Raw genomic sequence first — 69,568 nt, forward strand, 5'->3', positions numbered from 1 at the left:
TATGTATGTATGTATGTATGTATGTATATATTGTGTTTGATAAAGAACATTGAAGATTTAATGTTTATCGACGTTCTTACATTCTCTATGTATTTTGGATTTATTTTTATATCAGTAAAAATAATATTATTTTTCAATTTAAATATAAAGTTAAAGATTCAAAATTTGAAATTAGTAATCATAAGCACGATTATAAATTAATTCAATAATTTAACAGAATATTTTATAAAATTTGTACTTTTATGTAAATTACGAAAATTAATTTTATAATAATGATTTAACTAAATTTTAGTAATTTATCGTCAATAATTCGAATAATCAATAATTTATTATAATTAATTAAATAATAAAATAAATTATAAGTATATTATTATATGAAATATTACATACAAGAGTATATTTGTATTTTATGTGAATTCTGTTTCAAGATAAAGTTTTTTTAATTTATGCATACGTATTAATTTATACATACTTAACAGTCCATAGAAATCATTACTTTGTAATGAAGTATTACGAAAAAAAAAGTTTTTGTGTATTCTGGATGTAAGGAAAGATAATTTCCTAAACATAAATATAATTCAATTTATAATACTTTCATTCAATTCATATTTATAATTCTAAATACATTCTTTTATGTATATCACCTGTTCATTAAAGTGAAAAATGTTTTCTTATTCGTATAATAATTTTCATCAATACAAATTAAGAATCTCAAGTCTCTATTTGCTTTACGCGACTCGTAGATTAACATATAAAATTAATGCTTGTTACGTAAATTATTATTTTTAAAGTTTTTTTTGGATAGAATTTGTACAAGGGGACTGAAAATTTTTAAATATACATATACATTTACTGTCGAACAATTATATATTACTTTACTTCTGAAAACTTTGCTAGAAAGAAATAAATACAATTCCTAATATAATTCAAGTAAGTACTTTTGAAATATTAGTAAAAAATTAACTTTATACATAAAAAGTAATTAATAATATTACTGGGATCCGATAATATATAAAGTTTGAAATGATTAGAAAGTTTTAACAAGGATTATAATTCTATATAATATATTATATCTAAATAATAATATCTAAATAATATATTATATATAATAAAAATAGGTGGTTTTGGTTTTAGAAGATCAATAGAAAGAAACTAGTAATAAAAAATAAGTCATCTTATGAGTATTTAATTAATTGTAAGTACTTCTTGATAATTGATAAGTTTTATAAATTAGAGTAAAAATTAATATATATATATAAAATTTATATAATATTAATTTCAAATACTTGTGTTTTTTGTGTGAAACGATTTTTCAATAAATTATATTTTTTTTTTACTTCTTCATCCCTGTTTCTCTCTCTCTCTCTCTCTCTCTCTCTCTCTCTCTCTCTCTCTCTTTACAACAATGATACGTAATTGAATTTTTTTCTAGTATTAATCTTTTATTTTTAAATTATATCAAACAATATGATTTCGAATAATTTTCAGTTCAGTCTTGTTATTTCATTTACTATGTGACATTGTATAATTACTTCAAAAAATAGTTTTTTCTATACTGATGAAATTGTTGATTAAACGAATATATAAAGTATTTACTATTAAAAGTTTTTTTATTCATAAGGCTTGTTAAGAATACATTGATAATATCTTATTTCTTTATTAACAAAGCTTATTATCAATAATTGTTATGATTATTTAATTTGCTATTAGTTGAGCTACATCATGTAATTGATTTTCATTCTTAAATAAATTTTTTTTGTATTTTCACTCAATTGTGGGAGGGGAAAACTCAAAATCATTCATCCATATTCACAGTCATAATAGTCACGCTAGTAATAACACTAACTTAAGGTGAAACATACCTTGTATACATCAAATATAAATTATTTTATACTTGATTATTATCACAGTTTAATAATGCATTAACACGAAGAATTTATATTTCGATTAATTTTATTAATAAGTAAAGTGTTTTTTATTCAAACGAATTAATGTCTTTCATATTAAACTACCAAGTAATATTTCCTAATTCACACATTTTGCTTTTCTAGAATGCAATATTCATTATCCACATTTATCTACGTGTTAATTGAATGGCCTTCCAAGGAATTTAATATTAAACTATCCAATATAGACCAAGACAGTGAATAAAGTGCCTGTTAATCTCTCTTCTCTTTCTAAACAAACCTAGGAAAGCGATGCATTATGCAATGATTCCGAACTAGAAATTAATAACTGTCGAGGTAGTTATTCTCCTAAAACATATGCATTATCTATTATTTATTAAAATAGATGCAGAATTATTGAAACATACTGATTATTCAATTATAATTTTCTTTTGAATATTTTTAGAAAACCCGAAAAAAGTGAAACAAGACAATCGTGACTTTCCAGTAATTAACAAGAATATTACACTGCATTTTGTTTATTTCAATTAAATGTTTAAAGATTTACTATAATTCTATGAGTACTTTATAATACTCAGCTTTGTACAAAAATTTTTATTTTATTGTATATTATGTTAACACGTATTATGACAATTTATAAAAAAAAAAAAAAGTACTTTGGCATGGCATATGAATGTATAAAATATGTCAATAATTAATTATGTACTCTTCTTATCCAGAAAATGAACAATTCATTATTATTTAATAAATTAATTTTCAGAGAATATTAAAACTAACCATAACGTTTATATTTATACAGTTATTTGATTATATAAAATAAATTAAATCTAAACTTCTTTTATTTATCAGGTATATTATGACTAGTTCTATCATTAAATTGCACTGCTTATATAAAGTAAAAATAAAATTATATAATTAATGATATCGATGTAATTGATATGAAAAATTGATATGAAATCCTTTATAAATATATATCAATACGCAATTAAATAGCTTAAATATGATTATTCAGATGTATCTATGAATTAATTTATTAACAAATGACAACTAGTAAATATATGACAAGGAAATATTAGAATTACATTGAAAGTAAGTAAATTTCGTTTACAATGCTTTTAATTAATACAATTGTTTTAATAAAACGCGTAAACGCCTCGACATATTTTTAAATCGAGTCTATATAAGTAACAATTTATCACATAAGATTTGATGAATATTATAAACTAATTTCGTCGTTTTCTTATATAATAAATGCACGTTTAAAAGAGAGAGATAATAAAAGTTAATTTTATTTAAGAGCCTATGAACATTATTATTAACCATTCAATATTTTGTCAATTTTCCATATAATTTTCTTCCTTATTCGCTTTTATATTTTCAGGAAACGAGACGAAATTATTCGAATAGGACGTAAAAACTGTACGTTGCGCCAAGTTCTATTCGGTTCTAAACTTTTACTACAATAGTCAAGTATCGTAATAACAAACAAATCTTGTTTTATCATTGTTTAATAAATTATTATTATTATTATTATTATTTATTTTTTTTTCAACAAATCATATTAATTAGAATTTTTATTCAAACAATTTTATCCTTCGATCGATTTAATCAATAATAATTATATAGAAAGAAGATGATATAAAAATGTAAATATTTATATTATATATACATTAAATATATTATAATACATATATTGATATTATATTTATATTATATTATTGTACGAATATTCATGCCTGATTTATAATACAAAATAATTCAGTCTTTCAGTTTTAGTAGATCAAATTTTAAATACAATTATAAATATGCTTTCATTAATTTCTTTTTCATCGGTGCAACTAATTAAGCCCATTAAAGACTGTCAAATCTCTGTTGTTAGACAGATTAGGAAAGCCATGAGTGTCCGCTTTAGCTCGCATCCTTTTTAGTATTCCTTCTCGTCGATTAGAGCACATTGGCATGTACCATTCCGTCAGCTTAAGACTTTACAACGCACTAACTATGAAGATTTTTCGTCCAAGTTTATTGGAAATGGCTGAGTAAATAGTCACTGCCTACAAATTTTTTTTATGTCGAAATATATTTGAGAACTTATTGAAAAGATGGAGGTATTTGCTCAATAGCATTCAACGACAGTGGCACTCTATGCATACGTATGCTCATATTATTATAATTTGTACGAATATTGCGTGATATTATAATTCCAATCATTTACAAATTGTATATTCTCTTATTAAATTCACTTAAGAGAATCTTAATAATTATTCCTATTTAATATTCTTTTATAATGTATTATCTTTCCGATATTACATATGCAGTAGACATTTAAATATAAATTTTTTTTTTTTATATAAATAAGTAAATATAGAATATTAATTCTGTATGGAGTAGCGATATTTGACAATTTAATTAATTGCCTTTAAACAATGACTATTATTTCAATTCCAATGATAGTATAAAATAATATGATAATATGAATATTATTACCATGTATAAGGCAATTAAAAATCTTATGAAAATATGTTCATATATTCATTTGTCCAAGATTTTCATTGTACTTTCATTGTTTCAATATAGTTTTGTATCAAATAGAGATCACCAAAGATCACGTACTTGAAATATATTCAAAATCAATAATACGAATTTTGAAATTAATTAAATAATTAATTATTATGATGAATATAACATTATTACAATTAATCGAAGAAAATATGAAACTATTCTTGAATATTTTAGTGCATGTTTTTATAGTTAAATAATGTTTTCATCTTGGAATATTCAATAATGCATGATCAGCGGGAAATTGTTTTACTGAGAATAATCCTATAAAGTTTCTTGATAATAGAAATTTTTGTATCTAATATTTATAAGAATAAAACCTTGTAATTTAACCAAAATTCTTCGTTGTTATATTTATAAAAAATATTTATTAAATTTTGTTCAATATTTGATTTTTTTTTTTTTTTTTTTTTTTTTTTTTTTTTTTTTTTTTTTTTTTATACATATTACAAATTTTGTTATATTCTAATCTCTTTACACACATATTTGATACAACACCTATTTTATTAATTTACAATTTTTTATTTGTACTTTGCTTCATAATACTATACCCAGAATTTATATAGAAAATTAATTTTTATACTTAATAATTACAACAAAAAAAATCATAGCTTAACTCTTCACTTTTCGCACCAAAAAAAAACTTAATAACTATAATCATTAAAGGTAACGTAATCGATGATTTACTCATAAGGATGAACAGGGAAAAAATTTACGGTAGAAGCATATAAATTGATAATGAAGTTGTTTTCTTTTTTTACTGTACGTAGGTATAAATAAATTTTTTTTTATTTAACGAAGATATTTTCTAATATAAATTGACGTGTATTTTATTTTCCTTGCTAATTTATAATTCAAACGTCATTATTAAAGATGGATTAATTAATCCTGATTATAATTAATGTCATAATAAAAAATGATATAGATCGTAATATTTATATAATAAATGTTCATTAATATAATAATGTAATTTTCAATTTAAGAAAAATTTGAAAGTTAATAATGTCAAACGGTAATGAATGAAGAGATGATTATCATATTCTAAGGAATAAATATAATGTCTGTATTAATTAATGAAAGTTCTTAAATACGATTACACATTAGAACAATATAGAACGAATTTAAAATTATATACAATCCTATCGAGATTATTTTTCTATAAACTAAAAATGATGTACCATCAACTTTGAATTCAATTAATCGATTTTAAATTTTTGTAATATATATTCGAGATAATCGATCAATGGAAAAAGTAAGCTATGTACTTCGTCATACATGCAAAAGTTCATTTCTGACAGTATTAAAATTAAAAATATGGTTTCTTGTTGAAATGTTTATAATTATAATGCACTGAAAACTAGTTACATCAATAGGTAAAAATGATTGATAATAATTTATAATTCAGTTAAACTTGGGTAATAAATAAAAGCTTAAGAATTATTTCATATTGTCAAAGTTAATTGGGTCGATTCATCAAATAGGTATATTATATTATATGTTTATTAAAATTTGAAATTTGAAGAAAAATAAAATAAATTCTAATTACGGTTGTAAATAAATTACATCTCTATTTAAGAAATTTCTCAATTATTAAGTGCTTTTATTGAAATTCTATTAAAAATTTTCATTTTCTTTTGCGTTTTTATTATCATATTTATTGTATTAAAAAATGTGCATTATCTGCATATAAAAAAAAAGTAATAAATTCACTAATATTTCTATATTTGAAAACAAGCTATTCTAATAACTATTAACTATAGACATTTTTTTTTTTATTTTACATGCTAAACTATGATTGGCCCATCCTCGTATATTCTATCTCATATAATATTGATATTAACGTCGATTCTCTCGACTCGATAATTTACACATGTACGCATAACATATATTCATAATAACAACAACAACAACAACAACAACAACAAGAACAACAAGAACAACAACAATAATAATAATAATAACAATAATAATAGTAATAACGAGAAGGGTAACAGCGATTATCACGCAGTGGATAAATATCCACCAACTCACTGTTGGTTTTTGAAAATGAAGACAGGATTTGCCGGCACAATAGCTCAGATTATGGCGAGCTCTCAACAACAGTAATTCCTGTTCCACCTTGTGATTGTCTCTTCAGGCCCATTTACGATGCTGCTAGTGGCTTATGTAAATTACATTGTCACAATTGCAGCTGCGGTCGTCAGCAAAGCTCGTTTGCGTTTGTCGAACGCAAGGTGAATTTTATTCCCATTTTGTTCTCTCGATGAAAGAGGCAAGTGCACGAAATTACAGTATCAACATTAAAGAACAATAAAATCACAGTTTATTCTGGAATTTTTTTTTTTTTTAATTTATGCTGTTGCAAAATCAACACATTCCTACACATTACGCTTTAATATATTTACGCATTTTATCTAATGCAAATATTACCTAAGTATATTGTTTCTGGTCCTCTATACATCTCATGCAATAACGATTAATGATCGAATAAAGAGGAGATAGATAATTTTTCCGTTGCCAAAATTATGTTCCCTATTGTCAAATTAGCCTGAGTATTAAGAAATCAATGGATGATATATAATAGGAAAAGTTTACACTTTTTTGTAGAATTATAGGCAAATTAAAATTTATTTCGACAAATGCGCCACTATTTCATTCGGCTTAATTTGCATATAAATTATCCTTCGTAGATATATAAAAATTATACGTCGACTGTTATTACTTTTATATTACATTTATATGAATTAAATATTATTCATCATTTATGCCCAACATTAAATATTTCATTTTAAGATTGAAAAGTGAAATAATTAATGTTTATGTGTATGTATTTAAAAGATATTATCAATGTTTATTTTATTGTAAATATATGCCTTGGCAAGTAATTTTAAAATAAATTATAAATTTTCGTATATAAAACGTATTTAACGCAATATCATATAACGTAATTATCAAATGTGCAATCGGTAATTTGAATAACTATGTTGGATTAAATCAGATACGGTTATTTCTTCAATAAACAGCTTCACTTAATTTAAATTTAAATACTATCATCAGCCCAATCATAAGCTATTTTGTAAAATTTATCTTAATATCAACATCATTTGTCATTGTTTATATTTACTACGTGTCACTGATATTACGTACGGGAATGATTATCAGGCTCTAAATTATATATGTCTCTCGCTCTCTCTCTCTCTCTCTCTCTCTCTCTCTCTCTCTCAACTGAATAGAATGTTTAGACGCACTGCATCATCGACGCCACAAAATCCTCAATCATTGGATCATACCCCCCACTTAGCATCACTATGACTGTTCCACGAACTCTCTTCACAGACGCAATTGCTATACCGTATCACACTTAATTTTGTTCTTCGACGTGGCTATATATATCCTCAACGTGTTTTTATCGCCAAAATTCACCTATCATGAGCTAATTAACTAATTAACTAATTAGCTAACTATAGTGGCTAAGGTCTTTAAGTAAATGGAAGCATATATTAATTTTTCACATGAACCATTATAATGTGCTTATTGATCATCGATTCATTTCATTAAAATTAAGAATCAAGTATTTGTTGAAATGGTTCATAGAATTATCACGCTATTGCTAAATTATATACATAGTAATTTGATGATTAGGTATAGAATTTTTAATACGTATGCTCACTGCATCACTAAATTCTCACGCTCTTCTATTTCTTTTTCTTTGTTTTTTTTGTTTTTTTGTTTTTTTGTTTTTTTGTTTTTTTGTTTTTTTGTTTTTTTTTTTTGCATGCCACCTTTGTGGCAAACCAAATTTTGTTACCAACTTTTTTTACCCAACTTCCCTACGTAAATAAGTAACATAAATAAGTATTATTTATTCATTAGTAATCATGTGTCATTTAGGCTGTTGTAGAATTTATTTAAGCAGTTGTAAATTTGATTTTTTAACATCGTTACCAATACTTTTTTTTCCTTTCAAGTAATAGATAATCCTAAATTGTGCTGTTATAAAAATTTAAGAAGCTATTAATTTATATATTTATTGCGTAATTATTCTTTTCTAAGCGATATGCAATGATAATAATTTTGACATGGAAAATTTATATATCCAATAATATTTCATAATTTTATTACAATCTTCATATTAGCAATTTAATGTTCTTTGTTTAGTATGATATAAATAATGATTCTTTAGTAGTAAACTATGTCTTTAAATAATAAGCGCTAACGAAGACATTAATTTTCTTAATTATAAAATAACTAATCAATCACAATAAATGAAATTATGAAATTCACAAATAATTGATATATGTGTGTGTGTGCGCGCGTGCGTGTGTGCGCGCGCGTGTCTGTGTGCGTGTGTACAGTTGTGTGTAACTATAAATAAGGAAAAACTCGCGTTTTAACAAGATTTATGAATAATGTAGTATGCATAGTATTTATATATAGTAAATACAAATAAATACAATGTGGCCTTTATTTTTAACATAATTGTGCACGAATTATATATGTTTTAAAGCGATAATGACTTTAGGGACACAATCAAATAAATGCGTCGTCTCGTCGATTCATAACTTGAAGATTAAACTCATAAATTATATACAGGTACACACACACACACCACACACGCACACACACACACATATATAAAGCTCATAATCATTTTAAATATAATCTACTTACAATAGAGTAATTATTATTGATCCATGTAATGAGAAAAAATATACCAAGAGTGAAGCTAAAATGCCGTATGACATTCCTCCTTATAATAAAACAAAAGCTAATCAGTTGATAGAAAATTAATAGCATTGTATTTCTAGTTCAATACCGAGAAACTATAGCCGTCCATTTTTAAGATTGGTAATCTATTCGCCTCTTACCATTTGAAAAATGATGTAATTTGATTTACAATCAATTGTTTCATTTGCACTCATCCGCTGCGCGAGACTTAGCCGATGACGATGTCGTTGGCGTTTGCTCGAGTCTTCTCTCCTAATACTCCCTTCGACATCTAAACGCACGCGATAACCATAAATACGAGTATGTCTACGCAACGATGGTCGGATCGGTGGGTGGGTAGGTGGGTGGGTAGGGGGTGATTAGGGGGAGCATCGGCTTCTAGCGTAATATGTCATTTTCATTGCCTCGCGCGTTTCATCTTCTTCTTTCTAGCTAGGTAGATGCAATCACTTGGAAACAAATTACATCTAAAGTAGCTTGTCGGGTATTTTTGCATAAGGAGGTGCTTTTGGAATTGGATGATTTCACTAGCTGACACTCCACGTATATTCAATGCTAGTAATGAATGTAACCGCGAGTTGGACGCGAACAGAATTAATACATTAAAAAAAAAAAAAAAAAAGATAACAACGAGTCTGCAGGAATTTCCAACACGAAAGTGATGCGCTATATATAAACGAAAAAAAAAGTCGTAAATGTTCCAAGAAATCATTGGATATTTTTCACATTGAAAAGTGAGATAATCAGCTCGTAAAATTGCTAATGTTAGATTTGCATAGACGTTTATAGGATATATGAAATTAAAAAATTTTTATATTGTTTGATATAAACGATTGCAATTCATTAAAGTTAACTAAAATTTTTAATGCAATAAAAAATAATCACATTATTAATATCAATTTACACATTAGTTAATATGCTATTTTATTTAGAGTGGTGAAAAAAAAAATGCTTAACAGCTAATTTGATAATTATACCTATTATAATTATTAAAGTCTTAATTATATATTAAAAGTATTCAAAATATGCTGAAAGAATATTGACGAATTCTTATATAGAATAGAAGGGTATGATTAAGCAGTTGTAATAACGAAATGGATATTATTTTCATAATTACAAGTGAACATCAGAAATAATGAGTCAAGATATATTATAAAACATTTTCATAAGTAAGATATCACTTAATATGCACTCATAATTCATTTTTGAAATATTAAAGCAATAATAGCTATAGTAATTTGACTCATTGTCAATAAAAACAATTTTATAAGTCTAATAAAATATGTGCAAGGAGTTAGGTGTGACTGGACTTCGGATGTCAAGTATTTTGTATGGAAGGTGAAAAATATAAGGACAAAGCAAGGATAAACGTATGATATAGTTTTAATAAGTAATTTATCATTTACAAGCAACTGCGAGTATTACTGGCTGCACGTGTGCGTATGCCTGAGCACAAAAGTGCATTGCTAAATAATTACGATATTATTCTCTTTACATGAGATTGACATTAAAATTAAAAAATTACTATCTTTATTTACACTTAATTAGACATACAATACAAATTTAAACGCTAACTTATAATTATCAGTGCTACTATGAATGCTAAAATTTGCAAATTTGTAGGTATTAATGATTGACGATTTATTTGTCGATAATAATTGCAAATAGTAAGAGTTGCGTATGGTGAAATGTATTTAAACATTTTCATTTTAATAGCTCATTCGTGAAATGGAGTATTCATATTTTTTTTATTAATTTTTGAAATACTTGTGTAAGTTTTTATAAAGAATTACGTTAAAGCAGTACTTCATTTATAATTGCACACAAATATTTATGATTGCGCGGAAGCTGCTAATTAATCCGATAAACACTATACAGTTATTGTTTTTAAATACAGTAATAAAGTACGTAATATATTAATCAAAGTTCAAAATTCAAATTTCTTATATTACGTAGAGCGTTAGGAAAATTAAAAAAGTATTTAACGACGGGAGATGTTGATGCACACTAATAAAGCTACATGCTTGGTATTATGCAAAAAAACATTCTCTTGATGTAACCCGAAAAATTTAATTTTAATTTATATTTTTGAAGAACATAGGAATATATTTCATATATACTATAATAAATTATTTTACTTATGGCTCATAACTGAAATGCATTCATTGCTATATTTTTCTTATACATATTCATCTCTGTGTGTATATTTCATTATATCTGTCTATCTATTTATTACAGACTAGATATTTTAGGATGAAATTCTTAGAGTTGATTCTTACGTCGAGGGACTTTCACTATTGATGCTATTTTTACTTCACAAGAGGGTGAAGGTAATTGCAAAACATGGAAAAAAGTGGTTAGCAATGCTTACTTATACGGTTTGGCAACTACAATCAACCTTTTTTTGACCATAAAGTTTTATAAATATTAACTGTTTCAATATTACTTTACTCTATTTATGCAACATTCGATTATAATTATTGGCATATAAATATAATATATATAATTTTAACATATCCTTTAAATAATAAGAATATTACAAAACATAATACAATCATGCCATTATGCATTGACAATTAATCATACTCTTTTCTTCAAGTATCATTTAAATTTAAATTTTATTATTAGTATATAATATCTGAGACTATTCTGGGCAATACTAGTTGAAAATATTTTTAAATATTCCAATAATCGAGACTGATATTCGATATTTGCACATCCTTTACCTTAACTATAACTTACTTTTAATTAATCGAAAGCCAATAATGACACAAATATAAAATTAATTGAGTTTCATTTTAAAATGATTGAAGCAACTATGAATTACTCGCGTTATGATTATAATTAATCATTAGCGTAACGAGGCATTTTGCAAAGATTGCTAATATAATCGACGCTATCATGTGTCGCAAAAAGAAGTCATACAGACTAACATTGAGCCCTCGCAGTTGTAATGAATAATGGAGATGCGTGCGCAGAGACGCTTATAAAGGTATAAAGAATGCCTCTGTTGGCGCGAAGTGATCGCTCGCGTGCGCTTGGCACTTTTCCTCTTTGGGACCGTCTCTTTCTCTTGTTGTCGCGAAAGGCTAAGGAGACGCGCACGCGCGAGTTCCGCTAATTTATAGGCAGCGGAAGGACGGACTTGATGCGCGCGACGAATCGAGAAGGTAAGCTTAATTGATAGTAAAGTTATGTATGCCGCCGATGATAACATTGCATAAGAGCTAATAGAATATACGTATATGCCTGTGTGAATTCATGTAGGTACATTTATTTTTTGGAATTTCTCAGTTACTTATAAATATTATAGTCTAAGTCGATCTATCATTCGCAATGGACTTTATAGTAAAATTTTTAACTAACATATACTTGATTTTTATTATTTTTAAATTATAAATTACAGAAAAATGTATGTATATATATATATATATATATATATATATATATATATATATTAAAATATTAGATTTAATTTGTGTAGTTTGTAATATTAAAGTTTTCATATTTTATTCGAGCAGTGTAGAATATATTGGCTATCTGCTCACATAATATACGATAATGTAAGTAAGCACAATAGAAATGTTAGTGAAGGAGATAATTTCGTAATTAGGAGCATAAATATTTTTAGTTATAAAAGAGATGAATTTAATATAACAAATATGTTAATTTCCGTTCACAAAGTTTAGCAAGCGAATCTATTTTATTGCCCTTTCATGTGCATAGATCGAAGTGACTGAGAAATAGACATCGCACAATTTTCTCATTATCCATCAACTTTGTTTGGCATCTTTATTTTACAATTTTAAAGCTTATTTATACGTATACTTTTAGATCAATACAAATAGCAGTTATATATATATATATATATATATATATATATATATATATATACAAAGATTAAAACGTGCGTCTACTTTTGAACTGAGTAGATGTTAATTAAAAATCTTCCTACTGTTTTTAGTATGTGATTTGATTAATGACGTCTATTCAACCCTTACACTTCTAATGTACAATATAGATATTAATTTAGTTTAAAAATCTTCCATCCAATTAACATTTAAATTAATTCATATTATTAACTACGTTAATTATTAATATTTTATTTTCCCATTAATATTGTTAACGAAGCAATTGCCGTATACGATATTAATTGAAATATTCGATTAATAAATTATGTTAATTTAATGTATAAATTAATTTAATTTATGCATGAAATATAGATTCTATTTTAAAAAATTGTAAAGAGAAAATACGATAAATTGCTTGTGAACTAAAAAATTATTATATTATTATAATTTTTAAAAATTCAAAACTTACTAATATACAATGAAAAATGTACGAATATATATTGTTAATTCCTACATTTGTTTCGTTTGATAAAAGACTTTAACATAATAATATATTTATTGACTTATTATAATACATGTAATGACATAATATTTTGAAAATTAACATATTTCTAATGATTTGTTACGTGTCTAATTAAATGATTATTATTTAGATAATAGTATAGATAACTTTTGAAATGATTTAGTAAATAAACACCCAATATATTAGTTATTTAATGCCATTTTAAATTTACTATGTAATAAATCTACGCATGCTCAAATAATTTTAATAACACAAGTAAATTTTATACTCTTAAATCTAATCAATTGAAAGGAAAATAAAGATATTTAAAATATTATGTATCATAGTGATTAATAAATTTTAATAAATTTTTGCATTTTTCAAATATTAAGTATTTCAATTTTGATACATTTTAAAATTATTTCATAATTTCATAATTCCATAATTTAGTAGTAAAATATTAGTTTCTCTATGGTAAATATAAATTTATGAACAAAATTTTTATTTCATATTTTTCAAAGAAATATATAAAACTTTATTGACATAAATTATTATTTGAAACCTTAATATTACAGAGGCACATATTTGATAATCCAATAAAAAGAATAAAAAAAATTTTTTAAATTACAAAGATAACCTTCCGCGTCAATAGAGCATCTTTATTTACGTTCGAAAATCCTGTAATACAAATTGTAAAAAATCCTCAATATTAAGAAAATACTTTTTCCATTTTCTATACAATAAAATCAATTTAGAAAATTGACTTTGTTACGACTATAATTACAGTATTCGAATTTCATGACACTGATTTGTGACAGATTTATCTATTATCTAACACACGTATTCCCTACCCACTTTGTTATTTCGTTTTCATAACTAAAAATTTATATATATATATTTGATATTCTAGATATCTCTTCTCAATTATTTATACTTCATATACTCTTGGCTTATATAACTGAAAAATACTATAAAAGCTTGAATTCGCGATTGACAATTTTCTTTACATAATTAAGATTTATTTTACGTTATTAAAATATTCTCATCATTTCCTGCTTATTTAATAATAAAATTCTATATGCAATAATAACGGCCTTATATGTAGGTTTATATATATATATATATATATATATATATATATATATATAATAAATTAATAATAATGATAATAAAATTACGTACAATAAGCCAAATATGATTGAAAATTATTATTTATATTATTTAGATTATTTGTAAAAATTAATACAAAATTTTAGAAAGAAATATTATGAATTCGTAAGAATTTAATTGATGGGTATTAAAATACATTAATATTTGATGTATTTTAATTTTTACATTATTTTTAACCTTTTAGTCGTACTGCTGTTAAATTAATATTTATTCAATTTAATGTCTGCTTAATAATTTCAACAATTTCATTGTTTTCAATATTTCAGTCCACGAAGGATATCGTTAAACTTATTTTCTATAAAAATCGAATGCTTTTTCTTTTATTGAAATACATATATATACATAACATTTTTAAAAATACATATTATTGGTCATTAATATCCTTAAGATATCCGCATTTAAATAATACATAATATTGCAAATAATTTTCTATTCTTTGCAATATTAATATCGTGATTTGTACCCTTTTTTTTTATTTTTAACCATAATGAAATGAATTGAAAACTTTTTAAATTATTAAAGTATATAAATTAATAATATAATAACGTATACATAATAATACATAATTTATTTTTAATAAATAAATACTAATATTAATTATTATTAAGCGATTATCAAGCAAAGGATTAGCGCTAATTTTCTAAAGCATTGACAAAATTGTTATAAAATTCGTGTTAAATTTATTCAGACATGTTAATTGAAGTATATCAATGAAAATGTATGGGCCCAATTGATTTCACATTATTTAGAAATTATAATAATTTCCCGTATAATTTTACTTCGAATAAACAATCGGCTATTTGATTCCAATATATTAATTCGTTTCACTACGTTAAGAGAATTAAAAAAGGTCGCGATCGCCGGTGCATAAACTTTTTCAACGGCAAGATTTATGGCCTCATTGACCAAACAAAGGTATGGAGAAGCCACGGGGGAGAAATTCCCATGTAAATGCAACTGTGGCTCTTGAAAATCTCAGTGCCGTGAAATCTTTTCATCATTCGCCGATCGTCTTCCCGCGCGCCTACCTCTACTCCTCGCGCAAGACGAACAACATTAACTTGGCCCGCAGCTCACTCCGCAAATGCCACTGGTTAGCACTCTGAAACTGTACAATTAAAAGAAATTGAGGCAGGAGCACTTTCCTCGTGGCTCCTCGAGCCGCGCGCCCGACAAATTTATCGGACGTTGCGGCTCAAGCGAGTCATCCTCTGGCGGTCCGTTATCGCGACTGCGGTCGAGGAGACGTCACTCCACTTGCGCCGGGCATTTTACTTTCACTGAGCCCTCGACTGCCTCCCACAAGCGAGACTCATCTCCCGGAGGCATTCCGTTTCTCCCCCTCTGCTGCTCCGACATTAGCGGGTCACTTACATCGCAGCCGTGAGGTCGTTCCTCGCGATTTATTATTCCCCCTCCTCCAATCATACTCCTGCTCATGCTCGCTCCTTTTATTCGAAATACTCTTTCCTCCTCTCTTCATCCGCGCCATCACCTCTTTGCCTATTTTCACGCGTGTCTGTGTCGCTCTCTCTCTCTCTCTCTCTCTCTCTCTCTCTCTCACTCTCCCTCCCTTTACCTAACCATCGACTTGTCCAATCAATCCCTGTCTTTGCCGCCCTATCTATCGCGAAATCTTTTGATTACTAAAGTTAATTTTCTGTCGTGCTCATAAGATTTATTAGGCTTTTCCACTATTTCGTTGATATTTAATTCGAACGTATGACAACATTATGAGCTATTGCTTAAATTTCCATTTCGTTTTAAAAAATATGAAAGCCTTGATAATTTGGTAATAGCGGCGTATGAAACGGATCACTCTCGAGGATTATTTATTTATTGCATATATTCGATTATTAAAAAATAATAATAATAATAATAAAAGACTTTTAGTATTATTAAGATGGTAAGAAAAATAGAGAAAAGTAACAAATGTGTTTGTTGTTAACTATTGGCCATCCGGTAGCAGATATTTCCATTAAATTACCATTTTAACCCTTCGGCACGAATTGCTTAATCGATTTTACATAAAATTAATCAATTCACTTAGTATTCGATAGCACTCATCTAATTAATACTACGAAATAGTAAAATGTAAACGGGCGGCATTTTTTCAACTGACCCCCCACCCTACACTTGCATCGGCTCTCAACAAACACATAACGCGGGTTCATACCTTTACCACCTCTATCGCCTCGCGAGCACAAAAAGGCGAGCGTAGGAGTAGGGGCTGCCGCCAAGTGACGCCAAGGAAAAAAGGAATAAGAATATACGAGGGAGATGGAGGACTTACTTTAGAAGGTGGCGGTGGTGGCGGCGGTGGCGGCGGCGGTGGCGGCGGCGGCGGCGGCGGTGGACGAGGAGAAGGAGGAGGAGGAGGAAGAGGAGGAGGACGACGACGACGACGACGACGACGACGACGACGACGACGACGACGAGTGCTGAAGAGGTGGCAGCGGTGAGGGGCAAGGGGCGGGGGGAACATAGTTATCTTTCTCGATCCGGTGGACGAAGGACGATCATGAAGTGGAGAGAGAGAGAGAGAGAGAGGGAGAGAGAGAGAGAGAGAGAGAGAGAGAGAGAGAAGGAGTGGAGTCATCATCATGATCATCCCCGACTACACTACCAATGACACGACCAACAAACATCCGTGTATTCGCAGACACGTGTGCGTTTCGTGCCGTGTGTGTCGCGTTGGAGAACAGGAGGGGGATGGATGGTTAAGGGGGAGATGGGGAGGTGGGAGGTGGAGAGAAAGAAGAAGCGCCTACATTCGCTCGTCTCACTCACTCATCTCGTTGTCTAGCCTCTCTTTCTAGCCGTGTGTTTGTCCGTGGGGTGCGCGGCTTAACCAGAGGGCCTATATATGATCAGAACGACACCTCCACCATCAGTCAACTGTCTGGCTTATCCACAGAACGCTAGACCCCATCGTCGCACAGTGTCGTTCTCAGCCCGAAAGCCCTCGGGGATCGGTTGGGTGAGTGTGAGGATACACTTATCGTGCTCCAACATGGCGACATCGGAGCTTTTGCGATCACCGTTAACCAGAAGATGTCACGCGGTTCCGTCAAGTGCGCCTCTCAACGCCCTCCACTCTCTTACATTGACATCTCCTCCCATCCGCCTTTATTCGTTCCCTCCCTCTTTCCGTTCCTTTTATCCATTATTCTTTTACTTTTTCTATCGTATCGCTCGGCTTTCGATCATTAATGTTTTACGATGGCCCGTGCGTCCCATCGTTCTCTCGAGTGCTTCAATTTGTTATTATCTGCATTTCCGAATTTTCATAAGAAGCGAATTTTTTGTGCAAGCATTCTCCGCGTTCGTACTTAAACGTAATTATTACCTGACAGTAAATAAATTTGCAAGAGTACCTTTATAATTTTTCGCTCGCAAGCGCTCAACGCCAAGGATAAGTATAATTTATTTTTCACTATAATATTGCCCTAATCGAGTGCCGCACATTAAAAGACCCTAATAAACGGATATTAATTTTTTTCGAAATTCCATTGCGATTATTCGCCAATACGCTATCGTTTCATCAATTCGAGAGATTTCAGTAAATATCAGGATGTCACTGTCATTATCGTAGCCTCGTTTCAATCGTGGCAATCGTTTCCCAATTTCATTGTACTTACATGAGCAGAAAAATGAGATTGAAAGCTTATCAGTGACATGATCGGATACTTACGATAATAAAACTCTGTGCTCGGTTGAACGTTGATGCGCGTAAAGAGGAAGCGCGGCTGGCTTTGATAGGGATCGGACGATCGTTGAACGCACCGCGTGACGCTCGGCGCAACGTCAAAGAGAAACGAGAATTGAAAATCTCCCCGCAATATTAAAGGACGGCCTGTCATTGTTATCGTGTTGCGGATTACAGCTTTTCTCTCGCGGCAGGAAGAGATAGCGCGATGGGCGGAGAGAGGGGCGACGTGGGAGAAGCTCCGACTGTCAATGCCGTGATCCTACGGACATCCGATCGATCATAACCGCGCGATTATAATAAACTAAAACAAAGGTTTTCTTCTTCTTCTATTGCAGACCTAAGCTTTGAGGAAAGTGTCGGCGACAATAAACATGAGGTTAAGTTTGTTGTTGATGACAGGTAAGTTAACTGCAATATTTTTATTAAGCGTAACGATATTTTGAGACGAACGTCTCTTCGATTGCTGCTATCGTGGGTTAACGAAGGCAAAATAATCGATATCTTTTCACTTCATTGGCACGGTTGAGATTTTTTTCTTCTTCTTCTTTTAATTATTAAATTTTGAAGCTCATATATAATTATTCAATTATTCTTACGATTAATCGCGTAATTACGTATTCTCTACCGTTTTGACTTATAAAACGAGAGTAAATGTAAATGCCTTATAAAAAGAAAAAAGTGGTAAAGTAATCAAGGCTTTTTCTCTCAAATAATTATTTACGACAATGAAACTCCATTGTCTATTATTAATCTGGACGATAATTCATATAATAGAATTTTTCAATTATAACACATTCTTGTAAAAATACAGAAAAATGCTTGATAAATATTATTGTCATACATGTGGTCATTATCTTAATACCAAAGACTTTCGACTTATCGAGTAAAGTTGATTGTCTTTTTTTTTTTTTTTTTTTTTTTTTTTTTTTTTTTTTTTTTTTTTTTTTATATATATATATAATTCTTATCGTATAGAATTATTGATGATTGCTTTTTTACTTTGATTAAGGAAACTTGGCAAGATACTGAATTTTCTAGAATGAAAAACGAAATAAACACAATAAAGGAATATAATTTAAATAATAATAGCTTTTTACATTGAAACCTCGAAATAAAAATTAAAATAGAAACGAGCATTTTCTACAAGTTTTTATCAATGTAAATAGCCGCACGACTCGCGCTAATGTAAAATTTATCTCAACGTTTGATTAAACGATAGTTGTGTCCAGTTTTACAATCGTAAGCAGACGCGTCTAAGTCTAAGGAGTAGCGGATGATCCGACATTTTTTCGCCTCGCCTTTTAAATGGTTAAATTTTTTTTTTTACTTCTCTCTTTATTTACCTGAGCCGCTAAGCCTACAGCCTTCGACTCGGTACGTGCACTCTCCGGTCAGATAAGGATGGAAAGCTCTTTTAACGGGTACCGTACTCATTGAGAAATAATTGCGCACATCGATATATTGTTCTTTACAAAGCAAATAGGAATTTGAAGGGAAGGCAATTTTGATCGTGAAAATTTTAATTCTCTATCAATTGGAAGCTCAATTATAATTTAGAGCGGTAAAGTTAGAAGAGGAAAATCAGAACTTGGATCGAGTGGATTTTCGAAGGTTAGTTAATTTAAACACATAATGAATCTTCAAGAAGTGAAGGTCCCGGTGTATTACAACATTGAATTAATATACGATGTTTCGCTGCGCTTAATTAAACTGGATTTTTCAGATGAATGTTACTCAATAATCTACAATTATTAATTATTGCTTTATATAAGCAAAGTCCTTTCTTCTCTTCTCTCTCGTTTATATTTTCTATATAGTTTAGCGCACTAAGTATTACAAAAGCTTAATCAATGATATTGTAATTTATATTAGAACAATATTATACTCGTGTCCTTAAATAGCTTAATTTTTAATTTCAAATTTATTTTTCCACAGCATATAAAAGCTAAGATGTTAAATACAATTTATCGTTATAGATAATGAAGGTATAGTTGCATAAAAATTGAAATAAATGATTTTTTTTTACTTTTTCTAATATATGATTAAAAGTAATATTTGACAAATTATTAGAAATTTTGAAATAATTACGTATATGCTGATTGAAGGACCGACTGAAAGGAAAAGATTGCATTCTTGGATTCATTTCTACGCAGATACTCCAAAGACATAATATTTAACATTAAATAATAAAAAAAACAATTAAAATTTAAATTGTGAGTATAGTTATGAAAAGATAGCTGTAGATTTATTTTCTTTAACTACGCAGCGCTAAATAATTGTGGATATTAATATATTTTTACGTATATTATGTATAGTAAAGTTCTTACGGCATACTATAATATAGAATTTAAATAGACTTTCGTTTTATAAATTAGAAATCGCAAACAATGTAATTATATAATAAAATTTTGTATAATAATTTGCGTATCGTAAATTAAAAAATTCATAAAAAATGAAAATTGCTGTTGGCTACTTTTTTTTTTTTTTTTTTTTTTTCTAATGCAAATAATTATTGTAAAAAGTTGTATTAATTAATTAATTGAAATGTCATATGTTTCGATGAAACAGAAAAGATGGAACGACCATCCCTTTATTCATTATATCTAGAAATTATAATATTTAAGAAAGCTGAATATCATATAAAATGACTCGGTTTTATATAATTAGAAAATTGAAATTTATAAACTCGACGAATTTATAAAATATAAAATAATATATGATTTCCTAGTCGAATTTTACGATGATCTAAAGTACATGCATATGTCATTTGTCATTACATAGTAATAAAATATTTAATTTAACGATAATGAAGAAATAAATAAAAAGTTTGATTGAAATGACATGTAAGAGATCCTCGTAAACCTATGGAGAGGTCAATACGCAATTTAAGGAGCATACAAATACATATAAAATTTCATTAAAATACATTTAAATTTAATGTTCTATAAAAATTGTAGGATAAATACGTGGTAGCTGATATTTATCATATGAAATAAGTCGCATAAGAAAAAAAGTACAATCATCCGTTTCTCAAGTGTAGCGTACAATTGAGAAAAATTTCTCCACCTCCGCGGTGCGCTGATCAAAACACTCGCCCTTCTCCGCGTATTTCTAAAATGAATATATATCAAGGTTCAAAGAATTTTGAGGATTTTAGTATCAACCTCGATCTAAATCATACAAAGCCATCTGCGCGTTCTGCGAAATCGTTCATTTAAAAAAAAAAGAAAAAAAAAAACAGTCCTGAATCTTCCAAAACAATGAACAGATCCTATAACTAGATCCTCGTGCTGTAAGCACTCGCGTATTCATTAATCGCGTGAAAAAAAGCGTGTCAGTGCGAAAAGTGGTGGAAATAAAGGAAAAGAAGAAGAAGAAGAAGAAGAAGACAAAAAAAAAACCAACAGACGCACACACTGTATAAGTTGTACAAGGTAGAGCGGTAGACGATTGCGTAATAGTGCACGCGAGGATGTACAAGACCGAAATTTTCGTGGACCCCCCGAGTGGTACGTGATTAGCACGGCAACTTTTCGTAACTTCCTCCCTAATTAAAATAAATAGAAGATAAGTTCCACGCACAGTCACTTCGTTGGGTATTGTTTGGGAAGGTTTTTCGCCCAGATAGGCCCCCCCTATCACCCTCGTGCACTCCACATCCCCGCCCCGCTACCCGCCAAAACCCCGCGCGACTCCGCGCGATTGCTGCCCAGCGTATTTCTCAGTCTTGCGCTTATTCTGCTCTCCTCTCCACGGAGTCTTTCGACTTTAAGAGGATGATCGCGCGACTGGAAATAAAGGTCAAGTGTATGCAGGCGTATTTGTGCGCGCCCGCACTGCGATCTCTGACGCAATTATTTCAGAAGCTCTGTCCCGTTTACTAATTTACGGGTCCGCTGCGTAGATTTAAGCAGCCGATTGTCCGTGATTTTTCTGCGCCGATATTCGTCGTCGTTGGGTAACTATTTCGAGAACTAATTATTCCGTTAATGTTGAATTGGGCCACTTTTCTCCATGGTATGATTATTATGTTGTTGTTGTTGTTTTTTTTTTTTTTTTTTGCATCGAATGCATCGAATTGGTTAAGGAAACTCTCGGGTATTATGGCTTTCGCGTGAGCAATAGTCTCTATACAAATGGAATGCGAAACGAGAGAATTTCGAAGAAACTTATAATGATATAAGTATTTACATGCCCGTGTGAAATAGTTAATTTATATATAATTTACGCGATGGGGATAGAAAATTTGCGGAGAAATACTATAATTCAAAGGATTGTAAAATGCTGGCGGTTTATGTAACGAATTGCGCAATGTAATATGCAAAATTGACTTTAATAAGTTTCTATCGAGATTTTTATTCTTATCAATGTAAATTGTAGATACTTTTCGAGCAACATTTTAGACAATTTTATTATCAAATATTTTTCAGCTTTAATACGTGAATTTTATTTTCGGCATCCCACATGAAATAGTAAAATTTTTACATTTTGCAAAATAAAGTGTCTAGCTACTTATTACAATAGCTTATCGTTTAGAATTTAATTAATAAATAATTAAAGGCGAAATTTGATTCATACAGCAAGTGCAATAAATAATTCTGTATTCTGTATTCGATAATAATAATCAAATACTATTGGGTAAATAATTATTTTCAGAGTGCAAATTTTTATAGGACGAGTATATTATAAAATTCATTGTTTTGACAATTCTTCCAATATTTTATTACGCATATATATATATATATTCATAGTCATAATATCGCTATACATCTGTTTAATAGAACAATATCGTTATAATATTGTTTGTTGCAGAGTCATTGCATTAGATTAAATAACAATTTACCCAATGTATTGCGAAGCAGCTGAAAAATCTCCTCGATCAAATATTATCATACAAACAATATAATTATAATTATATGGAGCAAGTTATTACAGTAGGATAATTTAACATTCTAGACGCTGTAGAGTTAGAATGCCTCGTCTATGTGTTTGAAATTCTCGAAATAAACGACCAATTGATTTTCTACGGAATATTTGCGTTAATATTAGAATATAAAAAATTCTTTTTCACGCGTCACTCGGCTTTAAACTATTCTTTCTATTCTCGATGAACAATCGTGCAATTTGAGCGAACACGAAGGCGATCGTACATGAAACGAAGAAGGGAATAGAAAACAAAATTAATCACTCATCTGATGTACGCACGCGCAATACAGAATATTATGCCGCGCGATAAATATACGAGAAAAACGCAGGACGCGCACACGCGTGTGAAATTCTCGCGCCTCGACGGCGGGAGAGTAAAATAATTTAAAAAATCTCTGACATAACTTCCCGGCTGCTAATTAATTAATTGGGGGGGGGGGGGGCGAGCATTGCAGCCGCACATTCGTGTTCTCACATACGAGGAGCATCAGCTAAGAACTTAAATCTGAATTTTTTTTAGACGTCGCGCACCGGGGCCACTTGCATTAGCTCACTTACCAATCTTACGAATCATTGTATTTGTTTCTCGCTCTTGCGCAAGTTGCCGAGCATGCAGAGATCGTGTGCGTGCACGTGCCAACTTTTATCTCTCTCTCGTCTCGTCTCGTCTCTCGTCTCTCGTCTCGTCTCTCTCTCTCTCTCTCTCTCTCTCTTCATCTGTTTTTTCTTTTGTTTCAGCTGTGCTGGCTATCTCCCGCACAACATTGGTAAGTTTACTTTTTTCTTATGAATCTCTATCCAGATCGTCAAGTCTTACGCTGTGCTATTCTGCTGCAATTTACTCCTTAAGTCTTTTGCATCCGAATGTTATGGGACTTTAAAGGTCAGCCAGGCATTGTACTTAGCTTTTACTCACAATTTCAGCTTTTAACGATATTTTCGGTTTAATCGTGACAAGATAAGCATTATGATATAATTATATACGATTCTCCTTTTGTCTGCTTTTCGTTCAAGAAAATTTACGACAAAATACCATTTTTCATTCAGCAAGATTGTTAATTTCTTAAAGTCTGCGAACATTATAAAGCATTATTCGTAAATCTAGAAAGGCATACGATATATAATTTGAAAGAATTATCGGAAAGGTCTGGAGTTTTCACTTATGCATTATGTGTAATGCAATTGCAAAGCCACGATGATAACTATTCGCAGCCTATATTAATTATAATAATAATAATAATAATAATAATAATAATAATAAATACTTTTTTTACAAAGATATTCGGTAAGTTTTATTTTAAAATGTATTAATTCTAGATATTGATTATTGTATGATGTTGTAGGTAAACTATTTAACACCAATTCACGTATATACCGTATAAACCTTCCGAATATATTCGAAATGTTTTTTGGAATTCAGGATATTAGTACAACGATCAAGCGCACTTTATAAGAACGTTCGTATTCACAAAGGGTATCCTATGATTCGTCTTCCTGAAAGATATCGATAACATTAGTAGCAAACGTTGCGTAACCTCGAATACGTTGGATGATGCGCATCTTATTACGAATCCTGCGATCGCTTCGCGAATGTTCCTGTAGAGCATGATGCAATCTCTTTTAAACGGTCACCAGAATATACTGAATAAAGCATCGCACACCTCTTACACTCTCTTTCTTTTCTACTTTCTCGCTCGTGCTTACTTTGACCTCGGAGAAAAGCAATTCACGTACTTTGCATAAGCACTCTGTGCTGTGAATTAAATGTCATCTGCATGCAATATCATGAATATAGAAATAACTTATTTTTTCATTTTTCATAATATAATGTATCCTATCAACAAAACAAAGAACGCTAATATAGACAATAAATATTATTCATTTTATTCATATTATTCCTTATTTTAATGCTCATATTATCGTCGGCTTTATGCAACATTAACAGAAGTTTTCACTTACTAAATTCGAATGTTATTATTATTATTATTATTATTATTATTATTACATTATGGGTATATTACATTGTTGCATGCTCATTAATTATTCACTATTAGTCATAACCCCGAAATTGATAAAATATTAAAGGGATGCTAATGAAATCTAATGCACACGATATAAATATCCATTGTTAGCAAATTGTAGATTATTGAACTTGTTAAAATTAGTACGGATTTATGATAAATGCAACGAGATTGCTTATTTGTTGCGAAACCCGACAACGACATTTAAGAATTACTTAATAATTAAAAAATTTATTCATCAGGCTGAAGAGGGCTACAACTATCCCCGACCAGATAATCCTCTAAATTCGGACAGACCAGGCTCAGGTGGAATTACCTCGAGACCCGTAGGTCCAAGTGGTTTTACTAAAAAACCTTCGAACGACTATCCTTCCGAGACCCCATCACCAATATCCGGAGTTAAATCTACCGGAGGTTACCCATCGGAAGGTCCAGGTAGCTTCCCTAGTGGACCGTCATCTAACAGAGGAAATGGATATCCTTCTAGACCTGTAAATGGTCAAAGACCGCCGAGTAGCGATGGCTATCCATCGAATAATCAACCATCGATTCGAAATGGATATCCTTCGGAAATCACGAATGGACAAAGGCCGTCGAGTGAAAGCGGATATCCTTCTGGTGGCCCGAGAGGGCAAAGACCTTCGGGTAATAATATTTTTCCATCTGGTGATGATGAAAAATCTCCAAGCGAACATGGCTATCCCTCCGGCAATAATAAAGTTTCTGGAAGGCCTAGTGGCAATGAGCGAAGACCTTCGACGAATTTACCGTCCGGAAAGCCTAGTCCTGGTGAAAAGACGCTCACTCCATCTCACGAAGGTTATCCTAGTGGTAGACCAGAAAATCCACTCGAACTTCCGGCACCCAATTATTCTCAACGACCCGGAAGTCGCCCGGGTGGCAATTTTCGTCCCACTTCGGAAATAGGCGGATCGAATTTGCAACCCGACCGACAGTTTTCCAACGAAGGGTATCCAAGTAATAAGCAGGGTTCAGGACATAGTCCTGGAGGTTACACGACTGGAGGTCGTAAACCTGGAAACGAATTAGAGGGACCAAACAGCGGTGGATACCCAGGTAAACAAATTTCTCATTTACGATAGATTGAATTTTATTGAAAAATGTGTTACCTATACTATCTTTTTAAATAATAATATATAGTAATAATAAATAGTAAGTTGAATTGCCACATTAATGTGCGTGATAAGAATAACATTGAAAATAATAACAGCTTCCTTTATTCTTCCTTATAGTATTCTTTTCAAAATTACTCCATTACGTTTACAATTAGAATTATTTTCATCATATTATGGCACATACAATTGTTTTTTTTTTTTTTTTTTTATCTAAAATAATGATAAGAAATATTTTACAAATATCTTTAATACTTTTCCAAATATTCTCGACAACTAATTGTTTAATAGTTATATATATTTAAAAAAAAAAGGATATTCTTAATGCATATTCAAGGTTATAATTTAGTTAATAAATTGACAGTTATATTTGCAGTTATAGTTTCATGATCATTATATATTGCATAATTCATAGTAGTCTTTCAAAAATTATGTAATTACATCATATTTTTTGTTTAATGAAACATAAAGTTTCGTTAACAACCAATCATTTTAATACAACTTTCAATATAAATTTAGTAGATTTTTAACAATCGTATCAGTGGAGCAAACTATTACTAATCGAATTTTTGTAAGTTGGAAAATTTTTATAGATGAAAACTATCTGCAAATAATCTATAATTAATTATCTATGTCATCTATATTGTTATCATCAATACCGTTATCCTTTGATAAGTTTACCATTATTATTATGGCCCCAACAAAAGTACTATGAATTAAGCTCTTTGGTAAAATGCCGAATTCAGACTTGGATATATTTTATATTTATTAGTGCCACCATTTTTTTTTTTTTTTTTTTTTTTTTTTTTTTTTTTTTTTTTTTTTTTTTTTTTTTTTTAATACTAATATTTCGATGACTATTGCCTTTTACTGAGATATGCATAATCTTGCGAGCATAGTTACAATTGTTTGAAAAGTACATAATAAGCTCGCGTAAGGCTGCTGAGGCAATATTTTTTTCTTTCAATTGTTTCCCATTACGTTACCGATCTTTCATTACTGTTGTTTCGAAGAAATAAATTCCTAACTACTTTTGCTGAAAATTTTGCTAAATCTGAATGTTATTATATTGTTCTTGTTCAAAATAGTAATAAATATTTTCGATACGAGAATGAGTTCCTTTATAGCCATTGTATCCTTTATGGTAGGATTTTATATAAAAGTCTGCCTTTGCAATGAATTTTATGATCTTACTACGCGACTTTTATCCGAATCAACATCTTAATTAACAATCTTAAAATTCAATATGATATTTTCAAAATGTTACTTTCATAAAAAGCTATAAACAGAATTAAAATTGTACTTCTAATTTCTCGAAAGTACAGCAAATACTTTCTTGCGGAGTAAAATTACTTGAAAAAAATCATATCAAATAAATATTATTAAGGAGGACGACCAAGCGATGATTTTCCTAGTAGTGGCAAAACCCCAGGAGCCCAACAACGACCTCCTAGCCCAAATCCAAGTGGAGGATCGAGTGGGAGATATCCCAATCCTAATCAAATTCCTGGTACTGAACAAGGTCCTCAGAGACCATCAATTGGATCTTCAGTAGGATCAAGCGGCGGTCAATTTCCAGGAGGCTACACCAGTGAACGTATGATCAATCAATTTTAATCAACCCTAATTACATCTAATAAAGAAGCACAATAACATGGACAATTCACAAACAAAGATTACTCATCGTCATTAGGTACAGGATCTCCAGCCAGAGATAAAATAAGACCACCAAACGGACTTTATCCTCCTCCTGAAATTGGATCGAAACCTGCTGCCCCTGGCTTACCTAAACCATCAATTCCTGCCACATCACGCTTCCCAAGTGAAAGCAAAAGACCATCTCCAAATAATTATCCAGGTAATCAGTTAAATATGTACAATATTAATAAGATTTCATAATGATTAACCATTGATTATTATAGTTGCCATGAATTAAGTAAATAATTTATGAATACATATTATTATATTCATATTAATGTTTCAAAATCAATTTATAAATATATATATATATATAATGATATAATAGAAATAATATTTTATTGATAAAAATACTATATTATTTACGGTGTTACATTATATTACTTCATTATGTTCATGTGAATTTAAGGATTTTAATAATTAAAAAGAATATTAAATTTACAATGCCGCAGACGAAGAATATCCTGGTCCAGCTCCACCTCAAGAAACAGAGGGTCCTTTTACCGGATATCCAAGTAATTTCTAAGACTTTATTAGTTTTTCTTTGTAGATTTTAACAATTTTATAAAAAAGATATAATGTATTTTTATTTTATCCGTAGGCTCAGGCCCTCAAGGACCTTCGCAAAGACCTAACGGTGGACAAAGTCCATCTTCAAGATATCCTTCAAGTGGACAGAGACCGTCCAGTGGTTATCCAAGTAACGGCCGGGGGCCATCTATTGGATATCCAAGTTCTCATGGCCAAAGTCCATCCAACGAATATAGTAATCAAGGACCAGTTGGGGGATTACCTAGTAGTGGACATAGTCGACCGGAAGGATATCCAAGTGGTAGACCCAGCATTGGCTTTCCCAGTGACGGACAGACTCCATCAGGAGGATATTCGAGTAAACCGCAAAGACCAACAGGAGGATTCCCCGGTGGAATAGAAACACCATCAGAAGGTTATCCGAATGGATCACAAAGACCATCAGGAGGATATCCAGGTGGACCTCAAAAACCATCAGGCGGATACCCGGGTGGAGCACAAACGCCAGCAGGAGGTTACCCGAGTGGGCCTCAAAGACCTTCGGAAGGATATCCGAGTGGACTACAAAGGCCATCAGGCGGATATCCCAGTGAACCGCAAGGGCCATCAGAAGGACAACCAGGTGGAGCACAAACACCATCGGAAGGATACCCAAGTGGACCCCAAAGACCATCAGTAGGATATCCTGGTGCGCAACAGAGACCACCAGGAAGACAACCAGGTGGAGCACAGACACCATCAGGAGGTTATCCTAGTGGACCGCAGGGACCATCAAACGGATATCCTAGTGGACAACAAGAACCATCAGGAGGACAACCAAGTGGACAACAGGGACCATCAGGCGGATATCCTAGTGGACCGCAGGGACCATCAGGCGGTTACCCAAGTGGTGGACAAACACCAGTAGGAGGATATCCGAGTGGGCCTCAAAGGCCGTCAGGAGGACAACCAGGTGGAGCACAAACGCCATCGGAAGGATACCCAAGTGGATCACAAGGACCATCAGGAGGATATCCCAGTGGGCAACAAGGACCATCAGGAGGATATCCCAGTGGGCAACAAGGACCATCAGGAGGATATCCCAGTGAGCAACAAAGACCATCAGGAGGATATCCAAGTGGGGCTCAAAAACCATCAGTCGGATACCCAAGTGGTGGAGCACAGACACCAACAGGAGGATATCCCAGTGGGCAACAAAGACCATCAGGAGGATATCCAAGTGGAGCTCAAAAACCATCAGTCGGATACCCAAGTGGTGGAGCACAGACACCAACAGGAGGATATCCCAGTGGTCCTCAAAGACCAGCTGGAGGATATCCCAGTGGTTCCCAAAGACCATCAAGCGGATACCCAAGTGGTGGACAAATACCAGTAGGAGGATACCCGAGTGGGCCTCAAAGGCCGTCAGGAGGACAACCAGGTGGAGCACAAACGCCATCGGAAGGATACCCAAGTGGACCCCAAAGACCATCAGGAGGATATCCTAGTGGACAACAAGGACCATCAGGAGGACAACCAGGTGGACAACAGGGACCATCAAGAGGTATCCCAAATGAAGGACAAGGACCATCAAGAGGTATACCAAGTGAAGGACAAGGATCGTCAGGAGGATTCCCAAGTGGAGTACAGACTCCATCTGATAAATATCCGAATAGAGGGCAGAGCTCGTCGGATGGTTTTCCTAGTGGTGGGCAGGAAACTTCTGCAGGAGATAGTAATGGCTCTTCTTTCGACAGTGACTTTTCGGCTATACCAGGAGAACCAGGACAGGATTACCCAATTTATTCAGAAATTCCAGAAACAAGTTTCAGCTGCGATGCGCAACAATTTCCAGGTTATTACGCTGACATCGAAACACAGTGCCAAGCTTTCCATATTTGCATAAATAATCAAACATTTGATTTCTTATGCCCAAATGGCACGATTTTTAATCAACAATATTTTGTTTGTGTTTGGTGGAATCAGTTTGATTGCAGTTCAGCCGCGGATTATTATTTCCTTAATGAAAACATTTATGATTATACGATAATGGGAAATCCACAGCAACCCATACCATTCCCTGAAGGTGTATCACAAACGTCACAGGGACCACGTGGTCAGAAAATTCCATTAGCGCCGCTTGGTCCTCAAACGCCGCAACAAGGATCTCAAGGAACTGGAAGGCCATTGGAACCTCAAAGTCCTGGAGCATTCACTGGATCGGTACAACCTATCGGACAAACGAGATTCCCCGCAGGCTCTGAAGTATCCAACCTTCCTAATTCTCAGTCGCCTGATTCCAATGGATATTCATTTGGTAAGTCGCCATCACAACCAGGAGGATATCCCGACAATAATAATAATCAATATGGAGCGCCAAAAGATCAAGTACGTCCAAGTTCAGTAGGATTAGGTTTAGATAACGATAGGACATACAAAGCGGATCAAGAATCACAGAGTCCCGGTCAATATCCGAGCGCGCATCAACCATCGTTTCCAAGTGAAAGACCTCAAGGTCCATTACAGCAACCAGGTAGTGGTAGCCAAGGTTATCCAAGTGACAAACCAAGAGGTCCAAGCTTCCCTCCCGAATCTACGTTCCCGAGCAGTTTTCCTGGCAGGAGACCGGAAACAGCTCAAAATCCCGCAAAACCCGATCGTGAATATCTGCCGCCGCGTACAGGTTAATCGAAATTATTTTTGAAATAGCTATTGCTCCAAACCAGCTCAATGCTGTTTTCAGTGCAAAAATATAACTGTAAATACAAGCATTCTCTTACCTATTAATTTAAGTGACATAAGATTCACATGTTATGCATCTACATTTATAAGAATACAAAAAAAAGGCAAATTATTGTACATTAATGCTTCTGTCGAGCAATGGGTTTATAATATGAGATTATTAAACATTGAGAAACGTGTTATTCCTTGGATTTCGAGAAAACAAAAAACAAAAAAAAAAAAAACAACCAAAAAAAACAAAACAAATTCAGAACCGTTAGTGACTGTAATTATTTGAAATGATTGGTAAATGTCGTAAATTATATCTTCGGCCTCGAGTGTAAAAAATTACCAAGTACCAAGTTACGAAATTGCTTAAGGAACGTTAAAGGATCGTTTGTTTGACTTATAAAAATAAATATTGAATTTTCTATTCTCTAGATTGCCTATGAGTATTACTAATGCATATTTATTTATTCTGTTCTAATAAAAATGAAGTTACCAAGCAAAAGTTACCGTCAAGATTATAATTTATTAGTGCAATGCAATATCCCTACGATGTCGGACTATACTTTTTGAAAGAATTGTATATAATGTAGTAATTTTGATATTAGCAATACGTCGAAAACGAATGTGCTTTCGCTCATTCTTCTTTTTTTTTTTTTTTTTTATCCAAGACTCCTGTATTGAAAATTCGCCACTTTATAATATTACTTTGATAATTCTGCGTAATGTGTAATTTTTTATAACAATGGTTTTTGACTCCTAAGAAGGATGCCATTATGTATATTTTATACGCGAAATAAAGAAAGAAAAAAAAACCTCTACAAGTCATGTGCCATTCGATTCTGTAGCCCGAATTACTTCAACCTAAACACACACGTCCTATTACACTCCTTCTCAATCATTATTGTAAGAATAAACGTGTAGGATAAATTTTAATGATAATGAATATATCCATCTTTGTGCATTGACAAACGAGTAATATTTGAAATGACCTTAGAACGCCATTATTTGTACAGTATATAGTATAAAAACTCTTTGTATCCAATAAACATAAATTGAAAACAAAAAACTCACCAATTGTTGGATTATTTAAAAAGAAAAACAACAACAACAACAACAACAACAACAACAACAGCAACAAAAACGACAAAAGAACTCGCGAAACATTCAAATTTATTCCAAAGCATAAGTAATATCGCTGAATTTTCGAAATTGGATGGGATTGCCAATAATATGAAATTATAAATCCTTTTACGGATGAAACAATGTCACCATTATAGGTGCGATGAATGCATTCTTAAAAAGAAAGCCGCAAGCATACACAATACACGGGATAGGCTAGAACATGCGCGTGGCAAGCAGAAAGAAGAGTCTCCGATTTAGTAATTATTCTTTTGCGATAGGAAAATAAATACGCAACAGTAAATGTCCTGCACAAATCCCTGGGCATTTTAAGAGAAGCATTCTTCTCGCTGATCGTAAGCTGATTTGCGCTAGAAGCCAGGTAATACTTAAATAAGAAATTCTTAAGTCATATATATATATATATATATATATATATATATATATATATATATATATGCATACATAGAGGAATATAAGCAAGCGAGTAAACAATGAAATAAACTCTTGTCAGAATTCTCAGATATAAGGGTAGATTAAGTTAATATTTCAAATTCAGCATGGAGGTGTTAGTGCCTAATATATGAGTCTCGCTATTACCGTAAGGTTTAGTGTTTAACAATCAAGAGTACGTAATTGCATAATTTGCTCGATGTTTGCAATTTATCTAGACAAATGCATAGGCACGTAAATAAATACATTTATTACATATATATATAGATATATATATTTCAAATGTAAGAAATATTATCTTTGTACGTTGTTGAATATTTATACGCGAGAATGTTTATTGTATTTATTAGACAGATTTATAAAATATACGAGTGCGTGGAGTAATTGCTTTTTAATAAGACGATTGAAATTTTCTATCGAATTAGGATTACATTAAAAGGAGTATATTATTACGATGTATATTTCTCTAAATCTAAAGAATCGGCCATTATGGAGAAAAATATTTTTAAAAAATTATAAAATTCTATAGACTTTCCCAGAGCGAGCAAAGCCTTATTTGTAAATTAAAAATAACATAGCCATTTAAGCCAGGATCTCCAGGATATTGGGATTCAGGATTAATCTATAACTATCATCGCTATGGCAATCAATCGTATTTCATACAAAATTCTCGCGACGTCTCCATAAGAATGACAAAAATAACAAGACATTCTTTCAACGGCCAAAATAATATGACGAAATAGGCAGGAGCAGGTCGAGTAGCGTCGATTTTACACGAAAGGTCGAATAAATAAAGAATCATGAAAGCTAGTAACAATAATTTCTGGTAAGAATAGTGGAAAAGTAGGTCGCACCGAAGCATGCAAGGACCATGAAAGCGTCGGTCGACATCTACCACAAGAGGGAGAGCATCTACCGCAATAAAGCCACATCTCGCCAAGTGATATTGCGCAAGAGGCACTCGTTTCCGTGCTCACCCGCCAACATAAGAAATCCGAATTGTCGCTAATCTTGGTCCGCCAGTCGCTCCTTTCCCGTTGTGTATGTACCGACTGCGCATCCTCGTCCATCCACTCCCACCTCCCACCTCGCCAACTCAACGCCTCTCGATAATTCGCCCAGCGACTAATTCCACCGGGGCCCCACGACTTTACACGTGGAAATCGATATAATTATCTTATGCTTAATATGTACGCTCGTCATCATCGGGAGGACTCCGCAATGCACTCGCATCAGCACGGGAGTATGAAGGAGATATAGGATCGAAAGAGAGGCGAGTATTATAATGTCATCATAGGTGCGCAGGCGCGTTACGGAATGAGCTGGGGAATTACCTAAATAAGTTGCTTTGTGCGCGCACCGCGCGTGTCTGTGAGATCTCACTCGCTGTTCCATTGTCGCTTCAATGGTCTTTTGGATATTCGCTCGCTTGGGAGATCATTTATGATTAATTAAGTTAAGGGTAGCCAGAGCATAATACGACTGAACTTTTGAGTTTGCATTAAGCTTTAAATAGGCATGCCTATAATGGCTAATTAAATGGCTGCGAGATGTGTGCGAAATTGTGAAGGGAATCGTCGACTTTTTCTTTCGTATCACACTAGCCGTTTGGGCAATGATTTACGAAAATTGTCCTACAATACTCCGAGGATGTTGAAAACGGAACGACGGTGCTTTACTTTCATGGCATTAGATCGCGATAATTGTAGATAAAACTCTACTTTCCATTCCCATACATATTAATTTGAATTTTCGAACAAATTCTTGATATTATGATAATGTTAATTAATTTCAGTAATTAATTTAGTGTGCGCACTGCTAATAATCTCGAATGTCATTCGCTATTCCGTTAAAATATTTCCGTTTAATCGCTCATTCGTACGTTTAAATTTATTCTGTCTTCTTTTTCATCGTCACTATTCTCATTTCCAATTCATTGTTATATAGTTTACATTGGCAAGTGCACTTCGCGCGTTTTAGCACAAAATTTACTATAAAAATATTTGCATAAAAAAATGATTGTAAAAAGTAATTATTATAGATCATCGCTATTGATATGTTTCTATATCAATAAAACCTTATTATTACTGTGCCACTAATTAAATAAATAATTTATAATACAGGCCATTTACTATGTGATACGCACATATTTTATGAACTATCGTTAGAAGATTTTCATGGAATTTAATTTATTTTTTTTCTTTCCATTTTTTTTTTATTTTTTTTTTTTTTTATTTTTTTGTTGTATCAATCGTAGTAATGTTCAATTTAATACTTTTATGCGAATTGATTGTAACAAACAAATAGCATTTAATTATTTATTCGATATGCATTATTACGTTATGTTTATTGTAGTGGTATATAATAACTTTAAATACTTTAAAGTTTAGATTTAAAAAATATATAATTGCATAAGATTTATTTATTAGCTTATTTTGTATTATTTATTTTATAGCTTATTTTAATTTGTATTATTTTTGCAATTCAATGCGAATCGAAAATGTAGTGCCTGCAATTTTTTTCTTCTTCTAGTCTTTAAAGACATAAACGAATGAACAAAAAGCAAATCATTTACATAATTATAATACAACTTTATATGCTCTTTGCATTTCCAAGCTTATCAGCTGACAGTCTATAATTGCTTATTTTATTTCATTTATTAATTGTTTTTTTTTTTTTTTTTTATAATAATACACATAGACGATTAATACAACAAGTAATATAAAAATTAATCATCGTTAAATTCAATTTAAAAACAAAAAAAAGATCGTTGAAAGTATAAGATTATAAGAAATTTAGAAAAAATTTGCTCGTCAATTTTATTACCTTTATACATTTTGTTCTTACAATCTTAAAAATTTTAATATTATTAAAGAAGTATGAGTCTTTAATTATTTTAAAAGAAAATGCTTTTACATTCAGTGTAAAATAATTAATTTAATTTAACGGATGCCAAGGATTTCGTAAGTTTGTTTTAGAATCGATACATAAATCTTAATTAGAAAATGTTCCAATAGAATTATATAATTATTTATCAGGACTTGAAAATATCAAAAATTCAAGCCAACTGATAATAAAAGAACATTTCGCAATTATGAAAATATTATTTAATTGTAAGTAAGTAAATTATAAATGAGCTAAAGGAGCTCGCTCTTCTTATAATTTATGCAATAATTTATGAATAAACTTGATTCTATTATTACAGAAGAATGTCGATAATATAATCAAATACATTCGAAGAAATGAATTGCACTGTATTGAGCAATATTTAATTTTATTATAATACACATAATTACAAATCGAATGGTTGACATCGTTTGGTATTGTTAGTTATTATAATTTATACAAATACGTTGAGATATGGATTTTGGTTTAAATATAAGAATAAATTATAATCACTTCAAAGTGTAACGTTATAACTGTCTATTTACGAGTAGAGTTTATTGTCGCCACTTTTATGTTATTAAACAAATTTTATTTATCGAAATTATATTTAGTGATAGATTCATGTCGAGAAATCGTAGATATTATTCCTTTTTTTTTTTTTTTTATTCAATCGACTCTCCAGCACTAACAAAAACTTTTTCATCCAAATTATAATCTAGTGTATCTAAGTACTTTATCAACTACCATTATAGGAATAGGTCAATTTTTTTTTTTTTTTTTTTTTTTTTACAGCTTTCATAATACATAAAACAATCAATCGTCATGAGAGAAAAATGTCCACAAGTTCCATATAGATGCACTTTTCTTGTACAATAACCACTTAGCGCGTACGTATCAATTCATCCGTTCTAGATTTATAATTTCTGCTACATATTGAATACAAACACGTTGCCAATATGGCCAAATACTACGAAAACATCTATCATAATAATAAGTAATGAAAGGAAAAGTTTATCTGAAAAGTAGTTTAACACAATGTAAGACCGCTAAAGCGGTCAAGTATATAGACAAACCACAACCTCCTCACTCGCATTCACTCTGAAGTGTTTCGAATCTCATGGGAATTTTGTAGTACATCTATCTGCCTCTCTTTAAGACCTCGGCGAAAGGGAATCGTCGTCGATTTATATTGCTCACTGACCGTTCTCACACAATGATCTAACTTATCCGAATGGCGCATGCGTCCTTTCTTCGCTGTCCTCTCAAATCTATTATTATGTTCTTCCTTACTGACAAGGTACACTCGCGTTCTTACATCTCAATTTATATTATCCAAGTTTCCATTTCATCTAACGTACGAAGAATAAATATTTCTTAACTACTACATCAGATATTACACAATTGCTTATAATAATTTATTATCACAATCAAAATATTATCGATAATAAATATTTTATAAATATATAGTTTGTAATATAATTTTTATTAATAAATATGTTGAGCTTTTTTCTGTTAAATGTTAATTATAATTGTACATTATATCGAAGGCGAAAGAAAAAAAAAAGAAAAATGTATAACTTCAAATTGAAACAGTACATTGTAGGTGTTTATTCGGACGTAGAAAACCGCTTGCTACGGGTGCTTTCAACGATTGATAGTTCTTTATTGTGATATTATTACGTCATATTATAGATAAATTTATTTAACTCTGTTTACCACAAGCATATAAATTATAATAAAAGAAATAGACTCGAGAATTTTAGAGTAGTAAATTTTTTAAATTATTTGTAGATACAACGGTGCTTCTTAAAAGAATTAAGGAAGTTATATTTCTCTCATTCACTTACATATATATATATATATATATATATATATATATATATATATATATATATATATTATCTCTAAGATAAATCGAAGCATGAATTTCAGAAAATATTTATTCATATAAATATCTATTATCTACAACATCGAATATGAAAAACAATTTTCAATTCTCATAATTGATATCGTTAAACGTCCCGTAAATCTCTGGGCACCTTCAATAGAAAGGAAAAATTTTTTTCAATTTTTCCAATTGACTTTAAGCCTTATATAATAAACATTTTAAAGATTGAATTAAAAAATTAAAAGCATATAATACACACACTAATATGTATATTTGAAAGATGAGTAGAAATAAATGTATTATGAATTATAATTTGGACAATTTTATTTCGAATGGTCGAAGAATGATTTGAATCAACAATTGCAAAACGATATCAGGCTTAATGGAAATACAAATATTAAAATATTTCGTGATAAAGAATTAAACATAAAAAATTCGACAAACTATTCAACTCTTCGTTATTTTTTAAGTAATATTAGTGGTAAGAGAAAATAAATATTAGTAAATATTTGATGACACATGATTCAATATTTTCTTACCTAACTCAATACGTTTATCAAAAATAAAATAGATTTATTTGTCTATCTTTACAAAATTGAATGGCTAAAAGATACTGAAATGGAAGAAAATTCTTGAACGAAACGTCATAAATACAAGTGGGTAAAATTTATTCAAAGAAATCCAATTAATAAGTGTTTTTCGTCTTATCATATTTTTATATTATCGTAAAATTCTCGTTTTACGTTGATCTAACGCGTCGATAAAATTACTTGCTTATGTGCTCATCAAAAGATGATTTATGAAAATCGTGTTGAGATCAAATAACACAAGTATAATTTCATAAATGAGTTAAAGTTGTGTGCCCAAGCGAATACACTTAAACAGTAGAATCATCGATTATTCGCTTTACCGATGAACTCGTAAAACCTGCAAATAAAGATAAGTTGATTGTCTCCATTTTTAATATTTACGTATTGTTTTAAAATCGTTTATTTTTAATTATGAATATATTTGCGTATTGTAACATATTCGATATTTATAATTATCAACATTATAATAAGCAGCAATGATAAACTCTTTTATTAGTAATAAGTGAAAGGCCATATAAATGGAAGATCCTTGTTTAATACTATTAAAGTTACCAATAAGTATTTTGAACTTTCTCTAATTAATCATATTATATAATTTACATGTAATAATTAAATTATAATATTTTTTAATAATTAAATGATTTTTTTAGTATTATTTTTTTTTTTTATATAATTTTTTTTATCGCCAACAAGGTTATTAAATTCATAAATTGAGACTGTTACCTCATTAGTGGTATTTACTTCATGTGTGTGCGTGCGTGCGTGCGTACGTGCGTGCGTGCGTGTGTGTGTAGGGACTTGTAGAATGAAAATTATTCTTCCCGGTAATGATTTTGTCTGAAGAAAATGGTTTTACAAAAATTGAAGCGATATTAATTCTTATTGTTAATTTTATGTTATGCACGTGTACACAATGATACAAATTTAGAAAAGAATTTAATTGTTTATTTAATTGTTATTACATTGAAACGATTACAAAAATTCATCAAAAAATGTTCATTAATTAATTGCAAATAGTCCATGAACAGAGAACTTAGTTACCTAAATGATAAACAGAAATACGACTTGTCCAGTAATAATGTTTCAGTTAAATCAAATAACATTAAGGTAAAATTCGATTACCATTATAGCTCTAGCATGTATAAAGGATCTATTAAACTTTAAATTCTACAAATAAAATGAAGATATTCAATTATAATTTCTGCTAAAAATATAATATACATAGCTATAAAATAAAGCTAAATGTTACTTCTGTTTTACGTAATAAAACTTAGTATTAACAGCTAGATAATGATAAATATATTAATTTTTGTAATACAATAGATGAGAATTATAATACAATAAATTTTTCAATTAAAAGAATATTAACATATACAAATATTACATTATCAATGTTAGAGCTTTATTTGATTATTAGTCTGCCAAAGTAATGTCTATCCTAATATATTTCAAACGAAAATTGTGAATTTTTATTGACGTGTTTGACATAATAAAATAGAATAAAATAAATTGTAATGAGTAATTATAATAATAAATTTTCAATGTTATAGGTGAAACTGATTTTTATGAATTCTTTCATAAAATACAACAGATTATTTGTAAAAATAATTACAAAAAACCTTTAAAAAGAATTTTATTTAATAAAAAGTACTCATTATCCCTTTGAAAAATAATAAAAAGATGTAAAATTAATATTTAATTAAGTAAAGATGTAATAATGATTTTCTCGCATTAAAAGTATATGGCCATGTCAAGAGAAAATAAAGTAAAGGACAAACAAATTTGTAACAGAAAGATGTATTTCTAAATAAAATGAATTGCAGTAAATTTACAGTTGCTTTAGACAGAGAAATTATTCGACCGATAATATAAAGAAAAACAACATATAATTTTCATATAATACAGAATTAAATATTTAGCAGAATTGTATGAGAAACTGGGATAAAATTGTAATATTCAGTAGTATTGAATTTTATATATTGAGACTTCGATTGAAAATATCAACTAATATTGTACACGAGTTACGAATGAATTCATATTGAATTAATGAAATTTTCAGTTACAGTATCGTGCTTTCGCAATTATTTAGTTTAATTAAATACCATAAAATTACAAAGAAAAAACGAAAAAGAAAGAGAAAAAATAAAAATGCTCGTCAACGAGTAGATTTTAATAAAATGAGTAATAATATCAATGTGTATTATGAAATATTTATTGAACTAATAAATTATGTTGACAATACTTACTATTAATAAATAAATCAATAAATTACATATACTTAATCAGAGATAAATAAGGAAATGGATTTTATTGAAGATAATAAACGAAATTTTTGAATCTCCTATTTACATAAAAGTCATAAAGCTTAGGCGTAAGAGCTCTCATAAGACACTACTACATGTATAAAACATTATATAAGAATTGCTGAGCATCTCTTAAAAACGGCTTGAATTTTTATATGTTTATTCACTTTTTTTTTTCACGAATAAAGTTGTAAAATTTTGTCAATTGATTTTCACAGAGAATAATAGAACAGTTTGTGCAGCATCGATTAATCGATATTTCAAGCAGTTCAATTATATAAAAATATAAATAAATATAGCATCGAATAAACATATTAGCTGTAAAAATGGTAAGCGAGTGCATCTAGCAATGCTGGAAAAAGTAAAGTGAAAATATAGAGCATTGCGAAAGTGACGTTGTGTGCAGGACGAAAGGCAGATCTCTCTAATAATGTTGAAGATGTACGTGCGTATGCATAACGGTCACACGTGCAGTCGAGAGGTCAACGTATATATAGTTAGGGCCATCGCACACATACCTGAATCGTTACGCTTATCTCACGGGCGCGAGATTCATTACCTCATTGCGTCTCGAGAGATTGTAACGGCTGTTGCGGATCTTGGATATTAGTACGCACATCGATGTCCGCGGAATGTCATCTCCGTGCGCGCACAAATAGATATTTAGCATTCATTGTTAGGCTTAGTGTGGATATTGGAAATCATTAGTATTTGCCATTAAAAATTTCGCTCTCGAGAGGAATGAAATCCGCGTGTGAGTATATAATATTGTAAAAAACAATACGTAGTGAAGAGAAGAAAAGAGAAAATTGAGCTATACCAATAGTTATCGTATTTTTATAATATTTACATATTCTTTCATGTTATATAATGTCAATGTTGAAAATGTTGAAAATATAATTATTCGATATTTTACTTTTACTCTCTATCGTTGCTACGCGCGCGTGTTTGTGAAAATACAATTTTCACCTGTTGGTATAAGAGACATTGCACGAATCTATGTAACAAAGCGTGCGAATGAACATAAAATACAACTTACAAGAATCTGCAAATTGTGTATTGAATTGAAAATAATGCATTTTCAATGAATTTCATAAATTGAAATACTCGTCTCAATACTTATTATTATGTTCAAGGGATGCAAAATCATTTTAATCACAACGCGCATTTACATTTCCAAGTCGTTGTAACTACGATATTTAGTAATTAATTTTAAAAACAAATTGAGTAATAAATTGTTTTAAATTTATTTCATAACATTCGTGTGTGAGGTCGCATGTTATAATCAAAACATTACACGCATTATTCCAGCTCTCGTAAACGAACAATTAAATGTGTTTAATATCCGCCATTATTTTGATTACAAGTATAATCGTAACTTTAGTCAAATAATTATTTCTGTGCAAGAGATTGTATCATTCGTAAAGAGAAGATGGATTTATAATTACAAGCTGATGTACTCGCGTTCGTTTATGACTGTAAAATTGTAAAGCCAACTTGCCAACAACTTTAAGAAGCTCATATTTTTTTATTTTTTACTTTTAACAAAAATCTAATTCACCATAGAATGCAGGAAATTGATTGCACAATCAATCATGTAAATATTGCTTTTAGCGAATAAAATTTTTTTTTTTTTTTAATAAGCAGAACCAGCCCAGCATTCGTATTGGCGAATGTCAAACGAATATTCACGTTAAATAATTGTAATATACGATAATTTATCCGGGGCACGAGTATTTATATCACGCTGAGAAAGCGTCAACGGATTCCTTATTTTATCTTTTTAGTTCTCGTGAAATCGACACGGAATTAGAATGATACCGTCTATAAATAAGAAAACATCCAGGAGCTACTAACGAGGTAAATAAAAAGGTAAATAGGCAGCGTCGATGGATTTCTGAAATCTATGTGTAAAGGGAGAGCGGTTGCTTCATCGCGAAGATGAACGATCTATCAATGGTGCGTCTTGAGTGATCTATATCTGCGATTATCGAGTGCCAGATTGCAGTCGTTTAATTATGAAAGGCTGATATTTGTATTCAGACGGCGAGGTTAAGAAATAAGAATATAAAGATAAAAAGGAAACAAAATATATATTAAAACGTGCTAGGATTTTATAAATATATGATTGAAAAGGATTGAAAATTTCTTACTTGATATTATGTTAAGTTATTTATGAAATATTTTTTTTATATGTCAAAATTGTTCGTAAAATTGAATTTTATAATGAGTTATTTTTCAATAAGTAATTTCAAATAATTGTTATTGTTTAAGATAGAAAATCCATAGAAAGATATTACTGCGGTATAAGCTATAACGTAACAATTATTTAATGAAGCTCAATTGCACCATAAGCAGTAAAATCTCTCTCTCTCTCTCTCTCTCGCTCTCTCTCTCTCTCTCTCGTTCCTTCCGAGTAATATGCCGAAAAGTCTGTGCGCACAAATAATCCAATATTGTGTTGCAACACCCCAAAGTAGTGGAAAACAAAATGAATCGTCAAGTGGAACGAGGGAGAATATTATCTCTAGCATTCGATTTTAACGAGAACGATCAATTGTGCAAAATGCAGTGGCAGGGATGAAAGTATAGTCGCAGCTCCGTACTCAACCGCATCTCTTTTCAATTCGGCAATAATGGACAAGATGCAATGTTACAGAAAATCCTTTGAAAGTAACTCTGCGATATTTCCGCGGTGACCTTTTTTTTATCGCTTTTGCACCCGCAGTAAAGGAATCGACTCGATCGATCGCGCTGATGCTTATATAAGCTGAATACACGATTTCACGAGCCGTTATATATAACCACACACACACACACACACACACACACACACACACACACACACACACATATAAGCGAGAGAAAAGGATCTTTTTGAATACAAGTGTTATTGTTTGCGTATCAAGAAGAAAATACAAATATTTGATTTTATTTAGTTTTCATAAAAGCGTATAGCACGCGCCTAAGAGTTTTAGATAATATTTTCGCTTAGAACTGCTTACGATTTATTATATCACTCGAATTATATCATTCGAAATCATTTTCTTAAACGAAAATTCGTAATTTTATATTTCATTCATAATTTAAGATTCAAAATATAGTAAATTTTGTTCAATTTAGTTAATACAGTTATTTATAATTATGATGCAACATAACCATTTACTGTAATAGCTTTAAGTAATATACAAAATAAATAACCATCGGTTGATTAAAAATTTTCTTCGAATAAAAATCGAGAATATATTAAAATATATGATATTTAATAAGTATTTACCAATACTTAAAACTGTATATTAAGTCCACACATAATATCCTTAATTTTTCATAAGAATGTATATATATATATATGCTCGCGTCGACGTGTGTATTGTAAAACATAACGAATAAATAAATATTAAAAATATATATAAATTAGTATCGATTTAATGTAAATTATAATTCATTAGTAAAACTATTAGAAGACAATATTTTACGGTAAGCATTGAATTAAATAATTTAGAAATAATAAATTTACTATCTAAACTAATTGAAATAATAATTTCGTGCGAATTAAATAAAATATATTTATAATATTCCTGTACAGGTATTTTTGCCAACTTTAGAAAATTTCTCAACATCTCTCCTCACGAGCGTGGATAATTATTAAAAACGTTAAGTCTGTATTCGTAATAGAGTATCATACATATACATTTAAATAGCGAATCTTACGGGATTCTTTTTTTTTTCCTTCAAATTTCTCTGAACACCTGAGGTGCGGTAAATCGTGAAAGTACTCAAATATAATGATAATGTGATGAATTAATAAACTGTTTTTATTCAATGCAAAACTGATAGCAGTGCAATGTATTGCGTTAGTAAGTTTTATTGAGATTATTACTATCTTTTTTTTTGTCCTTTCAAACTTCCTAAACTTTCTTTATTTTTTAGAAATTTTGAAAATTTGTTAATTATATTATTATCAGCTTTTGATTTCCTAGTATATAATATTATATCGTTAACCTTAATTACAGTTTCATTATTATATCGACAAATTATAAGATAAAAGTAATTTCGAGGTAAGTAAGTCTTTTTTGAATATTTTAGGATGAATTTATAACATCGAAATTATAGATATATAATTTAAGATTATGATTTCAGAACTTAATTATATATTACGTAATTATATTATATAATAATAATTATTCCTTTTTTTCTTTTACAATTCGGAAGATAGAATTATAAGAAGCATTATTGAGTATAATTTTAATTTTTTTATAAGCTTTCATTATCATCATAAAATATGTCAAAGATTAATTATCATATCGTTTTTAACTTTATATTTTTCCATGGGTATTTTTAAATTTCAATTTTGCAAATAAAATTTTTTAATATAATATTTCTACTATGTATGTACTTTATTATTTTATGACATTTTCTTGCGTATGAGAATTTAAAATAAATTGTCGATCGAAGTTAACAATCGTGCGGTGACAGATTACGCAAAATTACGTTAAAGGCATTAAATTAACAAAGACGAAAAGCGTTGAGAGGAAAAGTAGAGACAATTTTCTTATTTTTTTAATGAATAATACTAATAGTTCACTGCGGGTAGCCCAATGTCGTGAAACTTAATGTTCTACAGTGGTGACATACAAGACCATTGAAAAAAGTAATAACTTTATTTGAAATTTGTAGTTTTAAGTAACGAGTAACAAGATTGAGTAGAATTTTTTTCCAAAAAGTCATTAAACTCTTTAAAACTTTATACAACTTTGCATATGTCAAAAGAAAATAGGCTTTGTACCGTATCTATAAATAAACAAAAACTCTCTCTTTCTCTGTAATAGAGCAAGCATCAAAGGGTGAGTATGAGAGAGAGAGAGAGAGAGAGAGAGAGAGAGAGAGAGCGAGAGAGAGAGAGGAAAACAGTGAATGAGCATAAGATAGAGCTAGATGATGCGATGTTAAGTAAGAGAAAGTACGTTACTTTCATAGAGTCATTTGGTGTTTGCCTTACTCCGTATACATATACATGTGTATATGGAGTTCTACTTGTAACTATTTTACTTCTCGATAAAATTAAGCATTTTCTAATTTAAGATATATTTCTTTTAATGTTTGTAAACATTATTTCCCTTGTGCTTAAAAGCTTTTTAGGACTATAATGATCATCATGGCTGTATGTAACAAATAATTATCTCGCATACCTAATACGATGGTTCAATAGTTTATATCTGCGATCTATTAACTTTTTCACGGAAATAAATAAAAACATGAACAAAAATTTAATACTTTATTTATTGTAAATACTAATAATTATAGAAGCTATTTGACTTTTCGCGTCAATTTTATCTCATCAATATTATTCTGTATAAGTTTGTTGTAAATATTTTAATTTTTTCTATAAGTTAATCTAAAAGTAAACAAAAATTTTTCCAATTCATAAATACGTAATCTAAATATACTCAAATGCATTATTTATAAAACGTGTAAACTTATCTTACAGTAATCATTATATAAATAAACATCATAATGATAAAATAATGAATGGATATATTTTATTACATTTACATATATATATATATATATATATATATACATTATTATCGATATTTTTAATTATGTTTTATAAATATTACATTATTAATCATACAAACTTTAAAAAAGAAGTATTAAAGACCATCATCTATCTAAAATTTATGATAAAAATGTATTTACTTTTAATTATGGCATAATAATTCAATTTCTTTCTTATTACATTTATATTATTAATATTACATAATAATAATTCTCATTGTTATTCTTCATTCTACATTTAATACACATGCATAGGCTGATGCTTAAATAAACATATATGTTTCATGATTTCATAATTATTTACGTGGAATAAACATTTGTTAATTTTAGATTGCAATAATCTTCAAATCGTTATAATTTTAATTTCTTTTTCCGTATATATTTTAAACAATATTTGATATTAACGATATTTAATTAACGTAATTTAAGGACTTACTACTATACAATACACTATGCATATGTATTTATGTCATATACGGTATGATGTAAAAATTTTGTAGGTACTTTTATATATAAAACGATCGTACGTAATTTTTTATGTTATCGTATAACTTTTTGCTAACAGCTGTATTTAAGAAATTATATTCTAGTAAAGATGATCCTTATATATTTCTCTTATTCAAAATATTAAATTACTAATGTGATAATAAGAAAAATTTTATAATTGAATAATACAAGAATCATTATATTTTGTCACTTTTTCTTTACAGTTGTTTCCTTAATAATTTAGTCTTTTTAATTTAAATTATTATAATTCTTATAAATCTTAGAATAAACATATAAATACGTAATATATTATAAAAATTTTAACATTATATTTATTTTATTTTAGATTTTGTTTCAATTATTTGTATTGTATATAATTTTATTTACATTAACTAATACAAATTTGCATCTAATGTCCTTATATAAAAGCATTCTGCCTACAATTTATGAACCTTTAAATAATATTCTTATGAGCCACACGAGTAAGTTAATTAAATATTTTATAGCGTGCTGTAAATTTTAATAGACAAATTTATTACTCATTATATATTAATCAACTTAAATTGAATCAATTAAATTTATGTATTCAATTTATTCAATTATAAAAATATTTAATTTATAATTAAATTTATAAAAGTATGCATTATATATGGAGTTGACCGTTAAATTTCTTCATTAAATTGATTGATTTGATAACAAAAATATATATAAATGAATTATATGAAACCATATATTTTAGAAAATATCTTTTTATTGTTTGTAAATTGATTTCTAAGTACACCGAGATTAAATAACTTTGCGATTTCTTATTTACATAAAAAAATTATAAATTTTGGAGTTATTATTCTTCGTTATTTTAGTCTTTATTCTTAGTTATTAAACTATTTGTATATTCTACGTATGAATTAAATAGATATTAGTAATTTTTATAGAATTATTATTGTATTTATATTTGCTTCATTCCGTATACTTAAACTACAATTACAGTTAATATAAGAAAGCGACATTAGTATTTGAATTAATTTTTCACAATATACAATATTTAAATGCGTAATTAATTATGTAATCTTCGTGTATATAGTTATATTTTGAAGTTGCGAAGGACACTTTATTTCAAATTGTTAACAAATTATTTGTAAATTTACAAACTTAGTAAACAGTAATTTACTTCCATTAATGATAATTCTATAACTTTTTAAAATTATCATAAAGGTATTATTTTTGTATTTAATACATTTAAATATTTCTATTTAAAATTAATATCAATTTGTATATAAAATTTATTTAAATAAATAAATAAATGTGTAAATTATAATTTAAAATTTTTTTATAATTTTATTATACTATAAAATAAATTTAAGAGAAAAAAAGTTTTATATAGTCAATATAGGAAGTTTATAGATGATTCAAGTAATCACTTATTCAACATATAAAATTAAATTTATACATATTGCGTAATATTTTTAAATTATGAAGTTCATAACTATTAATATATATATATATATATATATATATATACACACACATAAAAACTAATAAATTAATTTTATAATTATTTTATAAGGGAAGATCAAAGTTACATAATTTCAGAGTATTTTTCTCTAAATCTTTTTTAAACGTAACTATCATCGTTTCAAATATAACAATAAAAATTTTATTTTATTTTATAAGGTTTGTTGGTAACTTTAACGATTTATTTTCTATAAAAATGTACATCGATTTTATAATTCATGTAATATGATTAAAGATTCCCATCTTTTTATTTTCAGAAAAAATAACCTCTTACCTTATTATAATAAATATTTTTGAAAATGATATATTTTTTCAATTTTAAGATTTTTTGTATATAATAAGCTTTGTAAGTAGATTCTATATTTTTTCGTAGAATTCGTATGTAATAATTCGACAAGCTATAACGATTATTCTGTACAAAATATTAACTGGACGTTAAAACTTATACAATAAAACGTTTTAATTATATTTTGTTTTTATTCATTTTTTTTTTTTTCATTCATGTATTTTTCATATATCTTCATAATGATTAAAAAAACAATGAATGAAAAGTTTTTAGTCTAATAAGTTATCCGATTTTGCGATATTATATTCGCATCAAGCAAATACTTTACGCACTTCAGGTATAGTATATATAGTTATATATAGTTATATTTTTTGCAAATAAAATGTTTGAAATCAAGTATTATATTATCATACTTTATTAACTACTGTGTCTATGAATAAAAATTAGAATTATTTGTAATTCCAAATATTTTTATGAAGATAGATTTACAAATAATATATGCACAAGTGTATAAGAAAATTATATAAATCTAAAAAAATGTTTAAAGACAATAGACAAATTAGAATAAGTTTAAAATAGACAGTATAGTGGAAAAACATATTGTAATGAATACACGAGAGTACCAGTATAAAGAAAAATGAGCGAATATAAAAAAAAAAGGAGATAAATAGGAGGTAAGAAAGAAATGAGCTGAGATGGTTATGACTGTAAAGTCGTGATTGGAAAAATGTCGACACTATGTATAAATACTTTGCTTAATAATGCATACGATTATCATATGGGATACTATTAAATCTGTGGTAATAGTCATGTAGAGTATATGTAGTGGTGCAAGAGAAAATCTAAGAAAAAATTAAAATGAGAAAACTTTGGTATTTTTATTAAGCAGCAATTGTTCGTGAATTTAATTTTTAGAGCTAAGGAAGCTTGACCCCTTTATTAATAGTTTATAATAGTATACTATTATATCAATATGTTATATATGTTTTTTAAAAGTACTATTTATATATTATTTGCTAATATAAATAAATTTTATATTCTTTACAATTTAGTTGGTTTAAAAATATAAGTGGATATTATTGTTAACTGCGTTTAAAATTATCTTATGTCATTAATTAAATTGGAATTTAGCTGTATATTGATAAGTTATAAAATTATTTTCTATCTGTAAAATATAGGTAGATAATAATGATTATTAAATGTATAAATTCAATACAACAATTATTAATCTTTACTATAGAAAGCCTTTATGAAAATAAAAATTTGTTATTTTTTTATTGATTGAGATGTTGTATTATTTTTCTGAATATAATTGACGTATTATCATGCAAAGAAGCTGAATATAATCTTAAAGGACAAAAATGTTACTCAAAAGTATCTTGATATTAAAAATGTTGAAATATAACTTTGAAATATGGAATTTTATTGGAATTAATTGGTTATTGATTTTTAACTTTAAGAATACTTATTTAAGTAAATATAAGGCGTATTTCTTTATTTACTCCATGATGAATATAAAAAATTGCTTCTGTTTTACAAAGAAATTGTTTTTTTTTTTTTTTTTATAAAATAAGCTGATGTTTCAAATTCATTGGAATTATTAAAAACTATAATATTATTGAATGTTTTTAAGCATTATTAAGTGAATAGAGATAGACACGTCTTAAGTTTTTCCTAACAAGACAATTTTTCATTTTTAAGGTGTAGCACAATCATGTACTAACACTTCAAAGTTGTTATTGCTTTAGATACTTTGAGTCATTTATCATAACGAAGAAAGTGTTGTGCATGTAAGAAGTAAAAATTACGTACGTTAAGCAATTTCATTAATAAACATAAACGTGTATGATTATATCGTATATCTAATTTTATGTAATTTCATTAGGTATTTTGTTCGAATGATTACTTAAGGAATGTAATTATTATTAATTTGAAATATATAATTACGTAAAATTATTTATTACAGGATAAAAAGAAATTAAATCTATTATTCTATATGAAAATATGTAATATAATAATACACTGAATAACATCTGAATTACTTGATATCGTAAAAATGCCCGTTTTTAAAGTTATAATAATACTGCTATTTTCTGCAATTTGAGGTTGATGATTAGTTGATAATAATTTTATGATCTCATTATGATTCATAAATTGTTATTTAATTCTTAATTGACCTCCTTAAAAATATTAAATGAAAAATTCATAAAGTATTATAGTTTACACAATCGCTATAATTGTGTTTATTCCATATTAAATAAATAAAAGTAATAATAATAAAAAAAAAAAAAAAACGAGATTAAATAGATATTTATTTTTGTAGATAATCGTAATATTCGTAATTAATAAGGATGATTTTATAAATTTATAAGTAAATGGAATGTTTGTATTATTGTGCATATAAATATTATTATATGTGTAGATCTTATTTGTGATATATTATTAATAGTTTCGATAAAACGTGATTTTACAAAATTTATAATATATCTTTTAAAATTAACAAAAGCACGACATATGACCTATGTACGGAGATAATTATTTTTTACTTTTAAATTTATAATTATGGCGAAATTGTAAATAATTAATATTCGTCAATAATTTTTTTTATATATCATTAGAAGGTCATATGATGTGCAACAGATGATTCGATAATGGAAACTATTAAAGCACGTATATCTGAGTAGCGAAGCCATTCTCCGAAATTATTCCGGGATAATTGGGAAAGTCATAGGCTTAAACATGCACCAATGCAATCTCTTGTCTTCCCGCAGCCATTCCATCCATAAACGCATAACCATGAGCTCTCTATGATTTCCTTTTTATACTTATATATGCACTTCAATACTGTAATAATCTAACGATCGATGCATCATTTTAAAATATCGTAGCTCTATAGTTTGCCAACTACTACGAAGTTACATTTTTATATTTCGTTTTGGATAGTAAAGTTACTCAACAGCTGATTTGCCATACTTATATTCCATATATTAATAAATTGGCATTTATTTTATAAATTGTCGTTCATTCGTATATTAAAGGACGAATTGTGAAAGGATAAGCTTTATTGATAAAATCATCACTTTTTAAATATTAATTATAGATAAATACACGTATATTTTATTTATTGTATTAATAACTATTTTATATTATTTTATTATGAATCATAAATTTTGCCTTTTTTGACGAATTTTCGGAAATTTATTACGTACCTTATAATCTATTATATATATATATATATATATATATATATATATATATATATATATATGTATTTTTTAACTATAAAAACGTATATATTATACGTAATTTTCAACTATTAAACCGTAAATGTATTTAAAGAATTATGATATTTCTCGATATGCGATAATCAAAGTAAGATTTATAATTATGGATAATCATTAAACAAAAGTCACATATTAATATAGAAAAATTTAAAAAATTTTTATTTTTTGATACATTTTATAATTACTGTTATACAAATATAAAAAATGTATGTGTTTCTCATTACATTATATATAAATATATATATATTTAGGACATTATTATAGAATTATTTATATCATAATGTTATTTGAACGCTACGTGAATGATTTATGTTTGAAAACTAATATGCTAAATGATATATTTAATTTTCGTATCATTAATTACTGGTAATTATAACTTTGATTGCCAATAAATTTATTTAAATGCAATTTTTTTTAAATAAAAATTTTAATAATATTTACTAACTACTAACTGAAATATAAAGTTCAACGAAAATTATTGAAAAGAGCCGCGAGATACAGTCACGATTCTTCAATAGAATGAATATTACAGAGAATCCTTTTTGAACCATACATAGATGTTTTAAAAAAATCAGCGTATCGAGTTAACGCAGCGATACTACGATGCTTGATGAATGGGTGCGCACCAATCCTTTTTATGGTACAGAGACGTCAAGTCACGAAATTCTAGTCAGAACGTTTGTTTGTAATGCAATGTACAACATGAATAAGATGAGCATCTGATTAATTACAATTGGCATAGATGTATGCAAGCTTTAACGTCTAGTAACTCGCAATGACGTGAATTTCGTGATAGAATGCAAGGACATGTTGATTGTTTAATGTGCGTTATAATGTCCTGCATATAATAACAAACACCATTTCTGTTTACTTATTGCATTAGATGGAGCTGATTCTAAGTATACGGGATATTATTTATTAAATAGTGCAATATTTTACAAATAAAAGGTCTTATGTAAATATTAAAGTTTTATGATGCATTTGAATACTTAATGTCTTTCATTCGTAAAAACTAATTGCTACAATCATTCATTTATAGCGTTTATTCATTATGATTAAAACATAATTAATAGATTTCTGAAATTCAATATTATGTTAATTTTTTTTTTTTTTTTTTAATTTTATTAAAATTATCTACTTGATTTGTATATCAAGTATATAATTATAGTAATCATTAAATTGAAATATTTTAACTATTTCATGATACCTCGATTATGTTATTAAGAGTTATTTAGATGTTAAACATTTTGTCTTGTAATAAAAATATTTATGAAATTTACTTTATTTAATTTATTATTAACTTAATACAAAGCCGTAATAAAAAGGTAATGTTTATATATTACAATATAATTGTTGTATTATTGAATCGATAATTTTTCATAATATTCATATAAATATTATTTAAAATTTCAGTTTATTAATACAATAATTATAACAAATAATAGCAAATGTATATAACTGATGCTATTTAACAAAAATTCGAATTATTTAAAAAAAAATAGCTTTATTGATATTTAATACATGTTGATTATGTGTTGTTGTCTAACTTTAAAATATATATTATTTTAAATAATAAATTCATGGGTAAATGGATGTTTACTGTTAAAACATTTCATTGTAAAATTATAAATATATTTTTAAATTAATCATCAAAATGTAAATGTAAATCAAAAGATTAATCAATAATTAAAATGAAAATGTTCATAATTTAAACGATTCGAATTATTTCAGTTTAATAAATAAAGTATTCTCGGGTAATTAATCGGAATCTTGGCGTTAAGTGTTTAGATGTTGAACGAACAGCATATAATAGATAAATAGATTTATATACTTTTATGTATTTTATACACGTAAATTGAATGTAGTTATAAAGATAAAAAATTATTGCAAAATAAGAGTTGTGCTTAATTTGATTTGCATTATGTCTATTGTTAACCTTCAAGTTCTACAATAATAAATTAATCAATAATAAATGTAATAATGCAACGCGTGTCACTTTTTCTTTCACTAGCGCTTTGTCTAAAGTTATATTATAGACATTCACTGACCAATAACGAATTTTTTTTTTAAATATGCTAAGAGTAGAGAATCATTTAAGTGTACAAATAAACCTATAGTGCGTATGTTACTAACGATGTTCTATTTATACTTTGCCATTATTAAATATGGAAATTATGAAGAAATACAGTTAAGTTAAAAGAACGAATCGAACAGATTTAAATGATAACGCTGTGAAAGCATTATAAAACATGAAGTTTAAAATTATATTTTCGTGACAATTTTTATTAAATTGTACAGAAATTCCGAAATTTAAAATTATTTTTCTACAATAACTTCTGTACAATATTTTTAATTTTATTGATTAATGATAACGATACTAATTTATTGTGTGTGTGTGTGTGTAAGCGCGCGCGCGCGCGCGCGTGTGTGTATGAATGTATTTATTCCACGGCTAAATATCATTTTGTTCGAAATCATTAAACTAATTTGTATATTTATAAACATATAAATAACGTTTATTCTTATTTGTATGTTAATAATTGTTTAAATATAGATTTTCTCTTTATGTTTAAGCAGTACTAGATATGGTACTATTATAGTTTCAGCTGTCAATTTATAAGAGTTTTAAAGTCAATCTGTTTTCTTGTTAAAAATTCATAATATAAAATATTATTAATATTAATACATTTCATTTTTATCTTTTATATTTTTAATTTTAGTTTTGATTTCGGAAGAATTTTTCAGATTTTTAACACTTATTTATATGAAGCATTGTAGGTTTCGTCGGTCTAATATAACAACTGGCAGTAAATAAAGAATTTTATTCAGATATTTTTCAAATTATGTCCTTTATATACAAAGTAAATAAACAAGTAATAATTTATCTTTTGCCCTTACAATAAGAAAATAGAAAATTATATTACCTGTAATCGAAATGACAATTGACTTTAATTCTTACACATTTATATAATGTTAATAAATTTATTATTATTTATAATATATCTTATTCTTTCCATTTTTTAAATATAAAATATATATATATATATATATATATATATACATCTTAAAAAAATAATAAATATACTAATAACTCTAACCGATTGATAATTCAACTAAGTAAACAGTCAACATAACTAATTACATTAATACTAATTACATTGTTTGTATAATATTTTCTTTTAATAAAAATCGACCATCACTACCAGATGGAAAAATATCATTTGTAATGATTCATTTTCTGGATTGGAAGCTTTTTCAATACTATGGCTACCAACACTGCTGATAAGGAATCATTCGAAACACCATTCGTTTCCACACGCTTCCGCTACTCCATCGCCCTACTAACATCTTCAGTTGAAGTTTTTTGTAAGTAAAGGATATTCCAGTAGCGTTCCAGGATTGCGTAATTCAATGAAATCAGCGATAAGAGTCTCATTTAAATATAGCCAGGGGAATGCACGTCTTTTCCTTTGGTATTTAACTAAGAGACTAAATAAGGAAAATTTAATGCGAATATTATCTGTCTGTCTGTCTGTCTGTCTGTCTGTCTGTCTGTCTGTCTGTCTGTCTGTCTGTCTGTCTGTCTGTCTGTCTGTCTGTCTGTCTGTCAGCATATAGTAAAATATTTTTGATAATCGTAATACTGGCTTTCACCATACTTAGTGCGAATGGTATGGATATATTTTATCTAAAGTAAAAACTTTTCATCTAATACATGAATATTATCAAATAAAACAGTCATGGATAAGTTATCTGATAATCGAAAAGAAATTGGTGAAACATGTAATTGAATAAATTCATTCTTTTAAGATGATGTTTAAGGCAAGGAGTGACCTAATTCAACAAAGCGCTTCATTTTTGTTTTACATTTTCATATAATGCATTAATTTATTTAATTTAAATGATTTTATGTCGGAAACTGATATCTCCCCGGATACTTATCTGGTACTCAACCATCGATATTGAGAAAAAAATATTGATCAATTCCAAGTATAACAAACGGTAAAAATACAGAATATAATGGAAGTTAAAGTCGAGAGATGAAGAAATAGTATCATATTATATAGAAAGAGTATCATATTAAATGTATTCATCTGTAGTAATTATAAATTGTACAAAAGTACAGGCTATTTTAATTGTACATTAAAACGGTTATCGATCGAAGTCAAAAATGCAGTCTTTGAACTTTGCCGTAACTAATCTTGGTTAAGCAAAAATTGAATACAAAGCCTCTAAAAACCTCTAATCATCAACTGAGAATAGCATAGTCTGCTAATAACATCAATTTTTGCAAATTTCATGATTGTATTATAATAGTGTTCTTAAAATTTAAATAAGTATATATAAGTCTTTTAAATAAAAGTTTATACTCATTTTTATACGCATTGATAATTATATGAATAAGCTAGTTATCTAAAATTAATTCAAAAGCTCATTTAATTTATTTTATTGTATTTATTATATCTTTGATATATCTTCGAAAATTAATTATAAATAATGGTTCTTTACATGATGCCAAGTGGTATCCTGAAAAGTCTTATGTCTACAAATATGAAACTACAGCCATGTTCGCATTGGTGGAGTCGTCGGCCAGTATCTTCTATAGCGCTTAGAACTGTATTTCTTATCTCCTATTACTAGTGGACGTTTTCTGTCTCTTACTCCTAATAAATAAAATTTTTTTAATACATATCACAGAGGTCAGGGGAATTTTAGATATGTTAAATAAAAACATAATTACCACGTTTGTAAGGAAATAAACATGAACATCCAGATATACAATCATTTTTTTGTTCTTCTGAATTTAATGCTAAATTATAAAAAAAAATTATGATTATTGTGAATATATATATATATATATTTTAAACTACGATTTTTATTATTCCCTAAATTTAATAAATTAAATTATTTTTAATAAATTAAAAAACAAGAGAATTATCTCAGAAATTAATATGGGATATTTTTGTATAGTTTAAAAATGAATTTGTTTAAACCATTTCTCATATTGATAGATTTTGTTATTATATATATATATATATATATATATATATATATATATATATATAATGAAAATGTATTATAATTCGTATAATATAGTCATATTTTTATTTATACTCAAACTAAATTTATTATGAAACTTACAATTAATTAAAAATTCAAAAGAAGAAAAATATTTTTGTGTACAGAATTATCAAAACTTTCTATTTAGATAAGAGCGCGATAAAGCAACTACGTTAATTACAATTGAAAATTTTCGCGAAAATTTAGCGCATAATTCCTTTACAGACGCCAATCAGTAGTGAAAGTAATGAATGATTATTAAGAAAATAATCAATATATAGGAATTTCAGACTTTTCAAAAAGATGATTAAAAATATATGTCGCTTAGAATTGTTTGTCAAACACAGCAGAATTGAGAATGAAATGAAAATCAATTTAGAATATTTGAATTATATTTACAAAAAAGATAATATCTCGTAGACTTTTATTCAAACAGAATTATTGTAAAACGGTATAATTAAGTAGAAAAGATGATTGTTTATTTTATGAGTTAAGTTATAAGGAAATTTAATGCATTTGTTCCTATGGTCTATATGTAAGGATTTAATGATTATGATAATGAATGATATCCTAAATAATAAAACTGACGTATTTGTAAAAAATTAATAACATAATCAGAATTATTTAAAATATTAATTAAAATTAATATTAATTGGATGAAAAAAATAATATAATATTTTAACAGAAAATTAGGGAGATAAAAAAAGTAGATAAAATTACATATTTATAATTAAAATAAAAGATTGATAATCTTTGTATTACTTTTGAAAATGTGAATTAAAAATTTATTAAAATTGTCTAAAAATGAGTACACGTTAAAAAAAAAAAGTGAAATAATGACTAAATATTGAACAAAGGATTCGATATTTTATAGAAAATTACATAAAAAAATTTGTAATATAATATATATATAAAAAAAAAAACCTATAAAGAATATTATATATGATTAGATATAAAGGTCGATAGTGAAAATATTAGACTTTTTTGTATTATTTATATGTTTCACGCTATCGAAAATCTTTATTAAGTATAGTGAAATTGAAATAATTTCCAATTTCTTAGTATAATTAAAATATCAAATGAGTCGTTTATACAAATGAAATAATTATTATTCTGATATAAAAATCAATTTCACAAACTCACTTTCACAGACTTCTAAGCATTCATCTAACGTCTGCTTTTCGCTTCCTCCTGTATGATAAAAAAAAAATAAAAAATACACACACAAAAATATGTTATTATTACTAATCTCATTCAATGAAAAAATTACACTAACCTTGCGTAGCATTTTCGTAACAAGTTCTTTTACAACTAATATTAAGTCCATGACCAAAGTGTGTGGCTTTGAATGAATTTAATAATATTTTTATTATATATAATTATCTATAAATATATGTAATATACAATTATGTATATATTATAGATTCTATATAATTCCTTGATGTTAACTTAGTTTTATCTGCATAATCCTGATAGAAACGTCATATATATCGAGCTAAAGAATCTTCAATATTATAATGGAATAACGATAATAAATTTTGATATAAAAATATCCGATGTAGTCATATAGATAAATCATGAATTTTCATCATTAAGATAATTGCTTTCAAAGTTAATTTACTCAATGACCATCGTGTAGTGTAAGTATTATTGTAATGTAAGTATTATTTATTGATTAATTTTAATTTAAATCTATATAAATTTTTCATGTTACTATTATTTTATTACTTTTATTCAAATTTGTAAAAGAATGAATTGCGGATAAAGTATCGAATTTCGATTCTTGCAATTCATCAAAGAAAATTCTACAATATGTTACATACAAAATGTAACTATAACTATATACTTTATAAATAAATTTTGAAAAAAGTATTAACAGATTCAATCGTTGGAAATTCTTGCTCGAACTTATTACAGACCATATAATATAAATGTATGATTATTTATTATTTTTTAGTATTAGGAATCGAAATTTAGAAACTCTTTTGTGATTTTCATTTAGATTTTCACAGATTTTAAAGTCTGTATTATTGCATTGCTTCGTCTCTCTTGTTTTTTCCACAATATAAATAATCTTGTATGAATTAATCGTTCAACTTATTTGCAATATGATTTAATAGATTTTATGATTTTATACCAATGCTCATTTTTAAAACAATAGCTATCTTATTTAAAAGTTAAAAAACGAATATTTTAATGGTTACACATGATATTTAATTATATAATATGAAGCTGAGTAATGGTTTTTTATCTTTTTTTTTTCTAATATATCTTATTTGAAAATAACATATATTTCATAACCTACCATCACAGTACTGAAGACACTGGAGTAATGGTGAACTTGAAACTAATCCATAGTTGATAAGAAATATCGTAATATACAAAATTTTCATATTTCTTTAGGAATAATTAAATTTTTTTTTTAATAGAATAAATCTTTTCTAAAGGTTTTTTTAAAAATATAACTATTTTTATAATAATATACGGTTGTAAATATTCAAATTAGATAATTATTTACACGAATTAATAATAAATTGTTCTTCAGTAAATTAATAGTTTTGTTATTCAACTTCATTTTGATAATAAAAATTAGTGATGTAAATATTTAGTAATGTCGTATGTATTAATACTGAATATAATTATTAATAAAATTATAGAAATGAAAAACGTGTATTTGAATTATACAAATTTCAATGCAAATTATATGGTGAATTTACATGCTCATATGTGAAAATTTTACTATTTACAAAAAAAAAAAATTAAATAAACATTTGAATTTCTATAATTTAAAAAAACTAAATAAATGAATTTTACATCCACAAACTACAATATAAAGTCATTATAGATTTTAAAACATATTTTTAAGATAAATCTTTTATACTTTTTTAAAATAAATTAGCAAGGAAAAATGTAGTTAATTCTATATGAAGTATACATTTTTACATATAATCCTTAATTTTTAAATCCATAATTTAACATAATGATATCATCCTGCGTTATTTTAATATAAAATTTCAGTAAAGTATTCGATATATTTGAAGATATATTTGCAAATGAAAAAACGAAAGTTACATTTTCAATTGACTTTTAATACTGAAAAAGCAAATTTAACTGTTTTTAACTATAATTATTTCTATATGGAGAATAAATATTATTGTAAAAGCTAAAATCTTCTAAAACACTAATTAACATTAATGATATTAATATATTACGTATTTAAATGTATTCAAATATTAATATGGTCAGTATTGAATAAAAAAAATTTTATCAAAATTGCAATAAATCTATTTTTGAAAAAACTATATTGACATTTGACTATTTATTATTATTATTATTTTTTTTTTTTGTATCAAATAAGTTAACTACGAGGAGGAAAAAATATATAGTTATAAAAATGATAAAACAGATGATAGTTAATTGGCGATTTATTTATTTAAAAGTTTTCCAGCAGGTTTCAGCAAATCGAAAAATTCTAAAGTTTTTTTTTTTTTAATTCTACTTCTAAATAATTAATAAATATTTAATTGAAATGATAATAATGGTGTTAATAGTATTAATAGTATTAATTTGTGTCGATGTTACGTGGAATTATATTCAGGTCGAAGAAAATTGTAATGAAATTACAATTTCATATATGAAATCATTATTACGGATAAATTTTTCAAAAGCATTTAAAGAAATCAGTTAATTATGTTATTTTATCCTGACAGTTTATTAAGAAAATTTATATTACTAATAAAACATGACAAACTTGCAAATGAACATAAACGTTGCATTATAAATGTGTTATAATTGTATAAATATTAATTTATGATGTTAGGAAGAGTGAAAAATATTAATAATTTAATCATTTAAAATTCAATAGTAGAATACATTTAAGGTAAAACAGGTACATGACTGTATATATATATATATATATATATATATATATATATATATATATATGTATGTATGTATATGTATATACATATGTGAATATATGAAGTGCTTCCTTTCACTGTTGTTTTGGAATAAAATTATTCGTCTTGGGAAGTTTTTCCCTTTGTATTCTGACGTTTCTTTTTTTCCTGGTCCGTTGAGGTTGCCCTTTGTCTTTTTTTTTTCTCACGTCCATCTATGTCAATGTAGAATAGATAAATCATTGAAAAACATTTAAAAATTTTAGATATATATACAAAATATAGAACGAAGGTATTGTATTAATAAATAGATTTACATGGTATTACGGGAAACAGTACGTCACATCCATGGTAGCAATTGCTTTGATATTCCGGTAATAATTCTAAATTAAAATTAATAATAAATGTATTTAATAGATATTTATTATATTAAAATATTATTATATCATTTTTCTATGGTGCATTTGGTAAGAATTGACGAAAAACTTGAAGTAAATTATTATTTCTTTATCATTTTGATTAGTTCGTTAAATATTGTACTATATTCAACAAGATTTGCAAATTGACAATAGATGAATAAAAATTACTCGATGTTCTAAAACTGAATAGATCGAGATAGATTCATAATTAATGAAATGTCTTTAAACAATTCATGTAGTATTTATTACTTAATGTAGTGAAAACAGTCACTATAATAATTCTGTATGAACAGAATATATAATTTTGTTGCTTACGTAAGCAGTGTCGTTTACATTCTTCGACTGTATTCGCTTTATAACCGCCTGGAAAATATGGAATGTGCATTAAAATTATTCTATATAATTATAATTATTCAATATAATGATATATTTACCAAAGGTAGCATTTCGAAAACATCGGTGTTTACAAACGAGTATTTCTGTTTCTCGAAGTCCACGTTCTTAACAAAAATTGTCATTTATTTATCAATAAAATAACAAAATTGGGGGGTTTAAACTTTTATACAGATATATATATATATATATATATATATATATATATATTTGGGCGTTTATTAACTTTGTACAGCTTTCATTTTATTAATCACAAGAGTTTTAATCAATTTTCTCTTAATAATAGTTTTCTTTTTCCTTAAACATAAACACAACTGATTAAATTTTAATGAAATTATTTTATAATTGTTCTATGTGAGTACCAAAAATTCATTATTATTAATTAAACTATAAATTGTTGTTAGTGAGTAGGAGATTATAAAACAATTTTTTGCCAAAAAAATAATAAAACTCAACTTTATTTTGTATTAAAAGAATACTTTAGTATAATATATTCTTCCATGTTTCATATAATCTCAATTTTTTTTCCTATTCATTATTAGATTGTTTTGAAAATATATAAAAAAGATTTTTCAAATTATAAAATATATAAAAAAAATAGGATGAAAAGGATGAAAAACAAAAATTTTTGTAAAATAATGTTCAATCAAATAAATTGTTTATTTATAAATTTTAAGTAGTTCTTAAACTCTAATTTTTAAAAATAAACAACACGATTGTCGCATCACTTTATTAATTTTGTTAAAATTTAAATATTTTGTGAAACAGGTATTAATTTTTTTCCAAAATTTATGAAATAATGTAAACAGAAAATAAATGCAATCAGAATTATTTTGCTTTGTCTAGTTTCCATTAATTGCTTTTTTTTCCAAAAAAAATAAATGTTTTGTAATTTCTTTACCTTATACTTGAAAATCTGGCCTTCTGTTTTATTTTAATTTTTCTTTTATAGTCTATTAAGACATAAATCATCATAAAAATAGCTTTTTTAAGCGGATTATTAACTCTTTGGCAGCGATATTTTATTTTTTAATAATCCATTGTATTAGAATTAAGGACTTTCTTCGAATTGATTTTTTTTTTTTTTTTTTTATGTGTTAATGAGCATAATTTTGCTCAGATTACATTCAAGTAAAACGTTGTACTAACAAACATATTTTATTAAGTAAATTGATGACGTACTGTTCTATAATATGACTTTTATAACTTTCAGGGTTAATCTTTATTATTATTCTTTTTTTCATAAAGCATATAACAAATTTTATTTAGAAATGTTTACGCACTTGTCTCAGAGCATTTGAAAAATATTATGACTTCTGATTACTATTAACAAATATTATTTCTATATTCCGTTTACTTTAATTATTATATATTGAAATTCATTATAGAACAAATGTTTATAATTAGTTAAACATATTGAATAATCAGATAATTATGTTCAATTTAGAATTTTTTTTAAATGTCGCGTTGTTTATAAAGTAACTGGATTCCTTAACGCTAGAAAATTATTGTTTATAAATTTTATAAATTATTAAAATAAATAAAAAAATTGTAAATACATATAAATATGACCTTGACAATTGCGAAGACAAGTTAGCAGTATGCAATTAACAGATGAAGAACAGATTGCAAATAATATTGCAATTAATGATAATTTCATTGTAAAACTGATAGAAAAATATTCAAATACTTTCTATATTGAAAAATTCGTTTCAGCTATTATAAGAGCATGTCTTCTAATAATAATATGTTTCTATAATAATATAACTCTAATAATAATATAAATCTTAATAACAAAATTTTTAATGGTCTTGTTTTTAAAATAATATTCTGAATCCATTAAAACGATTAAATTATTTTCAACATTAAATTATTTTCATATGTTAAATTATATTAGAATAATAATTTTAATATTAATGCTAAACTTTCAAATTATTTAATTACCAAGTATAGGCTATTTTAATATTTCATAACAAAATTATTTTTCAATCTATAATAACAATTATAATTAACTAGACAATTTCATGAATTTTTCGAAAACAAACTTTCTGGGTACATATTGGAGTCATAAAAATTAAAATTTCTCATAATTAATTTATGATACTGTAATACCAATAATGAATAATATCTCTTTGGAGCAATTACCCAAAGTTAAACATAGCCATTAAAATATTATAATCATAAAGCAATAAAATATTGTAATAGACATTACTGATGCTGTAGCCTTTTATTTATTGTTTATATCCGATTTCCCGTAAGTGGTCGAAAGAACGCCACATTATATTTTATTGTATACTTACTCAATTAGAAATAAGAGTGACATTTATTTAATAGTTATTGAAGTTCTACGTCTTAAAACTATAAATAATCAGCAAATGTATTTGCCAATGAAGTTCAATAACGTAAAGTCCACATCTCTCAACAGCGCCAATTTGTATCGACGTTAATAAAACAATATTCTAGTTATTATTTTTATTGTTTTTATGGATTTATGTAGCTCTCTTATTTTTTTATTATGATAGAGAAATAAAGTGCTTCATCCTTCGAAACCTCGCAACAATTTCAAAGAAACTCGTGTTTAACCAAGAAGTTACTAGATCACATCATTTCAAGATGTCCGAAGTTTAATATATGTGTGTTAGAGTCTCTCTCTCTCTCTCTCTCTCTCTCTCTCTCTCTCTCTCCGTATTTCTGTCTCGTCCTCTCACTATATTTTTATAATATAAGCTGCTGTAAATTGTTCATTGGTAACGGGAAAGAGTGAGCGAAAAGTGAACGGACAAGTGGCTAGTAGCGACGATAGAGTAAAAAAAAAAGGAGAAAGCTTGCGAGGGCGTTAGAAAGAAGTGGAAAAATTAAATAATTCATTCGTAACAGGACATTCTCGTGTCTTTCGATCTAATACATTTGAATTGATTATTTGATCGGTGACTTCCGAGAAAACTTGAACAACTTGGTCATCGGAAACCGAGTAACTTGTGAACGGCGGGGGAGGGGAAAAATGTAGCACACCGTTGTTTTCATGAGCAATTGCAATTGCTGTCAAGAATAATTGACGATTACTTAATGTAAACAGCCATCGAAAATCCTGGTGAGCTGAATCTCGTTATGAATAACTTTAAACTAATAAATCGCTTGGATTTATTATCACCGTCATTGTTACATATTCAAATATTTATTGATTTTATCATGTGGCGAATGTTATTCTATTGAATTTGTTGAAATAATGAGAAAATCAATGTTTACTATCCCGATATCTTTATTTGATGTTATGTAAGCTTAAAAAATTTTTTAATAGAATATATTTATTCACGTGCGTTAAAATATAAAACTTTTTCATCATATTAGTCATTCTAAAAATTAGAAGTTTTAAATTTTTGTTGTCTATTCTCATTTTTTCTTTAATTATATATACTAATATCCTTCTATATCCATGTACGTCCTATCAGAGGTCCAAATTTAGTTGTTGTTTTAGGTTTTCGTGTTATTGATGTTTTTGGAGTTCTTCGACTTCTCTGATCTATTTTTAAATGAAAGATAATTCGAATTATTATAAATTATACAAGGAAAATTATGTGCAGTAAATTAATGAAATTTGTGATTTTAGTTACAGGCTTTCACAGGAAATAAAATTGCACAGGCTCGGAAACAGTCGTCTTGAAGGTCTAACGATAAATCTAGATCAAAGAATTAATAATATAAATATTTAATATAATTTATTAGAATATAATTTTTCTGTAATGTTGTTCTGTAGAATGTCTTTGATCTTAAGACTTCGGTATTTATACATTTGTTAAAGTTTAAGTTGCTGCTTATAAATTAATACAATCGTTACTATTAATTATAATTAACTTCACAGAGAAATAATAAGTACATAATTAAATTAATATTTTGTATTATTATTTGCAATACATACATATTCTATTGTTTATTATAGTTATTTTAAATTTCATCTGTAATTTAGTGTTCGAACGATTTTACATGAATATTTTACATTTTTATATGGATTATCAATATTATTTCAACTCCAACATTTATAAATATCAAATATATATCTAGTATATGAAAAATTATACTAGCATCACCGACATCAATTCCCATGTACCGGTTTTAATATTATTATTAATATATTAATATATTTAAATTAATATATCAAAAATCATTAATAATATATGTGTTAAATGTATTATTGAACAATATAATTATTAAATTGAATTTTTACCTCTACAGACTTCCCGACATTCGTACAGGGTATTCTTTTTGAAACCACCTATCAGGATTTAAATAAGCAATTAAACTATAATAATATATTAAGTATAATAATATATTATATTAAGTACTTACCATGAGTAGCCATTAAATAGCATTCATGTTTACATTTCCACTTCTCCGAATCTAAATCCAGAGCTTTTTTTGGAAAAGAAATATTTTGAATTTGATTAATAAGTTTCATAGGTCTTGAAAGAAATGTAGTTACAATTTAAAATCTGTTGTATAATTTCATCATATTTAATGATAACGAAAAATATATTTACGAATATTAGGTTAATGGAATATTATATATATATATATATATATTATGTAATTAATATAATGGAACCGTTTTAATTAATTACAATGAAAAAAGATACATTTTAATAATAATTCTTAGTAATTTTGAATTTTATTCAAATAAATATCCTCACTCTCACAGTCCCGAAAGCATTCTCGTAAATTGCAATTAACACATGCGTAATAAGTTGAAAACAATGTTACAATTAATAGAAAGTTTGCCTTTAAAAGTATCATATTGATCTCATGAATAAAAAATATTTAATTAAATAATTGAGTTAAATAATTTAGAAAACTTTACTTATATTTATAATACATTAAAGGCAACTATTAAAAATTTAAATTTTCATTACGTGAATTCACTATAAAATTATAAATATTAATATTTTATAGTTCTGTTTTTAATATCGATTAAAAAATTTCTGAGATCTCTAAATAATATTAAACAAAATATTAGGCTAATTAATAAACCATATTGATACGCTTTTAAAAAATTAATGTGTATAAAATCATATATATTTCAATATTATTTATGTAATTATAATTTTCATTTTACGCGATGAATATCTTAATAATTAAAAATTTCTTATATTTATTATATTTATTCTAATTTATATTTAATATATTATATATATATATATATATATATATATATTAATATAATGGAACCGTTTTAATTAATTACAATGAAAAAAGATACATTTTAATAATAATTCTTAGTAATTTTGAATTTTATTCAAATAAATATCCTCACTCTCACAGTCCCGAAAGCATTCTCGTAAATTGCAATTAACACATGCGTAATAAGTTGAAAACAATGTTACAATTAATAGAAAGTTTGCCTTTAAAAGTATCATATTGATCTCATGAATAAAAAATATTTAATTAAATAATTGAGTTAAATAATTTAGAAAACTTTACTTATATTTATAATACATTAAAGGCAACTATTAAAAATTTAAATTTTCATTACGTGAATTCACTATAAAATTATAAATATTAATATTTTATAGTTCTGTTTTTAATATCGATTAAAAAATTTCTGAGATCTCTAAATAATATTAAACAAAATATTAGGCTAATTAATAAACCATATTGATACGCTTTTAAAAAATTAATGTGTATAAAATCATATATATTTCAATATTATTTATGTAATTATAATTTTCATTTTACGCGATGAATATCTTAATAATTAAAAATTTCTTATATTTATTATATTTATTCTAATTTATATTTAATATATTATATATATATATATATATATATATATATATATATATTATAAAGTTAAGCGTTATTTCATCATATTAATTTGGAAAGAAATTATCGATTTTATAAAGAATCGTACATAAAATTTACAACTTCATTTTTTATATAATTGATTTTTTTTTTTATTACTTTAAATTATTACTTTGCTTCATATCACATGTATTTTAAAAACTTTAAAATCATTATTATATTAATTACATAAAATTAAGGGTAAGTGTTACAGTTAAATTTGCCATTGTATAATCTTAAATCCGCATTGTTATTCTTTTTCCTTTTAAGAATATTACGTAGAGATCTGTTTAGTTTTTAACGCATAATTACAAATACTTTGGAAACGAATCTATAATTAAGGAAACAAAATTTAATTTTTGAGTGTTGTTATAAAATTATATTTAACACTATATTGATTCGAAGAAAGATAAAATATAAACATTGCTCTTAAAAATTTATTATGTATATGAATTTAGAAGAAAATATATATATATATACATATGCGCGCGCCCGTGTATGTATTTGCGAATGTGTGCATGCGTGCGTGCGTGAGCGACAATATCGAGTATAAAGAGAAACACAATAATTTAATACGAAAATTAATTTATCTTAAAACTATTGGTTTATGTATATTTTAATTAAACAGAAAATGTCATTATCATTAATATATCATAACTTAATTAACAGAAGAATCCAAGGAACGAAGTGGATAAATGAATCTCAAGTAAAATTTTCAAATATTATTAGTGATAGAGAAACTGGACTTTGGTCTATAGAATTGCCAACTTTTAATGCTGTTCTGCGCGTTATCTGGTGAAGATAAATACATTTGTGTAAAACACAATAATACTGACATACATGTGACTTCGTCACGGAATTCATATTATTATGGTGAAATATTTATTTCCTGATACTTACTCAGAGATTTACAAAAAGATTTAGTTTGAAAAAACGTAGAAAAAAATTTATATAAACATTTTGATGGCTTCGTTAAGAAAAAGATTATCTATTTTTATAATGAATTTTCCTATAATGTCGGATTTTCATTTCTAATCGTAATTATAAGTCTAAAATGTACAATTACACTTACATTATATCCGACAGATAAATAATACAATTTTATTAGTCATTTATTTTTTAAAAAGATATACGTCTAAATACAAAATTCGTAGTTGCAAAAATTTTAAGTTATACTAGAAGTATAAAAAAAACATTTAAACGAATTAAATGTTATAAAAAGTTTAGATATCTTATCTTCAAAAAAATGTTAATGTTAAAAAATAAATGGAAGAAATATTAAACATTTTATTTATAAACGAAGCAAGATTGATTTAAAAATTGAATTCCAATTAAAATTGTATGAAAAAAATTGTTAAGTCTCAATTGTATCTTATGTTAAGTTAGCCATTAAATAAAATTATTTAATTTCTTATAGAAGAAAAATTAGTAAAAAAATCATTTAGTCAGAAAATTGCCTAAATTTGCATAAATACTACGTTTGAAAAATTTGTTTTTAAATATACGTATTAGAAATGTTTAATCAAATTCAATATATTTTCTATAGAAATAATGGAATTAACATGATTAAATTTTAATTAAATTCAAGTGAATTATAAGTTATAAAAAAATTATTAATGATTAATAATAATATTTTATTTTTACAAATTTCTAAGTGTAAAAATGATTCATTATTAACAAAAGTGCCTTCCCGTTTAAATGCGTATAAACTTTTAGACTGCTAATTCGAAAATTTTAGACGTAGGCGTATATAAAAAGAAATTGAAAAATATATTAGTTAACTATCATCCTTCCTACCCTATATAGATTAGCAAATAAAATTGACTGAAAAGAAGATGATATAAATCAAGAACACTATACTTATAGTTTAAACATCGAAGATAAGTGCACGTATAGTGATAAATATAACTTACAAAAATTCGTTCAAAATATTCAAGAAAGGATAAACGAAAAGGATAAATTTTGTTTAGCCCTTCAGTTTATCAGTCCACTTAATGCAGTAAAGTGCTTCATCCTTCGAAACCTCGCAACAATTTCAAAGAAACTCGTGTTTAACCAAGAAGTTACTAGATCACATCATTTCAAGATGTCCGAAGTTTAATATATGTGTGGTAGAGTCTCTCTCTCTCTCTCTCTCTCTCTCTCTCTCTC

At 27.5% G+C, this 69,568-nt stretch overlaps 1 protein-coding gene and 1 long non-coding RNA gene across 2 annotated transcripts; both read left to right on the forward strand.

Annotated features, from left to right (window-relative positions):
- The first annotated feature begins 17,619 nt into the window (after positions 1–17,619).
- On the forward strand, positions 17,620–24,123 carry LOC105362454 (uncharacterized). Its single transcript, XR_912882.1, has 3 exons — positions 17,620–17,697; positions 18,765–18,828; positions 24,094–24,123. It is a non-coding gene; the product is annotated as an uncharacterized LOC105362454 (long non-coding RNA).
- A 96-nt stretch (positions 24,124–24,219) lies between these two features.
- LOC105362682 (collagen alpha-1(III) chain-like) lies at positions 24,220–31,552 on the forward strand. The gene is made up of 6 exons (XM_011500166.1): positions 24,220–24,252; positions 25,619–26,453; positions 27,897–28,106; positions 28,203–28,367; positions 28,660–28,722; positions 28,809–31,552. The coding sequence occupies exons 1-6, from the start codon at positions 24,220–24,222 to the stop codon at positions 31,403–31,405; spliced, it is 3,903 nt and encodes a 1,300-aa protein (XP_011498468.1). The 3' UTR covers positions 31,406–31,552.
- The last annotated feature ends 38,016 nt before the right edge of the window (positions 31,553–69,568 follow it).

The sequence above is a fragment of the Ceratosolen solmsi genome, unplaced genomic scaffold (assembly GCF_000503995.2).
Source record: "Ceratosolen solmsi marchali unplaced genomic scaffold, CerSol_1.0 scaffold41, whole genome shotgun sequence".
In the NCBI taxonomy this organism is placed as follows: Eukaryota; Metazoa; Arthropoda; class Insecta; order Hymenoptera; family Agaonidae; genus Ceratosolen; species Ceratosolen solmsi.

Bases quoted from the DNA above. Each gene is read 5' to 3' on its own strand.
- LOC105362682 (XM_011500166.1), top strand. From the start codon at position 24,220: ATGTTATGGGACTTTAAAGGTCAGCCAGGCATT. The intron at 26,454-27,896 runs GTAAACAAATTT...AATATTATTAAG, and splicing joins AAACAGCGGTGGATACCCAG to GAGGACGACCAAGCGATGAT. The intron at 28,368-28,659 runs GTAATCAGTTAA...ACAATGCCGCAG, and splicing joins ATCTCCAAATAATTATCCAG to ACGAAGAATATCCTGGTCCA.